Raw genomic sequence first — 72,089 nt, 5'->3', positions numbered from 1 at the left:
CTATAGACCGATGGCATGAAAAATGGGGAAAAAAAGAGACAGGAGAGACATAACAGAAGCAGCGCATGAGCCGTGTGTGTGAACTGTTTCACACGGCCAGCTCTAACAGGATAGCGTTGTGATATTTAGGGGAAGATGAATGAGTATTAAATGGGTGTTAGAGGATTTCAGGGAATTATTTATAATAATATTATAAATTAAACACATGTATAGAAAATATATACCATGTTATGTATAATAGTAGAATGGTGCTTTATATTTTTTAAAAAGTCCCTTCCAGTTACAGATGCATATTGTTTCTGTGTGAATTAACGTATTATTTAGAATTTCTTTAAGGAGGCCTGGGTGGCTCAGTCCATTAAACATCTGCCTTCAGCTCAGGTCACGATCTCAGGGTCCTGGGATCAGAGTCCCACATCAGGATCCTCGCTAAAGTGGGAGTTTGCTTCTCCCTCTGCCCCTTGCCCTACTTGTGCGCTCTCCCTCTCTCTCTCTCTTTCAAATAAATAGATAAAATCTTAAAGAAAAAGAATTTTCTTTATAATATTTCAGCACAGAGGCGCCTGGGTGGCTCAGACCATTAAGCATCTGCCTTCACCTCAGGTCCTGGGATCAAGCCGCAAGCTGGGCTCCCTGCTCAGTGAGGAGTCTGCTTCTCCTTTGGCCCCTCCCCCTCACTTGCGTGTGCATGCGCGTGCTCTCTCTCTCTCTCTCTCTGATATAAAGAAATAAAATCTTAAAAAAACAAAACATTTCAGGGCACCTGGGTGGCTCAGTGGGTTAAAGCCTCTGCCTTTGGCTCAGGTCGTGATCTCAGGGTCCTGGGATCAAGTCCCACATTGGGCTCTCTGCTCAGCAGGGAGCCTGCCTGCACCTCTCTCTCTATCTGCCTGCCTCTCTGCCTACTTGTGATCTCTGCCTGTCAAATAAATAAAATCTTAAAAAAATAAAATAAGATATTTCAGCACAAAAAAGGGTAGCTGAAAGAATGAGAAATGGCAAAAGATGTATACTTATTGAAGCCGGATAGGTAGTACATGGGATTTATAAAGGGTTCTCTTTACATTTGTGTATGCTTGAAAATTTTCATAAGAGTTATGTGATGAAATAAATGGTATGCTCACCTCAGTTTTTCTGCTGAAGTGTTGTTAGTCAACTCCTGCTTGCCTGGTTGGATCCTCTAGTATCATTCTCAGCAAAGGTTCTCAGGAATACTATTCCCTGAATTCTTAGTCACATGGTGGCGTGTTCTCTACATGAAGGACAGCTTAGCTGGTTCACACTTTCTCTACTTGAGGATATTTTAGGTGTTAGTCCATTTTCTTTTGTTCCTGGACGTTGCTGAGGAAAAATCCAATGCCATCCCGATTTATTTCTAACCCGATGTTTTTGCCTGTATTTTCACTTTCTTTTTTTTAAAAAAATTTATTATTTATTTGAGAGAGAGAGTGCAAGAGAACATGAGTGGGAGTGGGGGAGTAGGGGGGAGGGGCAAAGGGAGAAGGAGAAGCAGACTAACCCCGAGTGCTAGGCCCTATCCCAGGACCTTGAGATCAAGTGTGTCAAGGCAGGCACACTTAACTGACTGAGCCACCCAGGCAACCTGTAGTTTCACATCTTTAAAGTCTTTAAAGTCCAATAGTGTTACTAGATTTGCCTTCAGGTAGGTCTCTGGCATCAGCTTTCCCTGCTCCAAGTTACATTCTTTCATTGTGGAGAAACATTTTCTCTTGTTTTAAGAAACTGGGATTTGTAAATTTCGTCTTCCTCTCTTTGTTGCATCATATGATTTTCAAGAAACTTCATGGTTTTGGATTCAGAACTAAGCCACTGCTGTGCTCTTACTGGAATTTCATTAATTTAAAAATTTTTAAAAACTAAATTAATCTTGTGGTCTTGATTCTTATTTCATCTATTCCTACCCTCTCCCTTCCCTCTGCCTCCCTCTAGAACCAGAAGAGTCACCGCTTTTTGACATTTATAGCCTCTGACCTATGAGGTAAATAGCAAAGAGCAGGGGACCCACATATGGACCTTGTCTATGGTAGCTGCAAGGGTGAAGACTTCCCTCTGTGTGTGGTTGTGGTCTTGATTGTTACCGTATATTTAACCCAATCCCATCATTGCCCGAAGTTCCCAAGGGAGCCTAGACTGCCTTGAGGTGCTGACGAAAGAAAGGATCTGGCTCTGGTTCTAATCATTTATAGCCGTGGTTTCTGACTAAACCTTAATGAAGCCCAAAATGTGTCCTGGGACACAGCGAGATTTTCAGAGAGACAAGAGAACAAGCTGAGCTATGGAAGCTGGAGCCTGAGCATGGAGGGAAGCCCCAGAAAGAAGCCTTCAAACAAGAGATGTAGTGGGACTTTGCACTGACACTTATTTGAGTAGGATTTTGATCAAGCGCATTGACTTAGTTTAATCCCTTTCAGAATTGGAACATATTTATTACAAATATAAAATGTCCTATTTGAGTCTGGAAGGAAATCTATTTTTAGGCAGCTTCAATAATATTTTCTTTTTCTTTTCTTTTCTTTTTTTTTTAAGGATTTTATTTATTATTTATTTGACACAGAGAGAGAGAGAGCACAGAGGGAGAAGCCACCCCCTACCCCCAATGTGGGACTTGATCCCAGGACCCTGAGGTCATGACCTGAGCAGAAGGCACACGCTTAATAGAATGAGGCCCCCCTCAAATAATACTTTCACTGTTCAGTTGGTTAAGGTTGAGTTACGCAAAAAGAACACTTACCAGCTGTAAGAGAGATCACATTCTAAATTTTGCTCTTCCACTAAAGAGGGAAAGCAGAATTAATGTTTATTGATGACCTATCATGTGACAGATACTTTACATCTGGTTTATATTTAAAATTTCTCAAACATACTGGGGAAGAGGGATTATTGTTTCTATTTTTACAAAGAACATTGAAGTTCAAACAGGTCAAGGTTAAGCTGCAGGTAAGAGAATAGAACCTAAATGTGAATCTGGGTTCGTCTGATCTCTTAACTTCCACCCCAGAAATGTTGTCTCATGTTGGTGTCTTCTCAGGTAATTATTTAACTTTTAACAACATGTTTCCTCGTTGTTAAAATCTGAGTGTTGGATGAGGACATCTCCGAGTTTCAACTCTGTTGTCCTAAATCTTACATCAGTAGCACATGAATTCCATCATGGGCTTCTTGGGGTACCCCTGGGAATTAATGTCCAGCTCGAAGGTTCCTGGCCCCTTTCCCATTCGGCACAGCTTTTCCACCTTGGGTTTCTAAATTATTTGCAATAGTTGTGCTCAAACTATGCTTCCAGTTCCATGTATCAATAAGGTCAACTTCCTAATATTTCCTTTGATAAAAATTATACTTGCTAGAGAAGGGATTTCAGCACTGGGAAGTTCACAAAAGATCTGGAGTAGTCTCTATACTTTAATTTTTATATCGTTCGAGCCCATCTTTCTGTCTGTGCATATGACAAACCACCTTTTTACGATTTTAGATTTCTGGACCCTACAGCCACACCCATGCTAGAGAAAAATCTTTAACAGTTTTACATTGTAATGAAAACCGAGATGAAAATGGGAGGAAATGAATTAATTATTTTGCCTAATCACATTCTCTAGATCATCTCCAGGAATAGGATTAAGTAAGAAAACTATGAACTCTGGTGATATGAGTAATTCTGCTTAAGAATGATACCTCAAGGGGCACCTGGGTGGCTCAGTGGGTTAAGTGTCTGCCTTCAGCTCAGGTCATGATCTCAGGGTCCTGGGATCGAGCCCCGCATCAGGCTCTCTGCTCAGCGGGGAGTCTGCTCCCCCCACCCCGCCTGCCTCTCTGCCTACTTGTGATCTCTGTCTGTCAAATAAATAAATAAAATCTTAAAAAAAAAAAAAAAGAATGATACCTCAAAATAAATACATCTCCAGGCAGAGTACATAACCCATGAAATAGCTTCTAGTTGCACTATAACAACATTTTATTCCTATATATATATTTAGAGATCTTATTTATTTGAGAGGGAGAGAGAAAGAAAGAGAGAGCACGAGACAGGAAGAGGGTCAGAGGGAGACACAGACCCCATGCTGAGCAGGGAGCCCAATGTGGGACTGTATTCTGGGACTCCAGGATCCTGACCTGAGCCAAAGGCAGTCACTTAACCAACTGAGCCCTATTCCTAGATTTTAACACGAATGGATGTGCATCAGCATTAATAATGATTGCTGTTGGTATCAACAGAACAAGGTTCTTTCTCCCAGGGTTTTTGTTTTGTTTTGTTTTCTGGCATTTGAACTGCGGGAGGAAACATGAGGAAAAGTAATTAGTGTTTAAAAAAACTTGTTTCCCTAAACACCTGAGTAACTATGAGTGAGTCTCACTGACCCTATATAGGAAATAAGCAGTTTAAAAAAAAATATATATATATATATATATTTTAACTGCATATATATATATTTTTTAACTGCATATATATATATTTTAACTGCATATATATATATATATATATGTATGTATATATATATATATAGTAACAAACCTGTGTTTGATCATTCTCCACCTCCTCTGGGGTGATGTCCTAGAAGACCCAGCTTCTCTTCCTACCTCCATCCCAAGAGGTAAGCTAGTCATCCCAGCCACTGGTGGGGTGGGCTTTGTTTCAATCAAGACTGTCCATTTTTTTTTTCCAATGACACTTTATTTTATTTGAAACACTTAAAGAGACAAAAGGAGAGGCAACTCTGGAGGGATTGAGACTGAGAATCTGGAGAGGAGCAGCCTTCACATAGTGCCCCTGCCTTTCCAGCAATCACCCGAAGCACCAACCCAGGAACACAGTTTGCAAACTTTTGCTTTAAAGCAGAAGGGGCCCACGGAGATCGCTTGGGAGTATTTTATTTTATTTTAAAAGATTTTATTTATTTATTTGACAGAGATCACAAGTAGGCAGAGAGCGGGGAAGCAGGCTCTCTCGATGTGGGGCTCAATCCGAGGACGTTGGGATCATGACCTGAGGTGAAGGCAGAGGCTTAACCCACTGAGCCACCCAGGCACCCATGCTTGGGAGCATTTTAAAAGTTGTGATGCCTGCGTTTTATTTCCAGAGACCATCACTCAGCTGGGCAAACTCAGCCTGGGCATCTGGTGGTTTTTTTTTTTTTTTTTTTAAAGCTCTAAGTGATTCTATGGAACAGTAAGAATTGAGAACAATTACCCTGGAGCATCACGGAGAGGTCAGGGCGAGTTTGAACAAAATCTTCTGACATGCATTAAGAATACTGAACAGGGAGGCCCCAGAGTGTCTGTCTTCCTGATGTGTCTCTGAACCCTTAGGCCCAGATGTACCTCTTCAGCCTTTGGGCTTTGATTCTCCCAGAGTATTCCCTCGGCCGTATTCATCTCTTCCCTTGGAAATAGTTACAGCAACGAGATGCTCCCAACCTTATTGCTGTTTTCAATGCACACACTTCGGTTTGTTTTAAAATCAGGCTCTCATGAATTTCAACCAAATGAGTTAAGAGATAGAAATACAGCTGAGACTCTCCAACGGAAAGTTAGCACAGCCCAGATTTTCAGGGGCCGGCATATCTGGAGCATTGAGGCATCGTTGGTAATGGCGCCAAGGAGGTAAGATGCCTAGAAAAAGCCAGATGTGCTTGGACACCTGATGATACGCAGAAAACTGGAACATGGCCCTGTGTAGGAAAGGGGTGGGACAAGTTGCAGAATGTGCTGACAACTGAACCTTGAGCGACACTTTTCTGAGACTAAAGGGAAAATAATATGACACAAGTGTCGTCCTAATAAAAGCTTATGGGGTAATTTTCCCCCAGGTGCCTCGCTTCGATTTGGGAGCTCTGCCGTGAGTAACTGGTGTGCGCTGCTGGGTTAGGCCCAAGCCGTCGGCAGAGTCCCCAGACCTTGTGGCTGGCTGTGTGCACACGCTTTCCCACAGAAGAAATCTTCCTACGCTCTCTTCTCTCACCCCTCCCAGAGGTACAAAGACGAATAGATCAAGCGCGTGTGGGTGTTTATAGCGCTTGCCTACGCAGTGGGGGGGGGGGATTAAGCCTAAAAGGTTATATTCCTTGAAACAAGCTTCTTACTTTTAATAATCCATCTGCTATATTTCTGGCCCCAAGGGGAAGATTTCTGATTATACTCGATGAGTTCCTTTTGCTGTTAATATTCATCATTTTTAAAATATGGAGAATTTTAGGACTATCAAGGTTTTTCTTTCCATTTAATTTTTTCCACTCCCTTCTTCCCTGCTCAGAAATGTGACTAAATAGGAAAATGGCCTGACATTCAGTGAGCTGTGTGGCTGGGCTTCTCTGGAATGCTGTGTGGTGCTGGGCCGTGACTTGCATGGAATTCAATCCCTGTTTATCAAGGGCTCCCATTTATTTTAATATCATCTGTTGGAAAAGTGGAAAAAGTAAAGCAATTCAATAGGCCCTCGATGCTGCATTGTGAGTTAGAGTTAGCCTTTGAAAAACAGTAATTAGGGGCTCCTGAATGGCTCAGTCATTAAGTGTCTGCCTTTGGCTCAGATCATGGTCCCAGGGTCCTGGGATCCAGCCCTGTCTCAGGCTCCCTGCTCAGCGGGGAGTCTGCTTCTCCCTCTCCCACTCCCCCTGCTTGTGTTCCCTCTCTGGCTGTCTCTCTGTCAAATAAATAAATTTAAAAAGAAAAGAAAAGAAAAGAAAAGAAAAATAATAACTAATAGCAAAAGAAGATCTTCTGCCTGGGCTTAATTGTGAGTAGCTTCCACGGTTGGGGAAGGGAAGAAAGGAAGCGTAATTCTGGGATGGCTAAGGGTGAGGCCCCGACAGTGCCCTCCCCTGGGATCCAGCCCTACCTGCTCCGTGGGGCAGGGTGGAGAAGGAGGGGTAGGAGCTCTCTGGGACCTGGTCTCTCCAGTTGTACCCTGTCACCTGTGAACATTCAGGTGCCACTTCCGTCCAGACCTTTTGGATTGATGGCTCAGGCTTTCACACTGGTTTTCTCCCCACCCACACCTTCAGCTCCCCACACAGGTCCCATGACGGGGAATGTCCGGGGCCCAAATCCATCCCAGGCTCTGAGGACCCTGCTGTTCTAATACTTCCGTTTCCCACTCCAGTCTTCTGGGTGCGGGTGGGAGGCACATGCAATTAAGGCCACACTCTCAAACATCTATTTACAGATTATTCTGGCATAAGACAGTGGCAGGACACCTAAACATTTTGGGATGGCGGTGTGTCGGGGTGGGTCTTTGAACCGACAGTCCCAACTGCTGGCTGATGTAGTTGAGGGGAGTGGTTAGCCCCCGTACCCAATTCCCTGCGTCCCGGAAGGCAGAAGGCTGAGCCAGGGCATATCATCTGCTGATGTGATCCGCGGGGCAGGGGCAGTGAGGGGCTCCCAGCCCTGAAGAGATCCTTACCTTCGGAGAGGATCATCAGTAAAGACCAGACCTCCACCGTCAGTGGGAGATTTTAACAAAGGGCAGCCGTTGCCTGGTAATAAAAAGATTCCAGGTTTCCCTCTATTCTGTGCCATTCAGGTCACATTTCTGAATTCGTCCCTTGGAATAAAGTGTGTGTAAGGAGGAGGAGCGTGTGTGCATGGATGGGTGGGGAGGGGGAGGGGAGGGTGGGGGGGGAGGGGAGGGTGGGGGGTGGGTTGGAATGGAGGCAACTTTAGAATGGAGATTGAAATTTTCATCCTGGTTAAAGCAAGAATATTCAAAAGACAGAAAAGAGTCTCTCAATTTTGTGCAAAGAATTAGGATGTGGACACAATTCAAGGGTTGTGAGTTGTGCTGGGTGCATTACACTTAAGATTACACCCAGAATTGTGAGATATGATGTCTCTTAGGAAAAGCCTTCTTTTTAAACATTACAGTATTTAGAAAGTGAAGGAAGACAAATATAATCCGAAAAAAAGAAAGGAGGGGCACTTGAGTGGCTCAGTGGGTTCAGCGTCTGACTCTTGATTTTCGCCTCAGGTCATGATCTCAGGGTTGGGAGATGGGGTTCTGCGCTCAGCGAGGAGTCTGCTTGGAATTCTCTCTTTCCCTCTGCAGCCCCCTGCCTCCATGCACACACACACACTCTCTCTTTCTAAAATAAATCTTTCAAAAATTTTTAAAAAAGAAAGGAGGTAAAGTAAAATAGAGAAACATGAGGAACAAAACCTGTTTTGTTTTCTTTTTAAGGGAAAGAAAGAAACCTAAGATAGGCTGATGTCTCTGTGTTGAATGGTCTGGTTCAAGTTCATGTCACCTGGGCAGATCTCCTATTCACATAAAAAAATCAGGTCATCTCTGGTAACATTCTTTGAAAAATAAACCAGAAACAGAGAATGCCAAGAAAAGGGACTGAAAAAGATAGAGAAAAAGAAACAAATGCAAAAGCCCCATGGGATTAGAGGACCAGAATAAACTGTTATGATTGGTTCCTTTATAAGAAATTCAAAAGAAAACCTAATACTATGTGTTGTAGCACATCATCGTTTTTCTCAGGACAGTCTGGCTACCTCCCTTCCATCGAAGCACCCCTCGGAGTTTACTGTTCTGAGAAGGGTCTGCCCCACCCTTAGCTAGTGGTCTAAAACACTTATTTCCAACAAATAATGTGGTTTGGCTTGGATTGCCTCCGGTGGGGGGGGCTTTTTTTTTTTTTAAGATTTCATAGTTGATTATTACCTGCAAAACACATGGCAAGGACATTTCTCCTGATTTCCATATTCTACAGTTAACATGCTACCTGGAGCCTGCTACACTCTTCGACACAGGAATTCTACCCTCTGGAACAAAGGAAAACCTGTACCAGCCTTGGTAAGACAAAGAACATGAGCAGAGTTTTCATAAGGTAAGGAAGATTGTAAATAGTTTCCTAGACAGGAAGGACGAGGTCTTTTCCAATTGCTTTGCCCCATTTTGGGGGTCTCAGAATGTTTGTCATGCCCGAGTCCCCTTCTTGGGGGGCTCCTTGTGATGACCAGCTCTGCGTCTCACTCCACTGCCAGTCTGGCCACAGGTCATGGACGAGGATGGGCATGTGAGAGCCTGGGCAGCCAGTCCGCAGCTTGGCCACGGGCCGGAAGACGCGTGGCATGGGAGCATTACCCACAGAGGGCAAGTGATTGACTGGACAGGTTAGAGACTTTTTTTGGGACGTTGGCTATGAGACACAGAGAGTCACAGAAGACAAGACACCAGAGAGAGGGGAGTAAAGGAGAGTAAGCAGAAGTCCTGAGGCAGCAGAGTCACGGGGGTGGAGAGAAGATACAGAATAGGAGACGTCAGCAGGCGGTTGCAAGAGCAAAATAAACAGAGAATAGTTGAGTCACCAAAACGGCCAGGACTGAAGCAAGGAACCACAGATGCCCGCCCCTGACATGACCAGGGTGACTGAGGGATTCCCTGATTCTGCTCTGCCATGAGGCCTCGCTGTTGTGTCCCAGAACATCCTTAATCAACTAGACGACCTCACGTCACCCACCAGCCAGGGGTGTAAAGGAGTCTAACCCAACCCAATTTAGCTCTATGATGAATTTTAGGAAACATTTCAAATATTTTCTATAATACATGGAAATGACTTATTTAAACGATCAATTTTATCTTTAATTAGTTTCTCTTCATCATGAAATCTTACCATACGTGGTTGTGGAAAGTACGAAATATGTTTTTATGCAACTAAGGAGAAGATTTTTAGCTCTTGGACTAGAGAAAGGTATAATTATATTTTCTCTCTGCCCTTATATAAACTAGAAGTGATCAATGCCCATTGAGAAGTGAAATGTGGTAGCTAATGATTTGATTACCTATTTAATGCTTGCATTTTGTAGTCGCAATTGACCTCAGGGTAGCAAGGCTCAATCTTCCTCCTCTCCTAGAACTCTCTACACTCATATAAATAGTGGTGAAAAAGCCCCTAGTGTTTCAATAAAAAAATTACCAAGATGACTTCAGTGTCCATTATTTAATAAGAATCAGCTCTTTTCCTGTCTGGGATCCTGTTTCGTCAATCGTGTTAGTGCAGATCGGCTGTTGCGAGCCAACAGACACGTTTGTAGCGCTGGATTTTCAATGTAATAAGCACTGCTTGAAATAAGAGTTTCTGCAGGTGGTGGGAGCCAGGACGGGAGGGGTAGGCGGCTTTAATTTGAAGATGGATGTGGACCACTGCCCTCTGCTGGACAGAAGAGGAGGAGCAACATCCTGTCCTTGAGGGAAAAGACCTACAAATATTTTCCAAATTTTTTGTTCTGGCTTTTCATGGCCCTATGGGCCAAACCCCAAGAACGTTTGACATTATCCCTCCTTTTGAAAAGCTTACAGATGGGACAGGGCAATGAGATTTCCCAGAAATGAGAGATAACTTCACTCCAGGGTCAAATCAAAGAAACTCAAGAAAATTCTGTACTATTTCCCTTCTTTGTATAATACTTTGGTTGTAGTTAGTTAGATGGAGAATAGAAATATATTCAAAAAAAAAAAAAAAAAAGAAAGCAAGCAAGCAAAGAAAAAAGCTGGTCAACTGCAAATTCTTGAAAGATCAGCAGGCCCCAAACCCGGTAAAATTCTATTCACAGACTAACACATTAAGCTAAAATGCAGACTCACGTTACTCTTTTTTTCACAATAAAAGTGTTCTCAGTAAGGGTAATCATCATGGGCTCCCTCATGTTTCTGAAGTTGTCTGGTCATGTTTGCTAACTCACAGACTTGTCAACTCCTGCCTCCTACAAAGAATACTAAGTTTCACCCTTTGGCACATTTCAGAAAACAGACCTGGTCCATTTCAAGCGCAGGAGCCCCTAGCCCAGACGGTGAGTCTAGGCCCCGCTCTACCTCCCGCGGGGCGGCCGCTGAGGTGCTAATGGACCGCGGTGGCTTCCTCTCGCTCCTTTGGACTCAGGGAAGGGAGCACAGGTGCAGAGCCAGCCTGTTCTGAGGTTCACGGCCCATGACGTCACTTAATGGCACTTTGGACAGTAATGAAAGAGAGGAGAGGTTTAATAGCACAGGAGACAGAAGAGATTTGGTTATAGAGAAATCTGGGAAGAGGCCGTGGCTGGATTTAACAAATGTCAGCGTGCAACGGGCGCTTTTTATGGCAGGAGTTTGCGGATCGTTGGCAAGGACTTGACAGCACCCTGCTGAGAGAAGAATGCCCCCTTCTTCCCCTCGTCGCGATCCCCCAGGCAGCGTGAGCGGACCGCGCTGAGGGGCGAGAGTCGTTCCTGGCCCCAGCAGCATGGACAGGGTCAAACACGAGACCACCGAAGTCAAAACAATGGCCACGGAAATGTTCGTGACCATCACACCGGCCCAGGCCTTCTGAGCTGGTGTCCGATGTTCGCCCCGCGGCTCCAAACCTACTCTTCCTTGCCTTGCTGGTGAGGCCGGTCGTAGCCCTGGCCCACATTTCTCCTTAGGCAGCAGAGGGTTCTGTGGGGATATGGCAGGAGGACAGACTCCTCTTCCTGGCCCTGGAGTGCCTTTTCCTGGGTGACTTCCTGCTGGAAATGGTGACCGGCTGGGCCTGGGACACCCAGTGGCCCTCCCTTCCGAGTTCTGGCTCCCTTCCTGTGGTTCCCTCATGGCCAGCCCCAGCCCACTCACTCCTGTTGGGGGTTTGCGGTTTACCGTTTTGATCCATAATTCCCTAACCCCCATCTCAGCCTGACAACCCAGAGTCCCTCTCCAGCACCCGTGGGCTCCATCCCGTGTCTCTGAACCCCAACCGTGGGAAGAGGGTCCCTCTTCGAACGGTGGTATTTCCTCGGGTACTTTCTCTCAGCATGAGGAAATTCTTTAGCATTCGCCCCCCTTTCTTAGTAGCTAGTTCCGTAGAGATAATTAATAATGCTTTAATGCTTTCTATTAAACTTCTCGGTTGAAATGATCGTGCGGTTTCTTTCTCTTGACGGTGTCCTCCCTGGTCTACCTTCCAAGCCATGGCACACTCCTCTGAAAATGTCTAATAAAGTCAGATTTGGATGTTCTTGCAGAAGCATAAAGTCAGAGCTTTGGGTACAAATCTGTATTGGAGATTGTAATTCTGTGGCTCTGCAGCTGCCACAATTCTGAAGTGACTCGGGAGTTTTATGTTTCAAAATATTCAAGTTATCTACATCAATCCAGCCATGGTAGTTTGTGTGTTCAGATCGGAACAAGACAAAGGAAGAAATAAAGCCGGTATGATTTGCTGGGATCCTGCTGTGTATCCTCAACTCGAATGTTAAATGGACCAATTTATTGAATTAAAAATGGTCATCCCATTAAAAAATAACCCTTCTGCCATTCAAGTTCTTCTTTGGATAATACTCCTAAATCTTTTACCCTCGAGTTTATGCTCCTGACATTCACTGTTTTAGATTTCCTCCCTGCTTTAGGCATCCTTGCTTATATGGCCTCCTACAAATACTTCCTTTTGGTTATTTCATTGATTTTATATCACTCACCCAAAAAAAAAATCATTGCTCCCATTATATAATTAAGGAAAAATTTCAGTTTATGTTATTAAAAGGAAAAGATTTGCATTTTTGCTTTTCAGAATTTCCAGGGACAATATATCGGGGTCCAATTTTTTTTTAACCTAAAGATTGGAATTTCGAGTTTTACAAGTCTTTTTCTATTTTTCACGTGTCATATATTTTTCCTCTAAAAATCTCATCTTACTGGGACAACACCCTGATGTGATGTTTATACTGAAAAATCATACATTCCTTCTAACCCTTAAAGTGACATCATGATGACATCGACCTAAGAGTAAAAAGCTTTCCCAGCTTTGATGAGCAGAATTTGTGCTAAGCCCAGCCTGTAAGTGGCACCAGTACCTGGATGGTATGGACGCTCTGCGGGGGGCTTGGGAAACTTCACGCATCACACTCAGCTCTGTGTGATTATAGCCACGTCCACATTCTGCCTGCAAAGCCTGAAACTCACAAGAACTACCGCTGAAGGAGGTGCCACCTGACAGACAGGGAAGCTGAGGTTCAGACAGGCTTAAGGACTTGCTCAGGGGCACACGATGGGAAGGAGGCTGAGTAGGAAGTGGACTCTTCTCTTCATCTCGACTACACTGGCCTTGGCTAGATGATCACTTATCTGATGAGGGTCAGAGCTTCTTGCATTTTAATTACTTTTAAAAGACAGAGGTATAATGTCTCATGTCAAGCCTACCCTTTGTGGTCATCTTGACTTTAAAGGATGATGTTGATCTCTAATTAACTTCTCTTCATAATACAACATTTATCATGGATGTGTTTGGAAACCGTGAAATATATTTTTGTGTAAATATGCAGGTGTGATGTAGACCTCAGGCCAGAGTGAGGCACAATTGTATTTTCAACTCGTTTTTATAATAAACTGAAAGATTTATGTTTTAGATTACATTTAAACTCTCCAGTGTTTCAATACTACGGTGACTCTACTGCAAATTCCACATTTTCAATTTTCTCAGAACAGTGATCATAACAGGAGAAAATCTTTAAAAGTACATTTTAATATCCTTTTTAAAAAAGACTTTATTTACTTATTTGATGGAGAGAGAGAGAGCACACACTAGTAGGGGGAGTGCAGGCAGAGGGAGAGGGAGAAGCAGGCTCCCCACTCAGCAGAGTCCCCACTCAGCAGAGAGCCTGAGACATGGGGCTCGATCCCAGGACCCCGGGATCATGACCTGAGCAGAAGGCAGACTCTTAACTGACTGAGTCACGCAAAGTGTAAAGCCACATGAGGTGTAAAGTCACGCAAGTGTAAGGTGTAAACTGTAAAGTGTAGTGTAGCCCACAGGTACATTTTAAAGAAACAATTAATTTGGGAAAAGCACGGGAATAAGATCAGAAAAATTAAATTCTCAGCGGCCTTTTTGGACTATGTAGCTATGATGACATATTCTAAGACTCAATTATGTCATCAGTAAAATGAGGCTAATGATGGCTATCGTTTTTACTTCACAAGAATCTTGAAAGGGAAAAAAAACAATAGGTGGCAATTACTTTGAGCTTTTCTAAGGAAAGGTGCTGTATTACTAATAGTTTTTTAACATCATTATAATGATGTTGACAACCTTTGTAAATTATACATATTCTTTAACGTTTGAAGTACTTCGAGGCAATCAATACAAAAATAGACTTGTATGTGATTAAACCATATTTTTAAAATGGATACAATTTAACGTTGCCAGAATATGGTTTTAGAATTAACCTGTCATCTCTTTTTTTAAATTATTAATTTATTTATTTTCAGAAAAACAATATTCATTATTTTTTCACCACACCCTGTGCTCCATGCAATCCGTGCCCTCTATAATACCCACCACCTGGTTCCCCCAACCTCCCACCCCCCCGCCCCTTCAAACCCCTCAGATTGTTTTTCAGAGTCCATAGTCTCTCATGATTTACCTCTCCTTCCAATTTACCCCAACTCCTTTTTTATACGAAATGTAAGGTCTGATGACAAGACTTTTTTGGAACAGGTTTGGCCTCTGTCATGGGATTTCTCTTCCTACCACTAGATGGCGCCATCTGAAGTCTAAAGCTCGTCAAAATGCTGATACCCAAGGATGACGACGGTGTTCTGTTTGAGGGCATGGTCTGAGGGGTCAGCCATACAAAAGTCAAGGTTTAGGTACTATTCCTGACCTTGCTATGCTCCACCGGCAGCACGTGACTATGGTAAATTTCCTCCGACCTTGCTCCCCACCTCTCTAAAACCGACTCTAACATTTGACACCTGCCTCCGCTCAGGAGAGCTCACAAGGATGAATGAGATGATCCTGCGGACGGCCAGACCTTTTAAGGAAACCTGCCATTGTAAAAACCAATGATCAGAGGCGAGTATATAACTAAGGTCTGCCCCTTCCTCTGTGTTAAAGCGCTTCTGACTTGGGTGACGTCATTCCCACATGTAAAAGAACATGCTGCTGGAGAAATGAAAATGGCAAAGAGGAAGGAAATCGGACCTCTGAAGGAGAGGGCAAAGGCCAGGAGGCAACCCCTCTGCACAACAGAAGGGTAAGGCTGTCAAAATATTTTCTTCATGGCAAGAAGGAATCTTGCAAAGGAGTAGAACTTTCCCGGTTTGTTGAGGACAGGAGGAACAGATAAGAATTTCCATGACATGAGAAAAATAAAAAAGATGTAAAAAGTTCAGAGGAGAGATATTTGGAAAGTGAATGTTCTTAGTTTTACATCAAACAGACCTGTTTCTTTCAAGCTTTTTAAAAATTGGGATCAGAATCCTTACCATGAGATCCACCTTTTTTTTTTTTTTTAATTTATTTATCAGAGAGAGAGGGGGAGAGAGCGAGCACAGGCAGACAGAATGGCAGGCAGAGGCAGAGGGAGAAGCAGGCTCCCTGCCGAGTAAGGAGCCCGATGTGGGACTCGATCCCAGGATGCTGGGATCATGATCTGAGCCGAAGGCAGCTGCCTAACCAACTGAGCCACCCAGGCGTCCCAAGATCCACCCTCTTAACACATTTATAAGTGTACAATATGTTATTGTTGATGACTGGTACAATGTTGTACCACAGACCTCTAAAGCTCATTCATCTTGCTTGACTGAAACTTCATGTCCATTGGTTAATAACTCCCCATTTCCTCCTCCCTGAAGCCATCATTCCCCACTTCAGTTCTATAAATTTAAATATTTTAGATACCTCATCTAGGAAGAATCCTGCAGTACTTGTTTTTCTGTGTCTGGGTTCAACCATGTTGTTTCCCATTGCAGAATGTCCCTTTCTTAAAAGTATGCCATAGTATGTATATACCACATTTTTAAAAATCTATTAATTGGTCAACTGCCTTTTATGTTGTATCCACATCTTGGCTATTGTGCAAAGTGCTGCAATGAATATATGGTGTTAACATCTCTTCAAGACCCTGATTTCAATTTTTTGGAAAAATACTCAGAAGTGGGAGTGGTAGGTCTTATAGTAATTCTATTTTTAATCTTTTAAAATTGTTTTATTTATTTATTTATTTATTTATTTATTTATTTATTTAACAGAGAGAGAGAGAGAGAGAGAAAGAGAGGCAGATCACAAGTAGGCAGAGAGGCAGACAGAGAGAGGGGGAGGCAGGCTCCCCGCTGAGCAGAGAGCCCGATGTGGGGCTTGATCCCAGGATCCCGAGATCATGATCTGAGCTGAAGGCAGAGGTTCAACCCACTGAGCTCCCCAGGTACCCCTATTTTTAATTTTTTTTGAGGATTTTTTAAAATTTATTTTCAGCATAACAGTATTCATTATTTTTGCACCACACCCAGTGCTCCATGCAATCCATGCCCTCTATGATACCCACCACCTGGTAACCCAACCTCCCACCCCCCGCCCTTTCAAAACCCTCAGATTGTTTTTCAGAGTCCATAGTCTCTCATGGTTCACTCCCCTTCCAATTTCCCCCAACTCCCTTCTCCTCTCTAACTCCCCATGTCCTCCATGCTATTTGTTATGCTCCACAAATAAGTGAAACCATATGATAATTGACTCTCTCTGCTTGACTTATTTCACTCAGCATAATCTCTTCCAGTCCCGTCCATGTTGCTACAAAAGTTGGGTATTCGTCCTTTCTGATGGAGGCATAATACTGCATAGTGTATATGGACCACATCTTCCTTATCCATTTGTCCATTGAAGGGCATCTTGGTTCTTTCCACAGTTTGGCGACCGTGGCCATTGCTGCTAGAAACATTGGCGTACAGATGGCCCTTCTTTTCACGACATCTGTATCTTTGGGGTAAATACCCAGGAGTGCAATGGCAGGGTCATAGGGAAGTTCTATTTTTAATTTCTTGAGGAATCTCCACACTGTTCTCCAAAGAGGCTGCACCAACTTGCATTCCCACCAACAGTGTAAGAGGGTTCCCCTTTCTCCACATCCTCTCCAAAACATGTTGTTTCCTGTCTTGCTAATTTTGGCCATTCTAACTGGTGTAAGGTGATATCTCAATGTGGTTTTAATTTGAATCTTCCTGATGGCTAGTGATGATGAACATTTTTTCATGTGTCTGATAGCCATTTGTATGTCTTGATTGGAGAAGTGTCTGTCCATATCTTCTGCCCATTTTTTGATATGTTTGCCTGTTTCATGTGTGTTGAGTTTGAGGAGTTCTTTATAGATCCTGGATATCAACCTTTTGTCTGTACTGTCATTTGCAAATATCTTCTCCCATTTTGTGGGTTGCCTCTTTGGGTTTTTGACTGTTTCCTTTGCTGTGCAGAAGTTTTTGATTTTGATGAAGTACCAAAGGTTTATTTTTGCTTTTGTTTCCTTTGCCTTTGGAGATGTATATTGAAAGAAGTTGCTATGGCGGATATCGAAGAGATTACTGCCTATGTTCTCCTCTAGGATTTTGATGGATTCCTGTCTCACGTTGAGTTCTTTTATCCATTTTGAGTTTATCTTTGTGTACAGTATAAGAGAATGGTTGAGTTTCATTCTTCTACATACAGCTGCCCAGTTTTCCCAGCACCATTTATTGAAGAGACTGTCTTTTCTCCACTGTATATTTTTTCCTGTTTTGTTGAAGATTAATTGACCATAGAGTTGAGGATCCATGTCTGGGCTCTCTACTCTGTTCCACTGGTTGATGTGTCTGTTTTTATGCTAGAACCATGCTGTCTTGGTGATCACAGCTTTGTAATAAATCTTGAAATCGGGTAACGTGATGCACCCCATCTTATTTTTGTTTTTCAACATTTCCTTAGCGATTCGGGGTCTCTTCTGATTCCATACAAATTTTTGGATTATTTGCTCCAGCTCTTTGAAGAATACTGGTGGAATTTTGATCAGAATGGCATTAAAAGTATAGATTGCTCTAGGCAGTATAGACATTTTAACAATGTTTATTCTTCCAATCCAAGAGCATGGAATGGTCTTCCATCTTTTTGTGTCTTCTTCAATTTCTTTCATGAGTGTTCTGTAGTTCCTCAAATACAGATCCTTTACCTCTTTGGTTAGGTTTATTCCCAGGTATCTTATGGTTCTTGGTGCTATAGTAAATGGAATCGATTCTCTAATTTCCCTTTCTGTATTTTCATTGTTAGTGTATAAGAAAACCAGTGATTTCTGCACATTGACTTTGTATCCTGCCGTGTTGCTGAATTGCTGTATGACTTCTAGTAGTTTGGGGGTGGAGTCTTTTAAGTTTTCCATATAAAGAATCATGTCATCTGCGAAGAGAGAGAGTTTGACTTCTTCATTGCCAATCTTCATACCTTTTATTTCTCTTTGTTGTCTGATTGCTGTTGCTAGACTTCTAATACTATGTTGAACAAGAGTGGTGAGATTGGGCATCCTTGTCTTGTTCCTGATCTCAACGGGAAGGCTGCAAGCCTTTTCCCATTGAGGATGATATTTGCTGTGGGTCTTTCATAGATAGATTTTATGAAGTTCAGGAATGTTCCCTCTATCCCTATACTTTGAAGCGTTTTTTGTTTTTAAGATTTTATTTATTTGACAGACAGAGATCACAAGGAGGCAGAGAAGCAGGCAGAGAGAGAGGGAGGAAAGCAGGCTCCCCACTGAGCAGAGAACCCGATGTGGGGCTCGATCCCAGAACCCTGAGATCATGACCTGAGCCGAAGGCAGAGGCTTAACCCACTGAGCCACCCAGGCGCCCCCTTTGAAGCGTTTTAATCAGGAACCAATGCTGGGTTTTGTCAAATGCTTTTTCTGTATCAATTGAGAGGACCATGTGGTTCTTCTCTCTTCTCATATTAATTTGATCTATCACATTGATTGATTTGCGAATGTTGAACCATCCTTGTAGCCCAGGGATGAATCCCACCTGGTCATGGTGGATAATCTTTTTAATGTACTGTTGGATCCTGTTTGCTAGGATCTTGTTGAGAATCTTAGCATCCATATTCATCAGGGATATTGGTCTGAAATTCTCCTTTTTGGTAGGGTCTTTGCCTGGTTTGGGGATCAGGGTAATGCAGGCTTCATAGAAAGAGTCTGGAAGTTTTCCTTCTGCTTCAATTTTTTGAAACAGTTAGGGAGAATAGGTTTTATTTCTTCTTTGAAAGTTTGGTAGAATTCCCCAGGGAATCTGTCAAGTCCTGGGCTCTTGTTTTTTGGGAGGTTTATGATCACTGCTTCAATCTTGTTACTAGATATTGGTCTATTCAGGTTGTCAATTTTTTCCTGGTTCAATTTTGGGAGTTTATAGTTTTCCAGGAATGCATCCATTTCATCTAAGTTGCTTAGCTTATTGGCATATAACTGTTGATAATAACTTCTGATGAGTGTTTCTACTTCTTTGGTGTTAGTTGTGATCTCTCCCTTTTCATTCATAATTTTATGAATTTGGGTTTTCTTTCTTTTCTTTTGGATTAGTGTGGCCAGTGGTTTATCGATCTTATTGATTCTCTCAAAAAACCAGCTTCTAGTTTCATCGATACGTTCTACTGTATCTCTGGTTTCTACCTTATTGATATCAGCTCTAACTTGATTATTTCCCTTCTTATGTGTGGAGTTGGCTTGATTTGTTGTTGATTCTCCAGTTCTTTAAGGTGTAGAGACAGCTGCTATATTCTGGATTTTTCAATATTTTTGAGAGAGGCTTGGATGACTATGCATTTCCCCCTTAGGACCGCCTTTGCCGTATCCCATAGGTTTTGGACCGAAGTGTCTTCCTTCTCATTGGTTTCCATGAATTGTTTCAGTTCTTCTTTCATCTTCTGGTTGATCCAAGCATTCTTAAACAAGGTGGTCTTTAGCTTCCAGGTGTTTGAGTTCCTTTGGAACTTTTCCTTGTGATTGAGCTCGAGTTTCAAAGTATTGTGATCTGAGAATATTCAGGGAATAATCTCAGTCTTTTGGTATCCGTTGAGTCCTGATTTGTGACCCAGTATGTGGTCTATTCTTGAGAAGATTCCATGTGCACTTGAGAAGAATGAGTATTCTGTTGTTTTAGGGTGGAATGTTCTGTATATATCTATGAGGTCCATCTGGTCCAATGTGTCATTCAATGCTCTTGTTTCTTTATTAATTTTCTGCTTCGATGATCTATTTCTGAGAGAGGCGTGTTAAGATCTCCTACTATTAATGTTTTCATATCCATATGACTCTTTATCTTAATAGTTTTCTTATGTAATTGACTGTTTCCATATTGGGGGCATAGATATTTACAATTGTTAGATCATCTTGGTGGATAGTCCCTTTAAGAATGATGTAGTGTCCTTCTGTATCTCTGACTACAGTCTTTAGTTTAAAGTCTAATTTATCTGATATGAGAATCGCTACCCCAGCCTTCTTTTGAGGCCCATTGGCATGAAAGATGCTTCTCCATCCCTTCACTTTCAGTCTGGGTGTATCTTTAGGTTCAAAATGGGTGTCTTGTAGACAACATATGGATGGGTTCTATCGTTTTATGCAATCTGCAACCCTGTGCCATTTTATGGGCGCATTTAGGCCATTCACATTGAGAGTGATTATTGATAGATACGTTTTTATTGACATCGTGTTACCATTGAAGTCTTTTCTTTCTGTAGATTGTCTCTTTATTTCTGTTCAATGCTATTCTTAGTATTTTTCCTCTTTTATAGAACCTCCCTTAATATTTCCTGCAGTGTTGGCTTGGTGGTTGTGTAGTCTTTTAAGCCTTGCCAGTCTTGGAAACTCTTTATCTCTCCATCCATTTTGAATGTCAATCTTGCTGGATAAAGTATTCTTGGCTGCATGTTTTTCTCATTTAGTGCCCTGAATATATCTTGCCAGCCCTTTCTGGCTTTCCGGGTCTCTGTGGACAGGTCTGGCATTACTCTGATGGGCTTTCCTCTGTAGGTAAGGAGCCTCTTTGTCCTAGCAGCTTTCAAGAGATTATACCTACAATTATGATTCCTCAGTTTGACTATCAGGTGCCTTGATTTTTTTTGGAATGTATAATCTTGGGTGGAGACCGTTCAGCCTCTAGTACATGAACGCTGGTTCCATTCACGAGATTGGGAAAATTTTCATGAAGAACTTGTTCCACTATATCTTCTAGACTTCTTTCTTTCTCCTCCCCTTCAGGGATTCCAATAATTCTGACGTTGGAACGTTTCATGGCATCATTTATTTCCCTGATTCTGTTTTCGTGGTTTCTAAGCTGTTTGTTCCAGGCTTCCTCCTGAGCCTTTATCTCTATCTGTTTGTCCTCCAGATCACTAATTCTGTCTTCTGTCTCAGTTACCCTAGCTTTGAGAGAATTTAGATTAGATTGGAACTCATTGAGAGCATTGTGAACCTCAGCCCTGGTAGCTTTTATCTCCGCCCTAACATTTTGAACATCATCTCTGGCCGCTTTCAGCTCAGCCCTAATCAATTCCCTTTGGTCATCCATGGCTTTCTCCAACCTAGCTATTGCCTGGATAATTGTTAGCCTGAATTTTCTTTCCAACATATTGTCTATGTTGATAGCCATTAGCTCTGTTGCTGAAGGTCCATCCTGTGTATTCCTGTGTATTTTTCTTCTGTTGGGCATTTCTCCTCCTAGTCATTTTGGTGAGAGATGACTGAACAGATGTAGCTGGATGTATCGACAGTGGTGCAGTCAAGATGCACCCTGGAACACTTCTGAGTAATCAGGATTCCCCACCCATATGAGAGACAAAAGAAAATAAAAAGAAAAAAAGAAAAAGAGAGAGAGAGAGAGAGACAGGAAAGAAAGGGAAGATGAAAGAGAAGGTTCAGCCCAAATGGGCCCCAAGGTAAGATTTATGAAGTATACAAACAAAAACAGACAAACACAAAGACTGATAAAAGTATATGACAAGAGAAAAAAATATATATGCAAATAAAGGAAGAACCTCGTCAAAAAGAACCCGAAGTGTAAGATTTATATACTATCAGGACAAACACAAAAACACGGAAACACTGGCGGAAGAAAAAGATGGGAGAGTGGTTATAAATTCTCAGTGTGGGCTAGGAAGGTTGTTTTGATTCTTCCTGGATGTATCTTGATATCTTTGTTAAATGACTCACCTTTCCTAAGATAAAGGGGGATTAAAAATTGGTTTACCTATAGGGGTAGTATTGATTGGGGAAAGGGGATTACTTTGAAATTTAACTCTATATGAATATTAGAAAATAAAAATAAAAAGGAATAAACTAGACTAAACTAAACTAAAATAAAAAAAATTCAAAAAATAGAAATCCAAAAGAAAAACACAGGTGTATGTATCAAAAAGTTCAGGCTAGAAGGCTATTATGGAATTTGGTGTACTGGACATCTCCCTGTGATGGTAAATAGATTAAAAATTATCTATATAAAAAGAATGAATCAGAATAGTGGGAACGAGTTAAAAATAAAAGTTGTCTTATGAAGCAGTGGTAGTTGTTCTTTTGTAGTCTTTTTTTTTTTTTTTTTCCTTTCTTGGTTGGTTTTTCTGGGGGAGGGGCCTGCCACGTGGGTTGTCAGTCAGTGATGTTCCCTGAGTTAAGTCCCCCGCCCCCCTCAAGGGGGTGGGCTCTGAGGAAACTGGTTTTTTTCACGCTTTTGTTCTCTGGCGGTTTTTATGTTTGTTCACTTTTTTTCCCCTCTCACCTTGACCGCTTTTGATGGTTTTTGTAGTTTTAGAGGAAAACAAACCGCACCCTGACCATCCTCTCAGAGAGAAGCCTCAGTCTGGCTGCAGAGCCCAAATAAGATCCCCCTTGGCCGCTGGCGGAGCAGGTTCCGAGTCGCAGTCCCTGGGGACGCAGGATCTTCTGCTTGTACCCCAAACCACGGCAGCGGCGGCTGTCTGGGCAGCTCCAGACCACCAGAGAGGTTCCAAGCAGCGATCGCACGCTGAGATTTTCCCGCCGGCCCGGCTGGGAGTGCCTGATCTTCCTGGGTCTAAGAGCGCCCGGCTTGCGCGCACCAATTTCAGGGGAGGCTGTGGGTTGCGCACGTTTCAGGCTCTGAGAACGGGGCGCAGGTCCGAAAGCACCAGGCTGGGCCTTCGCACACCTCTCTGGGGGGAGAGTTTGGTGCACGCGTCTTCGGCTCTGAAACAATGGCGCAGGTCAAAGAGCGCCCGCCGGGCCTTTGTGTACCTCCTTCAGGGGAGGATGAGGGGTGCGCGCATCTCTGGCTGTAGAGCAATGCTTGCGTGTTCTGTCCTCTGGCGAGGCTGCGGCCCCTCACAGGAGCCCGCATTCTCAGGCACGCTGGCGGCTTAGGGACCAAGAGCTGGTTTCTCCGCGGCAGTCTTTCTGGCTTAGCACCAGGGGAGGCTGTCCTGGGACCGGAGACTTAAGCCCCTGTCCCTAGCCGCCCCGATTCCCAGTTTCCCCCCCTGCTATCCTTTGCTCTTTTGGAGTGCTTTCAACCAGTCTCCAAGTTAATGCTGGTCCCCAGACGCAGGGCACTCTCGCTCGTATCGGGGTATTACTTTCCAACCGGTCGCCTCTGGTGGCTCCCTCCCCCTTTTGTTTATCTTCCAATATCAGTCTGCTGTTCCCACTCCGCTTTACCTGCCCACTGGCGTCTTCTGCCCCTGTAGAGATCCAGACGTGTATAATTCTGATCTCAGGCTGATTTCATGGGTGATTGGAGTTCTTTGGTTGGTAATCAGCTCACCTTAGGGTACAGGTTTAAAAGGCACCTCCTCCTACTTCCCCGCCATCTTGTCCTCCTAAAAATCCTCTGTTCTAAACCAATACGAGCACTGCAAATGATAGACTCCTGAATCTTGTGGGCATCTAAACAGAGGTGAGTTCTAGCAGGAGTATCTGCAAGTTCATTAATGCACTTTCAGTTGGCGGATGGTGTATGTGTATTTCTGTGGCTCCCTCTTCTGGCTGGATACACAGGAGTCCAGCCCCATCCAGTAGAGTTGGACAGAACTGATACATCTGGTGGTTTCCCTTAATGTTTGCACACAAGCAGCAAGGGCTACGCATGTTTTAAGATTGGGCCACTCCGGAAGCCACCTTCATCTTTTTAAACTGAAACCATCAAATACTTGAGGTCTACATTGCCACTGTCTGGGGCCAAGTCTAATACGATTAGCTAATATATCAGAACTACTTGAAAACAAAAAGGAAGGCTAAAAGAAATAATCAGTTGTTAATTCCATAATGATAATGCAAATTTTTTTCTGAAGATAATTTTGAAATTAGCTCTCTCTCTTAGCCTCAATGTAAGAAGAAATAATATTATGTTTAAATCAACTTTTTTCAGTCATGTCAACGTGTCTACGTTTGTATGGCGACACTGTCTACCTGTCCGTTTTTGTAACTGCATTTTCATTGTGTGCAATGAAAATCTGTGCATAGAAATTCCAAGAAATAGAAAACCCTCATTTATGGAAACTAAAAATTACATACATCTAAGTAGGCTCTTTATATGATCAAATCAATTTTTCCTAGATAGAGTCATTCTATATGACATAGCTGACTCTACCAGGCTAGAATACCATTGTTTGTCTCAAAAACCATTTTAAGGAACAGGAAAACACTAGTCTCTGCAAAGGCCAAAACGAACATTTTCTCCCCATTCTAGAGAATGGACATCCATGATCAAGATGCAGGTAGGTTGGTTCCCCTAAAACGTCTCTCCAGGTCTCCCACATGGAGGCCTTCCTGATGTGTCCTCACATGGCCTTTCCTCTGTGTGCACCCACTTCTGATGTCCCTTACCCTTCTCAGAAGGCACCAGTCCAACTGGATCAGGACCCCACCCGTGTGAACTCATTCATCCTTCTATTACCTCTTACAGACTCTGTCTCCAAATACAGTTACCCTGGGGGTTAGGGCTTCAAACTATGACTCTTCAGGGGACATGGTGGAGTCTGTAATAGCAACTAAGTTTGACGGGATCCACTAATTACAGAGTGGTCTAATTACAGAGAAGTATATTTAAAAGCTCAGGAAATAAGTCCATGTGCTCAATACATCCTGATGCTCAATGTCCAGGACTTTCCCAATAGCTTCTTCACCTCTTAAACACCCCCTGCCCCTTGTCTCTGTGGAGTGGAGTTCAGGCTGAGTACAGGCCTCCCTCACCTATTACAGCAGCCTTCAGTAAAGTCTTTCTGGTCTGTTCAATGGTGTCTCATGCACTTTGGCTTTCACAATTGGTATGTACAGATGTAGATGGGCTCTCTTTCCTACTAGCATCCATGATAAGTTTCTGCATACTTTCCTTCCAAAAGTTACCTATTTGTTATGGATGTCTCTGCTTTATTTAGCAGAAATTATCTTGTTCCCTTGGAGCTCTTAGGGAATTATATTGTGTTAGTGCCAGAATAATTTTAGTACGTTTCCCCCCAACATTTATAGCTAATTTCAAAAACATACAGGGAAATTGTTAGAATTTTATAGTGAATACCAGTATACTGATCCCCCAAGATGCTACAGTTAGCATTGCACTATACATGTTTTATCACAGACTATCCACTTGGTCATTCTTTCCCTTCTTCCTTCAAGGTATCCTATTTTCTACATATCCAAGTGGAAAACATTACAAAGTTGTCCCAAATGCTTCAGCTGGCACGTCCATAACTGAAGTTCTTATCTGCCTCTGAATGTGACCAAAAGGAATTAGTGAATCTCATGATAACCAGGTTGTCATAAATTGTTAATATCAATGAGGAACTACAACATACTCATCCTAAGAAAATATTAGTTAATGATAATCTATTGCTTTCCAAGTTTACTGAGATCCTTCTATTTTGATCTTCACAGTGTTTCTGTGTAGCTGTAATCCCCTCCTGTTGGCTTTTGAAATTACGGGAGGGAGGTTGTGTGGAGCGAGGCCAGACGTCTGTGCCCCACAGAGAAGGGGAAGGGTAAGCCACTGGAGACCAGCACATCAACACACTTGTACTACATACCCAGGCCTCCCAGTGTGACCTACTTGTTGATTGCCACTCTCGTGCTCATCTTTGTACTGACCCTGGCTCATCCCTTTGTCTAGATTATTTTTTCTGTCTGAACAAGTGGTAAAATTCTTGTAGGGCTCAGATAATGTCACCTGAGTTTTCTCAACCATTTTTGATGAACTAATTTCCTCTCTTCTAAGTTCTATGAGTTCTGGCAACTGTTAGAATACCAACCAGTGTTCTAGGTGTGTGGACATCTAGCTGGCTCTCACCCTGGGTTCATTAGTTTTCTTAGTTCTCTTCCTAAGAGGACACAGAACATTCTTGTTGCCTTGACTCTCTAGGAGAAGATCTTAAACATTCTAGATGTTCAGTGAGTGTTTACAGAATTGATGTATGAAATTACATTGGACATAGCAGGTGCTGAGGATAACCTCACCTTGGTGTTAAGGAGTTGACAAAAGCCTTCACTGGATGTCTCTCAAGCCTACAATCCATGGCCCTAATGACGTCTCTGCTCTCCTGAGCACCCACTCCCCTGCCCGCCCTTTCTAACCAAGTCTCCTTTTGATCTGTAACTAACTATATACAAGAGCTCCCACTCTTTCCTCTGAAATTTCATGTCTTGGACAACCTTGGCTCTGAAGGGGAGAGAACAACCCTGGTATTTCACTTTTCTTTGGAGTCCCTACTGGCAGCTTCCACATATGTGATGATGCTCCTGTGACAGTTTCTTCAAAGCTCTTCAGGCTTTCCCTGACTCTTCTATCAGTGTGCTCCCAGCATCCACCTACTTCCATTTGCAAAGCTACCCACACAGTTAGTTCCACTTCCAAGTACAAAAATCTGTGAATTATGATATTGAATTGCAATGAAGCTGTGAATTGTGGCATTCTCTAACTCTGATAATAGGGGAAGGTCTGAGGTGTGTGGAGACTGGGGAGAGCCTAGCATAAGAGCTTAAGCCCTTAGGTCATTTAACAAGTGCAGGTTTCTCTCCTGAAGACCTGAGGATCATGTGAAGACCAGAGAGTTCAGCTCAGCTCAGCTCAATAATAATCAAAACAATGAGTCGACAGGCTCCTGGGTGGCTCAGTGGATCAAGAATCTACCTTTGGCTCAGGTTATGATCCTGGAGTCCTGAGATTGAGTCCTGCTTCGGGCTCCATGCTCAGCAGGGATTATGCATCTCCCTCTGCCCTTCACCCTACTTGAGCTCTCTCTCCCCCATTAATAAATAAAAGCTTAAAAAAATAGGCAGTCATTGTTTCAATTTGTTTCTCTGATGGACCACAGGGAGCTGTCTCTTATCTAGGATCCTGGTCATTGCCAGCTTGTACAGTGAATATTGAAGGCACTCTCCATTTATCCCCTGTCTTATCCTACTTGTTCTGGGTACATGGAAAAAATATTTCCTTGTGTTTTCCTCAATCCCAGTGCCATCCAAATGACTCCTGTTGGAGGCATTCCTTCTGGATTCTGACTCCCACTCCTGTTGTGTACTGTCCCCTTCTGTCCACAGGGGCAGCCCTGTGAAGACAAGGATGACCCAAGTAAAGGAATGGTGACTGCCTACCTACAAAATGGCTCTCAGTGATTCTGGCCTCCTGGTACTCATGCCCTGTGTAATCCCCAGCCACAATGAACAGAGATGATGGGTGCAGCTGTCAGGATAGAATGCAAATACTAGAACATGACTTTCAAGTCCACATCACAAAAGACATTGATGTTTCCACCTTTCTCTCTAGGTTCTCTCACTCTGGGGAAAGCCAACTGCTGTGACTTTTTTTTTTTTAAGATTTTATTTATTTGAGAGAGACAGCAAGAGAGAGAATGAGAAAGCACTAGCAGGGGGAGGGGCAGAGGGAGAAGGAGAAGCAGACTCCATGCTGAGCAGAGAGCCTGACACAGGGTTCTTGGGAACTTGGCCTGAGCCTATGGCAGATGGTTAACTGACTGAGGCACCCAGGGGCCCCCAACTGTCATTTTCTTCAAGTAGCCTTATAGGAAATGCCTTGTCATGAGAAGCTGAGGTCTCCTGCCAACAGCCATAGAAGGGATCCAGCTTAGAAGCACCATCTAACCTATATGCCCTATAGCCCCCCTGTAGCCCCAGTAAAACCCTCTGATGAGAGTGACCTCAGTTAACACTTGACTGCAGCCTCATGAGGAACACTGAGCCAGAGCCTGCCTGTGGTCCTGCTCCTGAATTCTTGACCCACAGAAACTGTGGGAGATAATAAATGGTTATTGCTGATCTAAGCCACTAACTTTTGGGGGAAATAACCATGCATATTAAGAAGTGTAATAGAATAGAATAGAATAGAATTAATAATTGGAAATAATTTTTCCATGTATCCTGAACCAGTAGGATAGTATAGGGATCAATAGAGAGTGCTACCAATAGAACGATCTGGCATTTCCCAGGGTCCCTGCTGAGAGACAGCTAGCTCCCTGTTGTCCAGGAGAGAAAGAGAAAGTGAAAAAATTTCTGCCCATTGTATTGATTACTACTCAGCTGAGTTGAACTCTCTGGTCTTCACATGATCCTTGGGTCTTCAGGAGAGAATCCTCTACTTTGTTTAAGGACCTAGGGAAACTCCACTTGGGGCTAGGTTCAACCGAGTCTCTGCACACCACAGACCTCTCCCTACTTTCAGAGTTAGAGAATGTCTAAATTGACAGTTTCAGTGCAATTCCATATCACAAGCCTCTCCTCATGGCAATCAGTGTATTTGGTTTACATATTTTTTTCCAAAACAAACAAACAAACAAACACCTTAAAATGAATACATTTACCTTGTTTTAGTAGGATGTACTCAGTTCTCCATAACCTAAAGGAACTAATATTTCTACTGAGGGAGGCCGATATACCACTTGTTTGACCACAATGGTCAGAGACGTTAAACACAAAAGAAGCCATGCTTGATTCTCTCCAGGAGAGAAGTGAAGACTTCATGGGAGATAAATTCTGGGGGAATATAATATTTAGCCCAGTGGGATGATGGGGACTGTGATCTCTGGGGAAAGAATGAAGACAAACTAAAGAGCTTACAGGCATCTCTGAGTCAAAAATCTTGAATGAGATCAAGATGACTGGACCATGAATCATTGTGGAAGAAGATCTTACAGCAAAGGGAGGTGTCAGGAGACCAGGTAGGAAATATCTGGAGTCATAGATGCTGCACAGAGAAAATTCACAAGACATCCCACTAATAATCCATCTGTCCATCCATGTATCCATCCATCCATGCATTCTGTACTTCCTAACATATATTTTCTCTCTCTACCCCACGTACAAAAGGGGTAGTTCATAGAATTCTTAGCATTCTAGGTCCAGACCCAGAGAATGTTCCGTAAGAAATCCAAGGTGGTGTATGGGCCGCTCTGCCATTGGCATACATTCCAGCAGATTTAAAGGTGCCTGAAGTATCAATGGTAAATAAGGATGTTATTGGTTTCTACAGATTTTTTTTTCATTTTTCCTATTGGAACAGGTTTTATTTAGCTTAAAAGCTTTTCAATTAAATTTGTAGTTTGAGATAACTATACAATGAATTCATAGACAGCTCTTACAAATAATATAGAGATGTCCCAGGTATTCTTTTTCTCATTTCTCCCAAGGGAAACAAATTACAAATACTGTGGTGCAATATCACACCCAGGATATTGACATGGCTACAATGCACATCTTGTTCCAAGTAAAGAGGACACTGGAAACTTCAGCAAGCCTCTAGGAGTAAGGCACAGTATAGGCCTCTTAGGATGTGGAGTAAGGCCCTGCCATCACCTATATATAACTACTCTCTTTTTGAAAAACCAGTCTTGGCCTGCCTGGGGCCTTAATGGGGACTGAACACTGACCTTGGGCTGCCGAGTCCCCAGGTGACCCGATCTGCCCCTCATGAGCTTTCTGGCCCATCGTCTGAGGGTGGTAAGCACAGCAGCCCTCTATCACCAGATGGAAGCGGTAGGTACATGATCTGGCCTGATCAGGCCCCGCGGCACAAGCAAGTTCCCTGAAGAAGTTGCCTGAATGCTTGTGGTCCCCACTTCTACCCCATAGCCTCCTTCTCCCAGTCTGTACCTAGGCTTTATGGGAAGCTCCCAACAGAGGAAGAGAGGACTGGTGACTGGTTTCCAGATGCTTCTGTAGGATCCTTAGGTCCTGCCTGAAAGGGAACAGCTGCAGCATTATAGCCCTTCTCCAGACTATTCCCAAAAGACAGTGTATAAGGAAATGTTCTCAGTGGGCACAATGCTTAGTGGTACCCCAGGTGGTACACTTTGCTGAGAAGGAGAAATGCACACCTGTGCAAGTAGATACCCATTTCAATGGTTTGGCTGGATGGCCAGGGACTTGGAAAATCCAATTGGAAACTTGTGACATAGAAATTTGGGGGAGAGGTATATAGATAGAATTCTCTGAGAACAGAAGGATATTTGTGTCCCACAGGAATTCTCCCCAAAGGATGACCTCAGAAGAGGAGGATTTTTAAGAATCAAGTTGCTAGGGTGACCATTCTGGGGCTATCAGCCAGCCTGTGTCCCCAGGACAACCCGCATTGTCCAGTGGGCTCAGAACAAAAGGGCAGGAATGGATGTCAGGCACGGGCTTAGCAGCACAGTCCTGTTGCTGCTAGGTCCACAGAGGCTGAGCCGGTCATGCCCATTGCTGAGTGCCCAGCCTGCCAGGCACAGAGACCAACAGGGTGCCCTGATATGGCACAGTTCCCCAGGGTGACCAGCCTGCTGGCAGGTTCATGACCCTGGGCCACTTTCTTAACAGTAAGGCACAGCATTCCTCTTTTTTGAAACAGATACTTACCACAGATATTAATTTATCCTCTTTGCCTGCAATGATTTTGCCAAAACTACCATCCGTGGACCTACATAATTCTTTTCCCCACTCTCACAGTCTTCCCTACCCTACTGCTCTGATCAAGGAACTTGTTTCACAAGAAAAGAAATGTGGCAGTGGGCTCATTGCTCATGGACTTGCTGGCCTTCCCATGCTCCCCGTCCTTCAGAAGCAGCTGGTAGACAGTCGCAGTGCTAGCTAGGTGGTAATGTGTTGCAGTGGTGAGGCCAAGTCATCCAGAACGAAGGCTGTATATACTCTGAGTGCAGCTCCTTTCCCTGGGATTGAACCCTGGACCCTCTCCTCGTAGTTCCTGGATGGACCCCTCTTCCAGTTGGCATCTCACTGGGAGTCTGTGCTGTTCTCACCCAAATGGGAGTAATGTCAGCCACAGGTGTGCCTGCCCTCTGCCCTCCCCCCACCCTCCTAACCTGGCAAATAATTTGTGTGGAGTCAGGTGACTTTTCTAAAACTCTCCAGCTTGGAAGTGTTAAGCCTTGCTTCCCACCAGGCACTCTCTCCCTGTCCAATCCTCTGGCTCCCATCTCCTGGCAGTATTTTTTTCAAGTTGAAAAAATCTTTTCCATCTTCCTTTTGCCCACAGGCCAAAGTCACTGAAAACAACAACAAAACAATCCAAGGCACAAGCAAGGCTGGGGAAGACTGATGACTGGGAAGGAGCCATCAACAGGGTTTTGTAACTTCTCCCATATGGTTCCCCCTACCCCTCCACCCCTGCCACAGTCTTAACCCCATCCCCTCTCCCCTCCCTGTTTCTCCCTAACAGCTCCCAGCAGGCATGTGGTAGACACTTTCCTCAGCAATTTGAGGAGGCTGTGAGGAAACCTGGCCACACCCACTCTGGGACCCCAGCCAGCATCAAACCACCTGCTTACTCCTGCCAGGCCATATTTCCTGAAATATTGCAATTTTCTCTCCTGCCCTTCTTTCCTCCTTCGCGCCATTCTCCTCCCAACCTCTCTTTTCTGTCTTCATTCCCACTTTCCAAATCATCCTTCTTGTGGTCAGAAAGTATAAACTTCCAGTTATAAAATAAACAAGTCATGAGATGTAATGTATAATATGGTACATAAATATAGTTAATAATATACAAATATTGACTCATGTACACCTCAAAATAATTTGTTATATGTCATTAATATCTCAATAAGAAACTTTAGAGGTAAAGAAAAAAGGGATGATTCTTTTTTTGGTGGTGTAAGCGTGGGATGATAGAGTCTATGACTTTTGTTATGGGCTGAATTGTGTTCCCCCAAAAGTTACACTGAAGTCCTAACTCCTGGTGTTGGGAAGTTGATTTTATATGGATGTAGAACCTTTGCAGTTGTATCCACATGAATGTGAGGTCATTAGGGTGAAACACCGATGTATAGGACTGTTGTCCCTGTAAGAAGGGACCAGAGACAAACATGGAGGAAGTCAGATGGATACACAGAGGCAGAGAGGGCAGCGGGCCCTGTGACAACAGAGACAGACATTAGAGGGCAGCTGACCAGAGCCAATAAATGCCAAGCATGGCAGGAAACACCCAGAAGCCAGGAGACAGAACATGGCTCTGAGGATGCCTTGCTCTCAATGTTCCAGCCTTCAAAACGGGAAGGGAAGAAAATTCTGCTTTGTATTATTTTTTCTTTTTCAATTTATTTTTATTGAAATATGATTGATATACATTATGATATACATATGTATATGTATAGTATATGTGTATGTATAGTTTCAGATGTACAACGTAGTGGTTGGATATTTGTATATATAGTGCAATGGTCAACATAATAAGTCTCATTTCGAGATCCACTCTCTCAGTGACTTTGAAATATATAACACAGAATCTTTAACTACAGGGAACATGTACCCTATATCCACATGACTTTTTAAAAAAGATTTTATTTATTTATTTGACAGAGAGAAAGAGCTCAGAAGTAGATAGAGCAGCAGGCAGAGAGAGAGGGGGAGGCAGGCTCCTGCTGTATCCAGGACCCTGAGATCATGACCTGACCCAAAGGCAAAGGCTTAAACCACTGAGCCACACAGGTGCCCCCGCACAAATTTTTAAGTTCATAACTGGAAGCTTATACCTGTTTGTCACAAGAAGGGAAGATACTGGTGGTGGAAATGAAGATGGGAAAATTAGGGTGGTCAGGAAAATGGGTGAAAGAGGCGGGGAGGAGTCAAGATGGTGGAGAAGTAGCAGGCTGAGACTACATCAGGTAGCAGGAGATCAGCTAGATAGCTTATCTAAACATTGCAAACACCCACAAACCCAACAGGAGATAACAATTCTAGAAACAGAAAATCAACCACATTCTGAAAGTAGGATCGGCGGAGAAGTGAACCCAAAGCGATAGGAAGATAGACCGTGGGGGGAGGGGCCGGCTCCCAGCAAGCGGTGGAGCAATGGAGCACAAAATCAGGACTTTTAAAACTCTGTTCCGCTGAGGGACATCACTCCAGAGGCTTCCATGCTGGGGTCAGCGTGGCCCCAGGTCCCGCAGGGTCACAGAAGGATCGGGGGTGTCTGAGTGTCACAGAGCTTGCAGGTATTAGAACAGAGAAGCCGGCTACAGAGACAGAGCCGAGGAGTGAGCTCCCTGCTCAGGGTTACCTTGAACCGGTCCCAGTCTTGGGTGAGCTCAGAGCATGGCCGGAGGCCAGGGGGACGGGAGTTATTTGGCGCTATTCTCTGAGTGCTCACTGAGGAGTAGGGCCCCGAGCTCTCAGCTCCTCTGGGCTGGAGACCAAGAGGCTGCCATTTTCATTCCCGTCCTCTGGAACTCTACGGAAAGAGTTCAGGGAACAAAACCTCCTGAAAGCAAACCCGAGCGGATTCCCCTGGTAAGGGCAGTGCAATTCCACCTGGGCCAAAGACACTTGAGAATCACTACAACAGGCCCCTCCCCAAGAAGATCAACAAGAAATCCAGCCAGGACCATGTTCACCTACCAAAGAGTGCAGGTTCAATACCAAGGAGAACAGAGGAATTCCAGAGGAGAAAGCAAAGTACTGAATTCATGGCTTTCTCCCCATGATTCATTAGTCTTGCAGTTAACTTAATTTTTTTTAATTTTTTCTTCTTCTGCTCAATTTTTTAAAAATTTTACCCTTTACTTTTTTAAGGTTTTTAACGAGTTTATCATATATATATATTTTTTTCTTTTTTATATTTTTTCTTTATTTGTTTTCTTTTTTTAATTGTTTCTTTTTTTTTTTCTGAACCTCTTTTTATCCCCTTACTCCCCCCTACGATTTGGGGTCTCTTCTGATTTGGTTAAAGCATATTTCCCTGGGGTCTTTGCCACCCTTTTAGTATTTTACTTGCTCCTTCATATATTCTTATCTGGACAAAATGACAAGGCAGAAAAATTCACCACAAAAAAAAGAACAAGAGGCAGTACCGAAGGCTAGGAGCCTAATCAATACAGACATTGGTAATATGTCAGATACAGAGTTCAGAATGACGATCCTCAAGGTTCTAGCTGGGCTAGAAAAAGGCATGGAAGATATTAGAGAAACCCTCTTGGGAGATATAAAAGCCCTTTCTGGAGAAATAAAAGAACTAAAATCTAACCAAGTTGAAATAAAAAAAGCTATTAATGAGATGCAATAAAAAATGGAGTGTCTCACTGCTAGGATAAATGAGGCACAAGAAAGAATTAGTGATATAGAAGACCAAATGACAGAGAATAAAGGAGCTGAGCAAAAGAGGGACAAACAGCTCCTGGATCACGAGGGGGAGAATTCGAGAGATAAGTGACACCATAAGACAAAACAACATTAGAATAATTGGGATTCAAGAAGAAGAAAGAGAGAGGGGAGCAGAAGGTATATTGGAGAGAATTACCCTAATATGGCAAAGGGAACAAGCATCAAAATCCAGGAGATGCAGAGAACCCCCCTCAAAATCAACAAGAATAGGTCCACACCCCATCACCTAATAGTAAAATTTACAAGTCTTAGTGACAAAGAGAAAATCCTGAAAGCAGCCTGGGAAAAGAAGTCTGTAACAAACAATGGTAAAAATATTAGATTGGCAGCAGACTTCTCCACAGAGACCTGGCAGGCCAGAAAGAACTGGCATGATATATTCAGAGCACTAAACAAGAAAAACATGCAGCCAAGAATACTATATCCAGCTAGGCTATCATTGAAAATAGAAGGAGAGATAAAAAGCTTCCAGGACAAACAAAAACTGAAAGAATTTGCAAACACCAAACCAGCTCTACAGGAAATATTGAAAGGGGTCCTCTAAGCAAAGAGAGAGCCTAAAAGTAGTAGATCAGAAAGGAACAGAGACAATATACAGTAACAGTCACCTTACAGGAAATACAATGGCACTAAATTCATATCTCTCAATCGTTACCCTGAATGTTAATGGGCGAAATGCCCTAATCAAAAGATACAGGGTATCAGAATGGATAAAAAAACAAAACCCATCTATATGTTGCCTATAAGAAACTCATTCCTGACCCAAAGACACCTCCAGATTTAAAGTGAGGGGGTGGAAAACAATTTACCATGCTAATGGACATCAGAAGGAAGCAGGGGTGGCAATCCTTATATCAGATCAATTAGATTTTAATCCAAAGACTATAGTAAGAGATGAGGAAAAACACTATATCATACTCAAAGGATCTGTCCAACAAGAAGATCTAACAATTTTAACTATCTATGCCCCTAACATGGGAGCAGTCAACTATATAAACCAATTAATAACAAAATCAAAGAAACACATCAATAATAATACTATAATAGTAGGGGACATTAACACTCCCTTCACTGAAATGGACAGATCATCCAAGGAAAAGATCAACAAGGAAATAGAGGCCTTAAATGACACACTGGACCAGATGGACATCACAGATATATTCAGAACATTTCATCCCAAAGCAACAGAATACACATTCTTCTCTGGTGCACATGGAACATTTTCCAGAACAGATCACATCCTGGTTCCTAAATCAGGTCTCAACTGGTATCAAAAGACTGGGATCATTCCCTACATATTTTCAGACCACAATGCTCTGAAGCTAGAACTCAATCACAAGTGGAAATTTGGAAAGAACCCAAATACATGGAGACTAAACAGCATCCTTCTAAAGAATGAATGGGTCAACCAGGAAATTAAAGAAGATTTTAAAAAAATTTATGGAAACAAATGATAATGAAAACACAATGGTTCAAAATCTGTGGGACACAGCAAAGGCAGTCCTGAGAGGAAAATATATAGCAGTACAAGCCTTTCTCAAAAAACAAGAAAGGTCTCAAGTACACAACCTAACCCTACACCTAAAGGAGCTGGAGAAAGAACAAGAAAGAAACCCTAAACCCAGCAGGAGAAGAGAAATCATAAAGATCAGAGAAGAAATCAATGAAATAGAAACCAAAAAAACAATAGAACAAATCAATGAAACTAGGAGCTGGTTCTTTGAAAGAATTAATAAGATTAGTAAACCCCTGGCCAGACTTATCAAAAAGAAAAGAGAAAGGACCCAAATAAATAAAATCATGAATGAAAGAGGAGAGATCGCACCTAACACCAAAGAAATATAAACAATTATAAGAACATACTATGAGCAACTCTACGCAAACAAATTTGACAATCTGGAAGAAATGGATGCATTTCTAGAGACATATAAACTACCACAACTGAACCAGGAAGAAATAGAAAACCTGAACAGACCCATAACCAGTAAGGAGATTGAAACAGTCATCAAAAATCTCCAAACAAACAAAATCCCAGGGCCAGATGGCTTCCCAGGGGAAGTCTACTAAACGTTTAAAGAAGAACTAATTCCTATTCCCTTGAAACTGTTCCAAAAAATAGAAACGGAAGGAAAACTTCCAAACTCATTTTATGAGGCCAGCACCACCTTGATCCCAAAACCAGATAAGGATCCCATCAAAAAAGAGAACAATAGACCAATATACATGATGAACACAGATGTGAAAATTCTCACCAAAATACTAGCCAATAGGATCCAACAGTACATTAAAAGGATCATTCACCACAAACAAGTGAGATTTATTCTAGCACTGCAAGGTTGGTTCAACATCCGCAAATCAATCAATGTGATACAATACATTAATAAAAGAAAGAACAAGAACCATATGATACTCTCAGTAGATGATGAAAAAGCATTTGACAAAGTACAGCATCCCTTCCTGATCAAAAGTCTTCAAAGTGTAGGGATAGAGGGCACATACCTCAATATTATCAAAGCCATCTATGAAAAACCCACCACAAATATCATTCTCAATGGAGAAAAAACTGAAAGCTTCTCCGCTAAGGTCAGGAGCACGGCAGGGTTGTCCATTATCATCACTGCTATTCAGCATAGTACTAGAAGTCCTAGCCTCAGCAATCAGACAACAAAAGGAAATTAAAGGCATCCAAATCGGCAAAGAAGAAGTCAAACTATCACTCTTTGCAGATGATATGATACTATATGTGGAAAACCCAAAGACTCCACTCCAAAACTGCTAGAAGTTATACAAGAATTCAGTAAAGTTTCAGGATATAAAATAAATGCACAGAAATCAGTTGCATTTCTCTACACCAACAACAAGACAGAAGAAAGAGAAATTAAGGAGTCAATCCCATTTACAATTGCACCCAAAACTATAAGGTACCTAGGAATAAACCTAACCAAAGAGGCGAAGAATCTATACTCAGAAAACTATAAAGTACTCGTGAAAGAAATTGAAGAAGACAAAAGAAATGGAAAAATGTTTCATGCTCCTGGATTGGAAGAACAAATATTGTGAAAATGTCTATGCTACCTAAAGCAATCTACATATTTAATGCAATTCCTATCAAAATACCATCCATTTTTTTCAAAGAAATGGAACGAATAATCCTAAAATTTATATGGAACCAGAAAAGACCTCGAATAGCCAAAGGAATATTGAAAAAGAAAGTCAAAGTGGGTGGCATCACAATTGCGGACTTCAAGCTCTATTACAAAGCTGTCATCATCAAGACAGCATGGTACTGGCACAAAAACAGACAAATAGATCAATGGAACAGAATAGAGAGCCCAGAAATAGACCCTCAACTCTATGGTGTACTAATCTTCTACAAAGCAGGAAAGAATATCCAATGGAAAAAAGACAGTCTCTTCAACAAATGGTGTTGGGAAAATTGGACAGCCACTTGCAGAAAAATGAAATTGGACCATTTCCTTGCACCACACATGAAAATAGACTCAAAATGGATAAAGGGCCTCAATGTGAGAAAGGAATCCATCAAAATCCTTGAGGAGAACACAGGCAGCAACCCCTTTGACCTCAGCCACAGCAACATCTTCCTAGGAATATCGCCAAAAGCAAGGGAAGCAAGGACAAATATCAACTATTGGGGTTTCATCAAGATCAAAAGCTTTTGCACAGCAAAGGAAACAGTTAACAAAACCAAAAGACAACTGACAGAATAGGAGAAGATATTTGCAAATGACTTATCAGATAAAGGGCTAGTGTCCAAAATCTATAAAAAAACTTAGCAAACTCAACACCCAAAGAACAAATAATCCAATCAAGAAATGGGCAGAGGACATGAACAGACATTTCTGCAAAGAAGACATCCAGATGGCCAACAGATACATGAAAAAGTGCTCCATATCACTCGGCATCAGGGAAATACAAATCAAAACCACAATGAGATATCACCTCACATCAGTCAGAATGGCTAAAATCAACGAGTCAGGAAATGACAGATGCTGGCGAGGATGCGGAGAAAGGGGAACCCTCCTACACTGTTGGTGGGAATGCAAGCTGGTGCAACCACTCTGGAAAACAGCATGGAGGTTCCTCAAAATGTTGAAAATAGAACTGCCCTATGACCCAGCAATTGCACTACTGGGTATTTACCCTAAAGATACAAACATAGTGATCCAAAGGGGCACATGCACCCGAATGTTTATAGCAACAATGTCCAGAATAGCCAAACTATGGAAAGAACCTAGATGTCCATCAACAGATGAATGGATCAAGAAGATGTGGTATATATACACAATGGAATACTATGCAGCCATCAAAAGAAATGAAATCTTGCCATTTGCGACAACATGGATGGAACTAGAGCGTATCATGCTTAGCGAAATAAGTCAAGCAGAGAAAGACAACTACCATATGATCTCCTGATATGAGGAACTGGTGCTGCAACAAGGGGGCTTAAGTGGGTAGGAGAAGAATAAATGAAACAAGGGGCATTTGCACTCGAATGTTTATAGCAGCAATGTCTACAATAGCCAAACTATGGAAAGAACTAGATGTCCATCAACAGATGAATGGATAAAGAAGATGTGGTATATATACACAATGGGATACTATGTAGCCATCAAAAGAAATGAAATCTTGTCATTTGTGACGTCGTGGATGGAACTAGAAGGTATCATGCTTAGTGAAATAAGTCAATTAGAGAAAGACAACTATCATATGATCTTCCTGATATGAGGAAGTGGAGATGCAACATGGGGGTTTAAGGGGGTAGGAGAAGAATGAATGAAACAAGATGGGATTGGGAGGGAGATAAACCATAAGTGACTCTTAATCTCACAAAAGAAACTGAGGGTTGCTGGGGGGAGGGGGTTTAAGAGAGGGGGGTGGGGTTAAGGACATTGGGGAGGGTATGTGCTATGGTGAGTGCTGTGAAGTGCGTAAACCTGGCGATTCACAGACCTGTACCTCTGGGGATAAAAATACATTATATGTTTATAAAAAATTAAAAAAAAAAAATGACCAGCCCCCCCCCCCAAAAAAAAGGAAGAGGAGCAGACCAGCAGCATCATAAAGGACTGATATATTCTAGGAAATACGGCAGGAGGGGGCGGGTCCCAGGGCAGAGTCAAGCCCCAAGTGGAAATTTTCTGTAGAAACTGCACCTTGTGGTTAGTAAACTGCAAATGCCACGGCTTCCTAGGGTTCCTAGGACTGGGGTTTCCTCCGTATGTCTTGGCCTCCTGCTCTGGTTTTTCCTGTGGTCTGTCCTACAGCATGCCGCAGCCGTGAGTTCAGAGGTGAAGCGCGGGGGTGGGGGAGAGGGGTGTTGCGAAGTGAGCAGTAAGACCGGGGAGCAGAAACGGTGTCCCTGGAGCGGTTCTGGAGTCTTCTTCTCAATTATTCTCTGTGGGCTCCTATCTTGGGCTGTGTGACTTCTTGCCAAGCAAAGACATGCTGATCCAATCCCAGCAGGGGAAGAGCGCCAGCCTCCAAGGCTACGGGGAGCCATACTGCAGGACAGTCCTTACTCTGCCAGGTCAGCCCTCTGGGGGGATTGCTGTCACCTGGCTGGCAGTGGGGTGCCTGTTGCTCTTTCTCTTCCAGCCCCAACCTCCACCTCTGTCTTCCCTTCACAGATACTCTCTCGCTTTCCTACAATTTCTCCATCACATCTAAGCCTAGGCCTGGACAACTGAGGTTTCAGATTCAAGGTCAGGTCAATGGAAACGAGTTTTCTTCTTACTTGCATGGGAGCGAGCGAGTCAAACCCACTGGTCTTTGGGGGTTGAAGCTGAAGGACACAGTATTCTGGGGGACACAGAGGGAACCTCTGGAAAACCTGGGGAAGAGCTCAGAAAAAAACTGCTGGACATCAAAGCAGAGATTTTCACTGAGAGCATTGAGTCTGAAGGCCCAGGGCAGAAGGAGAACACTTTGGCAGGGCTAGGGAGATATTGTTTTCATGTAAAACTTCAGAAGGGTCCCAAACACATGGCCCAGTAGCTGTGCCAGGCAAGGAGGCCAGAGCAGGACCAGGAGGGCCGAAGGGGAGCTGAGGAATACGCGGCAGGTGGGGCAAAGGATTGGTCAAGACCAGAGGCTAACCTGTTTCCACTGGTGGGGGTGGGGGCAGATTGTCTCACCATGCAGGGCAGGCTCATGTGTGTGCGTGGGGCCGATGGACACACCAGAGGATCCTGGCAGTTTGCCTTCAATCGACAGTTAACCTACCTCTTTGACTCAGAAAACAGAAGGTGGACAGTGGTTCCTCCTGGAGGCCAACAGTTTAGAGTCATGTTGGACAATGACAAAGAGCTGACCAAGCTCCTTGTGCAGACCACAAACGGAGACTGTAAGAGCTGGCTCCAGCACATATGGGAGCACTGGGATGAAATGCAGGAGATCACAGGTAACTCAGAAGACTGGATGGAGTGCTGGTTCTCTTGAAATGACCTCCACCTACCCCATAGTGTGGGTGGTGTGTGTGTGTGTGTGTGTGTGTAGAGAGAGAGAGAAATTGATCCATCCATGGGAAATTCTTTTTGGCAGAATAATGGCTATAAGAATGTTCTAGAATTCTTCCATTCCCGTCTCACCTCCTGAAATCACTTCCTCAATGCATAGACCTTTGTGTTTGGGTATTTCTTGGATTTCTTGCTGGCCCCAAACAGGGGAGCATCAGCCTGTTTCCAGAGATGGTCTTATGTTCCTTTACTAAGAATTACTGTCTTTTTCGTTTCATCCTGTGTATTACCAGAAATCCTTCAGTGCCACTTGGACTGTCAGCTCCTGAGAGGTAGTTGCTGTCACCATCCTTATCCTGCAACACCTCCTGTCTGTCACAGCAGGAGCGACTGCTTACATTGCAAACCCTGCTTCCCCTTTTGGCAGAAGGAGCCCCTAGGGGACAGGGCGCATCCCCTCCTCCCTTCCCAACATCAGGACTGGTCACAGCAGCTGCCACAAGGACAGTGATAGACACTGATTGGTAGGATGCAACTACAGGAGCTGAGGAAGCTTCCCCCAGTTTGGGGTCCCAACTGAGGCTCTTATCCTTGCATTTTCATTTCAGTGCCACCAGCCACGCGACAAGGTACAGACCCTGGCAAGGCCATGGCCATTGGACCCTGCACCTGGATCTTCCCCATGCTCCTCAGCTGTGTGTCATAATGGGCATCCTTGTCGGAGACCATTAGATCCACAGGTAGTGAGAGCAGATTGAGAGGGAAGGGATGGCAGATGGCCTGGTGTGAGCACAGGGAATAGTGAATTCCCAGCCTCACCCCTGCCCACTGCCTGAAGCTTCTCAGAGGGCAGTGGGACTAGATGAATGAGATCTCATATCACGTGTTGGCAACAGCTTCAACAAGCTCAGCCCTGAGCTCTGATGTGGCCTCACTCACTGATAAGGCCACTTGGAAAGGGGAGGGGCCCAGACCAATGCTTAAGGCCTGTTGGTGCTAAAGGGATTGAGGGATGTCATTCCTGGCTCTGACCGGTTCTCCATTGGAGAGAGTGGTGGGTGGTGGTGTGGGGGACAGCGGGGACACACAGCATGGGCCGTACTCCCCTTTGAGTATGAGCAGCATGGCAGCTCCATGGGACAGCTCAAGGAGAAGGGGACTCCCTCCTGGCAGTTACAAGGACAGGGCCCAGGGTCTCATCCCAGGTAGAGGGAGTGGGAAGGCCTCTGTGGACCCACTCAAAGGGCTGGACAGTAGTGCCGTGTTCCCCCAGTCATGGCTTGGGTCTTCACATGTGAGGCAACAAACGCCCAGTAGAGACCGTGCATGATGAGACTAGAAGGAGGTCAGTTCTCCGTGCAACAGTGGGGACCCTGGCTGAGGCTGGTGCCGTCGCTGGCAGCCAGCTTCCTGCACACCTCAGATCCTGAGCCCCTGAGCAGCCCCAGCTTTGAGCAGAGCCGACCTGGGGGATGGGCTAACTGAGCTCCCCTGTGAGCTCCCAGCTGAGCCGGACCAGGAACGGATGGGATGGGGGAAGGATCATCAGACTAAGAGCTCTGTGTGCTGCTTACAGGAGGCTAGGAGGGAAGGGAAAAGAAGGACTTTTGCCCACAGTGTTCCTCAAGGTTAGAAGTATCAAGTGAAGGTCCCTATCTTCTGTCAGATCCCCCAGCATGTCCTTTAGGACCTGCCTTGAGAGGGAGCCTGGGAACCCGAGTCACATGAGCACACTGGTTTCTTACTCACTTTGGTCCTGAGCCCAGGTAACAGGGCCTGGGGCTGACTCCGTGATTTGGTTCAGGAGGGAGGAGGTTTGTAAAGGTGGCTGGGCCCAGGGCTGGGGTCATGGCTGGGGGAAATGCATGCCCCTGGGTGAGGTCTGGGCTCTGGGGAGGGGAGTGCTGGTGAAGGGCAGCCCCAGGACAGGGGACCCAGGATTTTCTCAGCCACAGAAACAAACACTTGTTCTTTTCTTAGGCTGCCAAGTCCACCAAGAAGCCCCTCAAAGTGGGGACCAGCTCAGCCACTCTGGCTCTGGGCCAGCTGCCTTTGGATGAGCTATTGTTCATCATTAGACCAGCAGCACTTCCAAGTTTACGAATCCAGAACCTCAGTCCAGCCACCTGGTGCAGGACAGGGAAGCTCCCATGTCCCTTCTTGCATTTTGTACCTCTCCTGTTCAGCACTTTGCACTGGCATATTCTATGCCGTTTTCTCCCGGTGCTAAGTGATGGAATTCTTTTTTTTTTTTTTTAAAGATTTTATTTATTTATTTGACAGAGAGAGATCACAAGTAGGCAGAGAGGCAGGCAGAGAGAGAGAGGAGGAAGCAGGCTCCCTGCTGAGCAGAGAGCCCGATGCGGGACTCGATCCCAGTACCCTGAGATCATGACCCGAGCCGAAGGCAGCGGCTTAACCCACTGAGCCACCCAGGGGCCCCAGTGATGGAATTCTTGCACTGAAGTGTTAAATACTTGAATGGGGAATTTCTACAAAGAGAACATTTTCCTTCTTGTCCTTTGGTTGTTTTCAACAAAGAGAACATTTTCCGTCTTGTCCTTTAGTTGTGCAATATCGGATTCTTCTCTGTAAGAGGACCATGTCCTTGCAGAGAATATCCCCAAAAAGATATTTATGGAAGCTCTAGATCCTCAGGGATTTTTTCTTCTACGTACTGAGAAACAGGCTCATTGACATATTGTGATTGTTGTCTTTAGTAAATTATGTCCAGGAACGTATATTTAAATAAATATTATCTTTATTACACAATATACTTAATTTGGAATTTTTTTATTATTTTTTTCAAAGATATTGTTTATTTGAGAGAGAGAGCGAGCGAGAGAGAGAGAGCACGAGCTATCAAGCTGGGGGAGGGACAGAGGGAGAGGGAAAAGCAGACTCCCCACCGAGCAGGAAGCTATTGTGGGACTCCATCCAAGGACCCTGGAATCATGACCTCAGCTGAAGGCAGACACTTAACTGGCTGAGCCGCACAAGTGCCTTCAGAATTTCTTTTATATCGCAAGAGAACTCATGGAGTTGTGTTCTTCCTCCACTGTATGGGGTAAGTAAAAGTGGTGATTCTGCTAGATCGGTTGTGGAGATAGAGAATTGAAGGATCACTCAGAAATCCGCTTTCCAGCAGCCATCCGTCAGTCTCAGACATGATCCTGACAGGCCACATACAAAAAATGTTCTGGAAATGAAGCAGTTGAGAATCTTTCTGAGTCTCCTGGATCCCCCACCACTGTCTCTCTTGTCATCCCTCCCCACCAACTCACCTCCTTCAGAGCACAATGGGTCTTCACAGCAGAAACAGATCTGCTTCTAACAGTTCGTTTATTCCCTCATGAGCAAAGGATTGGTATCCAGAATATACAAAGAGCTCCTGCAAATAAATATCTGTAAGTCTGGCTCTCCCAAGATCTGTGAAAATGCTTAGAGCAAGTCACAGACAGTAAATCAGCCTCAGAAATCACTGAACACATCCCAAGTTTTCAACACAAAGAACAATGGGCTTGCTTTATACATGCATTAAACTGACAAGATTAAAAAAATATTTTATTTATTTATTTGGCAGAGATCACAAGTATACAGAGAGGCAGGCAGAGAGGGAGGAGGAAGCAGGCTCCCTGCGGAGCAGAGAGCCCCATGCAGGGCTCAATCCCCTAGGACCCTGGGATCATGACCTGAGCCGAAGGCAGAGGCTTTAACCCACTGAGCCACCCAGGTGCCCCAAACTGACAAGATTTTAAAGAGAGCTATAGCAAATGGTAGACAGGAAATGGAATGACAAGAGTTCTCTTCTGCGTTGGTAGGTGTTTAAATGGAATCCCTCATTTGCCTTATAGTTCACCCTATCCAGATAGTGGCTGGTGTGTTCATCCCAGTGCATGGCAATCCCAGTGTTAATTCGAGGCCGGAAGTATGTGGGGACCAAAAATCAATAGAGATGTATGATTGTTTTCTGTGGTGCTATGTGTCATAGCAAAAAATTAGCCATAGGATATCCAAATGAGGTACAATATATACAATGTGTTAGGAGATTTCTGTTTCTTCCTAGTTAAGACTAAATAATCTGAACTCTTGTCAAAAAATGACACAAAGGTGAGCCAAAACACAGGATGAACAACACTTTCAAATATATATTGAGAACTTCTGGACAACATACTCTCTCAGTGGCCTCCTATATCTGAATCTCTTCACCTACATTTACAGATTAAGCTAATCCACCAACAAGGCAAATAAAACACTTTAACCCTCATCTTCAGCACATCCAGGAAATGGAAAATGCCCAAGTCTGTCGATCTCTTTGGCCGTATTGGACATTCCTAGAACAATACGAAGCAGAGTCTAAGGATGAGGAGGCCCTCAGGTACCATGAGACCTACTAGGAGATGATCCTGTGGTGACCCAGATGAATGTCCCTGGTGTGGGGGAAATACATCTTAAAATGTCGGCATCAGGGGACATCACCAAAACTGGGAGGACATCAGTGTGACAGCTGAGATACCAGCCAATGGGATCCAGTAGTACATTAGAAGGATTTTTCACCATGACCAGGTGGTTGGTATTTCTGGGCTACAGGGGTGGTTCAACGTCCACACACCAAGCAACATGACACACTACCTTCATAAAATAAAAGACAAGATCCATACAATCCTCTCAATAGATGCAGAAAAAGCATTTCACAAGGCACAGCATCCTTTCTTTTTTTTTTCTTTTTATTTATTTAATTATTTTCAGAAAAACATTATTCATTATTTTTTCACCACACCCAGTGCTCCATGCAAGCCGTGCCCTCTATAATACTCACCACCTGCTACCCCCACCTCCCACCCCCCCGCCACTTCAAACTCCTCAGATTGTTTTTCAGAGTCCATAGCCTCTCATGGCTCACCGCCCCTTCCAATTTACCCAAATTCCCTACTCCTCTCTAACGCCCCTTGTCCTCCATGCTATTTGTTATGCTCCACAAATAAGTGAAACCATATGATAATTGACTCTCTCTGCTTGACTTATTTCACTCAGCATAATCTCTTCCAGTCCATCCTTTCTTGATGAAAACTCAACACAGTGTAGGAATAGAGGGAACATACCTCAATGCCATAAAAGCCATATATGGAAAGCCCACAGTGAATATCATTTTCAATGTGTAAAAACTGAGAGCTTTTCCCCTAAGCTCAGGAACAAGGCAGGGATATCCACTCTGACCACTGTTGTTCAACATAGTTCTAGAAGTTGTAGCCTCAGTAATTGACAACGAAAAGAAATAAGGAGCCAACTGAATTGACAAAGAAAAAGTCAAACTCTTGGTTTTCACAGATGACATAATACTCTATATGGGAAACCCAAAAGGTCCCATGCCAAAATTGATAGCACTCATACAGAAATTCAGCAAACTGGCAGGATATAAAATCAAGGCATAGAAATCAGTTGTATTTCTATACACTAACAATGAGACAAAAGAAGCAGAAATAAAAAAGGTGATCCTGTTTATAGTTGCACAAAAAACCCTAAGAAATGTAGGAATAAACCTAACCAAAGAAGCAAACTACAGAACTATAGAAAACTACAGAACACTCATGAGAGAAACTGAGGAAGACACAAAGAGTTGGAAAGACATTCCATGCTCACAGATTGCAAGAAAAAATATTGTTAAGTGTCTGTGCTACCCAGAGCAATCTACACATTCAGTGCAGTCCCTATGACAATACTATCAGCGTTTTTCACAGAGCTGGAACAAGTAATCCTAAAATTTGTATGGAACCAGGAAAGACTCCAAATATCCAAGGCAATGTTGGCAAAGAAAATCAAAGCTGGTGGCATCACATTCTGGACTTTAGGCTCTATTAAAAGCTATCATCTTCAACACAGTAGGGTACTGCACAAAAACAGACACATAGATCAATGGAACAGAATAGAGAGTTCAGAAATGGGCCTTTGACTCTATGGTCAACTAATCCCTGACAAAGCAGGAAAGAATATCCTATGGGGAGGGGGAGGCAGTCTCTTCAACAAATGGTGTTGGGAATATTGACCAGCCACGTACAGAAGAATGAAACTGGACCATTTTCTTTTTAAGATTTTATTTATTTATTTGACAGAGAGAGATCACAAGTAGGCAGAGAGGCAGGCAGAGAGAAAAGGAGAAGCAGGCTTCCCATTAAGCACAGAGCCCGATGCAGGGCTTGATCCCAGGACCTTGAGATCATGACGTGAGCTTAAGGCAGAGGCTTAACCACTGAGCCAGCCAGGCGACCCAAAACTGGACCATTTTCTAACACCCTACACAAAAACAGCCTCAAAATCAATGAAAGACCTAAATGTGAGACAGGAATCCATCAAAATCCTTGAGGAGAATATAGATAGCAAGGTCTACGAGCTCACCCACAACAACTTCTTATAAGACATGTCTCCAAAGGCAAGGGAATCAAAGGCAAATATGATCTACTGGGACTTCCTCAAAATAAAAAGCTCTAGGTTTTGTTGTTATTGTTGTTTTAAAGATTGTGTTTATTTATTTCAGAGAGAGAGCATAAGCAGGGAGGAGGGACAGAGAGAGAGGGAAGAACATACTCTCCGTTGAGCAGGGAGCCCCATGCAGGCCTCAAACCCAGGACCCTTGGATTATTACCTGAGCAGAAGGCAGACACTTAACCAACTAAGCCACCCAGGCACCCCATAAAGAGCGTTTGGATAGCGAAGGATCAGTCAACAAAACCAAAAGACCACTACAGAATGGGAGGAGATATTGTAAATGACAGATAAAGGTCCAGAATCCAAAATCTATAAAGAACTTACCACCTCAACACCCCAAAACAAACAATCTAATCAACAAATGAGCAGAAGACATGAACAGACATGTCTCCAAAGAAATCCAAATGGCCAACAGACACATGAAAAAATGCTCAATATCACTCAGCATCAAGGAAATACAAATCAAAACCACCATGAGATACCACCTCACACTAGTCAGAATGGCTAAAATTAATAAGTCAGGGAAGGACAGATGTTGGTGACAATGTGGAGAAAGAGGAACCCTCTTACACTGTTGGTGGGAATGCAAGCTGGTGCGGCCTCTGAGGAAAACCGTATGGAGGTTCCTCAAAAAGTTGAAAATAGGGCTACCCTATGACCCAGCAATTGCACTACTGGGGATTTACCCCAAAGATACAAATGTAGTGAACCGACGGGGCAAGTGCACCCCAGTGTTTATGGCAACAATGTCCACAATAGCCAAATTATAGAAAGAGGGCAGATGTCCATCAACAAGTGAATGGATAACGAAGATGTGGTATAATATACTCAGCCATCAAAAAAAAAAATGGAATTTTGACATTTACAACAAGAAGCATGGGACTAGAGGGTATTCTGCTAAGTGAAGTAAGTCAGTCAGAGAAGACAAGTATCATATGGCCTTACTCATATGTGGAATTTAAGAAAGAAAACAGAGGATCATGGAAGAAGGGAGGGAGAAATAAAACAAGATGAAACCAGTGAGGGAGATAAACTATAAGAGACTCTTAATCACAGAAGATTAACTGAGGGCTGCTGGAGGGGCGAGGGGGAGCAGGATGGACAAACTAGGTGGTAGACACTGTGGGGGAGGAGGGCACGTGGTGCAGTCAGCTCTGTTCATGTGAGACATGAACTGCTAGCCTCTACCTTGGAAGCTAGGAATACATTATATGTCATTTAATTGAGTTTAAATTTTAAAAAATAGGAAAAAGAAAACAATATTAGTGATTTCTCCTCAAGAGGCAAAGTATTATTACAATTCACCCAGTGTAGGTATATTCTTTAAATGTCTTTTAAAACTATTTAAAATTATTCATTAAGCTTCTATACTAGAATTGTTAACCCTTAAAAACCTAAATTTCTGGTGGAAATTGAGAAGTAAACAGTAGTTCCCTCTTATCCTGGCATTCCTAGCTGATTGGCAGATTTTAAATTCTTTTCACAATTTTTAGAAACACATGACTTCTCATAGTACATTTTCCAGTTTGACACAGGACATGCTTACCCACAGACCCACATATCTTGAGTTCCTTTGTAAAAGGAAACCAAAATAGATAAATCTATGTTCCATAAATAAATAAATAAATAAATAAATAAATAAATGCAGGCTAGAACAGTTCATCCAGCTTCTGTTAGAGCCCTACACATGTCGGGTCACACCTGATTCAGTCACCTGAGTTCAGTTTCTCCAGGTGCTGTTGTTTACAATGTGGCTATTTTGTTCTCAAAGCCCAGAACTAACAAGAGTGTTTCTAGTGACTGAAGGCGATGGGATACTTTATTATCTATCATACTTAAATAAGTCTAGCATTATGTGGCTGATTTTATGCAATTTGTAGGATAGGGAGATGATCGTGAGTGAAAGTGATGTACTCTCGCTCCAACAGTCACTTTCTCTCAGAGCTAAAGTGTGGTCACTGAAAAAAAAAATCACTCATTTTTTTCCTCCTCTGCAAACCTGAAGGTAGCACTGCTTGGAAATAGGATTCTCTGTAGAACTTACGGGTTGATAAGTGGTTCCACAGCTGGAGGAATAGTATACCTCTGCTTTTACTTCCAGAGCCTGAGAACGTGCGTTAAAAGTGGGTATTTTTGGGAGATTTTTGATCACTGCTTCAATCTCGTTATTAGATATCGGTCTATTCAGGTTGTCGATTTCTTCCTGGTTCAATTTTGGTAGTTTATATTTTTCCAGGAATGCATCCATTTCATCTAGGTTGCTAAGCTTATTGGCATATAACTGTTCGTAGTAACTTCTGATGATTGTTTCTACTTCCTTGGTGTTAGTTGTGATCTCTCCCCTTTCATTCATAATTTTATGAATTTGGGATTTCTCTCTTTTCTTTTGGATTAGTGTAGCCAGTGGCTTATCGATCTTATTGATTCTTTCAAAAAACCAGCTTCTAGTTTCATTGATACGTTCTACTGTATCTCTGGTTTCTCCCTCATTGATCTCAGCTCTAATCTTGATGATTTCCCTTCTTATGTGTGGAGTTGGTTTGATTTGTTGTTGATCCTCCAGTTCTTTAAGGTGTAGAGACAGCTGGTGTGTTCTGGATTTTTCAATTTTTTTGAGCAAGGCTTGGATGGCTATATATTTTCCCCTTAGGACCGCCTTTGCTGTATCCCATAGGTTTTGGACCGAAGTGTCTTCATTCTCATTGGTTTCCATGAATTGTTTCAGTTCTTCTTTGATCTCCTGGTTGATCCAAGCATTCTTAAGCAAGGTGGTCTTTAGCTTCCAGGTGTTTGAGTTCCTTCGGAACTTTTCCTTGTGATTGAGCTCCAGTTTCAAAGCATTGTGATCTGAGAATATGCAGGGAATAATCTCAGTCTTTTGGTATCGGCTGAGTCCTGATTTGTGACCCAGTATGTGGTCTATTCTGGAGAAGGTTCCGTGTGCACTTGAGAAGAATGAGTATTCTGCTGTTTTAGGGTGGAATGTTCTGTATATATCTATGAGGTCCATCTGGTCCAATGTGTCGTTCAATGCTCTTGTTTCTTTATTGATTTTCTGCTTCGATGATCTGTCTAATTCTGAAAGAGGCGTGTTAAGATCACCTACGATTAGTGTATTCATATCAATATGACTCTTTATCTTGATTAACAGTTTTCTTAAGTAATTGGCTGCTCCCATATTGGGAGCATAGATATTTACAATTGTTAGATCATCTTGGTGGATAGTCCCTTTAAGGATTATGTAGTGTCCTTCTGTATCTCTGACTACAGTCTTTAGTTTGAAGTCTAATTTATCTGATATGAGAATCGCTACCCCAGCCTTCTTTTGAGTCCCATTGGCATGAAAGATGCTTCTCCACCCCTTCACTTTCAGTCTGCGTGTATCTTTAGGTTCAAAATGGGTCTCTTGTAGACAGCATATGGATGGGTCCTGTCGTTTTATCCAATCTGCAACCCTGTGCCGTTTTATGGGTGCATAATCTCTTCCAGTCCTGTCCATGTTGCTACAAAAGTTGGATATTCGTCCTTTCTGATGGAGGCATAATACTCCATAGTGTATATGGACCACATCTTCCTTATCCATTCATCCGTTGAAGGGCATCTTGGTTCTTTCCATAGTTTGGCGACTGTGGCCATTGCTGCTATAAACATTGGGGTACAGATGGCCCTTCTTTTCACGACATCTGTATCTTTGGGGTAAATACCCAGGAGTGCAATTGCAGGGTCATAGGGAAGCTCTATTTTTAATTTCTTGAGGAATCTCCACACTGTTCTCCAAAGAGGCTGCACCAACTTGCATTCCCACCAACAGTGTAAGAGGGTTCCCCTTTCTCCACATCCTCTCCAACACATGTTGTTTCCTGTTTTGTTAATTTTGGCCATTCTAACTGGTGTAAGGTGATATCTCAATGTGGAATATCCAACTTTTGTAGCAACATGGACAGGACTGGAAGAGATTATGCTGAGTGAAATCAGTCAAGCAGAGAGAGTCAATTATCATATGGTTTCACTCATTTGTGGAGCATAACCAATAGCATGGAGGACAAGGGGCGTTAGAGAGTAGTAGGGAATTTGGGTAAATTGGAAGGGGAGGTGAACCATGAGAGACTATGGACTCTGAAAAACAGTCTGAGGGGTCTGAAGTGGCGGGGGGGTGGGAGGTTGGGGTACCAGGTGGTGGGTATTATAGAGGGCACAGCTTGCATGGAGCACTGGGTGTGGTGAAAAAATAATGAATACTGTTTTTCTGAAAATAAATAAATTGGGAAAAAAAAATAAATAAAAGTCAATTGACTGTTTAAAGGAAAAAAAAAAAGTGGGTATTAAGGAGGGCACGTATTGCATGGAGCACTAGGTGTGGTGCAAAAAACAATGAATTCTGTTATGCTGAAAAGAAAAAAAAAAATGTTGGCCACAGGCCCATATGCTTCTCCTACACTTGCAAAGATACAGGACTTGAAGCTAGGTGCCTGCAAAAAGAAGAGAGGATTGCGTATAAATTATCTCACCAAACTTGGTTCTTAGAAAAGATGGGGGTAAAATTCATCAAGTGCTCAAAAAGAATCCAGTTAACTTGTCACACCCATAGGGTCACGTGTCTCTCTCTAGTGGTTTTCAAGGGCAGAAAATATTCCTTGCAGCAAGCCAGGTCCGAGCCCCGCCCGTCCGCGCCCCGCCCACCCGGAGATCCGAACCCAGGAGACCGCAGGGACCCCAGCAGGATTCATTCGCTGTCTCGGTCTCAGCGAGTTCTGCAACTGCGCCTTTAGCCTGGTCCTCGCCCGCTTCCTCTGCCTCTCCCGCCTCTGCCCGCGCGTGTTCTCTTGCCTCTGTCGCACATGTAAGAAGGTGAAGTTGGGCGAATTCCCGTCCCCAACTGGCGTCCGGTCCCCCTCGGCGGGAGACAGGCGCCGTCCCGCGCCGCCCGCCCGGCCGCAGCAAGCACGTTCTGCTTCCCGGCCGCGGTTCCTTCGGAAGCCACTCCGCGCCTCACCTGGAACCCCCCGGCTCGGGGTCGCGATGCAGCCCACGGCCGCCGCCACCACGCTCTCGGGGCGCTCGGGGCTCCTGTTCCTGCTGTTTCTCCTGCGGCTGCTGCGCGGGATCACGGCGGCGCCGGCCGGGTTGGTCGTGGGCGCGACGCGCGGCGGAGCAGGGACAGGTGAGTCCCGGCATCTTGGGACCCTTGTCGCCGGCTTGGGCTGCCCCCCCACTTCCCTAACCAGCCAAGCCGCCGCCGCCCGCGGGCTCCTTTCCCGCTCCGCGGAGTCCGCCGGGACTTTGTCGCCCTGTGGAAAAGAGGGGACCTGGGCGACCACGGACTGCCCGGCTCTGGGCGCTGGAGCGGGGGGGAGGGGGAGAGGCCGCAGCGGGGAGTCCGCTGTCGCCGCTGCCTGCCCCCTCGGGAAGCGGGAGCCCAGCCCTGGAGGCCCGGGCTGCCTACAGGACAGGGCGATCGCGCAGGGTCTGGACCCCGCTCACCCCCGCGACTCTGGCACTGAAGCAACTTCTCCAGGATTCCCCACCCCCGCCCCTCCAGCGCTCCCCCTGGATATATTTTGTGGACCTTTTTGGGTTTTTCTGCTTGGGGAGTTTGTTTTGTTTTGTTTTGTTTGTTTTTTCTTCTATTTTATATCATTCTGACTTATGCGTTTCTCTGAGCCTTGTGATCCCTTCCTCTAGTCTCTGCTCAGGAAATTCTTAGTGATTTAGTGCAACACGGGACAGGCCTTTCTTCACTTTACCTAGACTCATCCTTGGAGCGCATTAGCGCCATCTCCTGGGCCCTATGGAATCCTGCGACCCATGCTCCTGAACTCTCCCTTATCTGAGTTTGGATGCTATCCTCACTGTCCGACCCTACCCTGCCCCAGCTCCTCAGGAGCAGCCCCCTCCCTGCCCCTCATCTTCAGGACACTGGCCTGCGTCCTGACAGTCCTGACATGCAGGCCTCCTCTGCTATGGCCAGGCTGGCCTGTTTGTGCACTGGGTAGAGTGATGATTTGCCCTGGTAGGCCCGGTTCCCATCTGGGGATATGTGTACTTCCAGAGGTATCCTGATCCTATCCCAAAAGGGGAAGGGCGCTAGCCTCTACACTGGGGGAGCCGCTGTGCGGGGACAGTCCTTGCTCCTTCTTCCACACATTCTATTGCTGTCACCTGAATGGCAGCGGGGTGCCTGCTGCTCTTTTTCTTCCAGCACCAACCTCCACCTGTGTTTTTCCTTCCCAGATGCTCTCTTGCTTTCCTACAATTTCTCCATCACATCTCAGGCCAGGCCTGGACAACCGTGGTGTGAGATTCAAGGCCAGGTCAATGGAAACGAGTTTCTTTATTATGCCCGTGGAAGCAAGCGGGTCATATCTGTTGGTCCTTGGGGGATGAAGCTGAAGGACACAGCATTTTGGGACACACAGATGGAAACTCTGGAGGACCTGGGGGAAGAGCTCAGAAAGAAACTGCTGGACATCAAAGCCGAGATTTTCACTAAGAGCGGTGAGTCCAGAGCCCAGGGCAGAAGGAGAACACTTTGGCAGGGCTGGGGAGCTATAGTGTTCATGTAAAACTTTGAAGTGGGTCCCAGCAGCCAGGGCAGACAAGGAGGCCAGAGCAGGACCAGGAGGGCCAAAGGGGAGCGGTGCAGCAGGTGGGGCAAAGGATTGGTCAAGACCAGAGGCTGAACTGTTTCTCCTGGTGGGGGCGGGGGCAGATTCTCTCACCATGCAGGGCTGGCTCATGTGTGAACGTGGGGCAGACGGACACAGCAGAGGATCCTGGCAGTTTGTCTTCAATGAGCAGTTAACCTGCCTCTTTGACCCGGAGAACAGAAAGTGGATACAGTTTCCTCCTGGAGGCCAACAGGTTAAGGACAAGTTGGACAGTGACAGAGAGCTGACCGAGCTCCTCATGAAGATCGCGAACGGAGACTGTAAGAGATGGCTACAGAAACTGCGGGAGCACAGCAACGAGATGCAGGAGACCACAGGTAACTAGAACACGGGATGGAGTGCTGGTTCTCTTGAAGAGATTGGCTGACCCCGCCGTAGTGTGTGTGTTGTGTGTGTGTGAGAGTGTGTGTGTGTGTGTGTGTGTGTGTGTGTGTGTGATGCATACATGATGAGTTGTCCTTAGGAGTACAAGGGCCACTAGTGTGTCCTAGTGTCCTTCCTTTCCCTGCTCACCTCCTGGCATCGCTCCCTACTGCACACACCTTTAGTTCTCTCTCTGGATTTCTTCCTGGCCCCAACCTGAAGGCCTCATTCTGTTTCCAGAGATTTACTTCTCACTATTCCCTTTTCTGAGCCTCATTGTTGTTTTTTGTGTCCCCTGGTCTCTTTCTCGAAATCCTTCAGTGCCAGGTGAAATGTCAGCTCCTGACAAGATGTCTCTGTCACCATCCATACGTGTCCCCTCCTCTTCTGTCACAGCAGGAGTGACTGTCTATACGGAAAGCCTTGCTCCCCCCATTAGCTACATGATCTGCATGAACCTTCCATCCCCAGGACCAGTCACAGCGGCTGCCACAAACATGGCAGAAGGAGGACATCTGGGCTGAAGGATTACATGGGGCAGCAGCAGCTAAAGACTCCTGCCCCCAGTTTGGGGCCCCTGATCAGGGCTCTCACTACTGTGTTTCCATTTCAGGAGCAACGGCCACAACCCTGCCTGTAGCTCTGGTCAAAGGCGCAGCCATCAGGCCGATCACTTCTGTCCTCCTTGTGGTCCTCACACACTTAATCCTCCTTGTTGTCCAAGGCATAATCCTTTGAGTAACAGGTACTGTGGGCAGAACTGAGTCAGCAGTGAGAGGCAGATGGCCCGAGGTGAGCTCAGAGAAAGGCGAATGGCCAGCCCTTGTCCTTTTACCTGGACCTTCTCACCTGAACATGAGACCGGACGCGTTGGACTGTATTAGCTTCTCCCAAGAAAGAGACTCATCAGGAGCTGTTGGTGTAGAGGTTGAGGTAGATAATTATTACAAGGGATTGGCTCACGACTAGGGGATCTGTGAGCTGAAGAAACAGGGAAGCTGGTGGTGGGCCTCCAGCGCAAACCCAAAGGCCTTAGAATCAGGACATCTGTGGTGTAGGTCTAGGTCCTGGTCCAAAGAACCAAACATCAAGAGTGCTAATGACCAACGCTGAGGGCAGGAGAAGGATGGCCCAGCCAAACTGAGAGCAAAGTCACCTTTCCTCCGCCGTTTGTTCCATTCAGGCCCTCGTGAATTCGATGAGGACAGTCTCCTTTACTCAGTCTACTGATTCAAATGCTCATGTCTTCCAGAAACACTCTCTAGACAGACCCAGAAAGAATGTCTTCCCAGCTATTGGGGGGTGTCCCTTGGCCCGTCAAGTTGACCTATAAAAGGAGTCCGGACCAAGTTCTCACATGCTTGATAGCTGTTACCAGGGCAAACTTATCCTTGAGCTCTGATAGCACCTCGCTAAGCCTGGTGGGAAAGCACAGGGCACCCCTGACCCCAAACTTTACATCCTGTTTTTGCTAAAGGGATTGAGCAAAATCAGGCCTGGCTCAGACCAGCTTTTCACCTCGGGTGGTGCCCAAGTAAGGGGTGGTGTGCAGGCAGTAGGAGCACCGGGCATGGACAACACTCTGGCTTGGGGGAGAGCAGCAGGTGGCTGCACGTGATGTGCCCTAGGGATGGGGACCTCTCCATGCTGCGTCCAGGAGAGGGGTCCATGTCTGAACCAAAGAAGAGGGGTGGGAAGGCCGTTGCCCACCCATCCAAAGGCTGGCTTGCAGGGCTCTGCTCCCATGCTACTCCACTTGGGTGGTGGCAGCTAACCAGAGGGCCCATGGGAGAGACTCCCCAGGATGATATTCAAAGGCCAGAGCTCCAGGGTCCCCTGGGACGCCTGGCTCAGCCCTGGTGCTCTCAGAACCTGGCAGCTAGCCTCCTGCAGAGCCCAGAGCCCCAGCCAGCTGAACTGCCCCTGCCTTGAGCAGAGGTGCCTCAGGGTGCCTCAGGAGGGGGCACTGAGCTGCTGTTAGAGTGGGATGCTGTCACCTGACTGGACCAGGAAAGGGTGTGGCAGGGCAAGAACAGTCACACTCAGACCTTGTTTTCAGCTACCAAGGTGAGGAGAGGCTGATGGCAAGGGAAGATGGATCTTTGCCTGTAACCTTCCCCAAGGCTACAGGAACCAGGATCCAGGTCCCTTTCTGGGGAGGGCTCCCAGCCACTCTCTTAGGCCTTCTTACATGGCCAGAGGGTGACCAGGATCTATGTCATAGGAACAGATGAATCATTGGTGGCTTTAGTCTTGAGCCTAGGTGTTCAGTAGTAGGGCCTGGATGACTGTTTTATGGTAATGAGGGAAGAGTTTGGTCAGGTTGCTGGACCCAGGGGTTGGGTGTCCCAGGGTTGGGGGAGGGGCGGATAGTGTCGGGTGATACTTGACCCTCAGTGTGAGCTGGGCTTTGAGCCAGGCAGTAACTGGGGAGGGAGAAGCCCAAGAAGACTGACCCAAGATTGTCATAGCCACTGGAACAAGCTCCTGTTTCTCTTTTAGAGGTGAAGTTGCTACAGAAGGCCTGAGGATCTGCTCTCCTGCACCCGCTCTCCCTTCTGATGAGTGGCTTCTACCTGCTGTCCATGTCCACCAACGGGACCTTTGATCCTTGTGGTGAAGGTGAAATGCTCCAGTCCTCCAGGAGATCAAGATTATGGTGGAGATGGAGTATTTCCCTGCCTTCATTCGTGGTGATGATGACCCACTTCTGCACTTTTTCATAACATGGATCCTCTGGTAATTGTAAGGACCTATTTAGCCAGAGCGACTCCATCTTGGGTAAATAGCCATTTTGTTGTTTCTGCAATAAAACTTAAATTGACCCTGCCCCCCCAGAGAAACTTACTTAGAAACAAGTCTGGGAAGCCAGTGAAATGTAGTCGGCTAGTTCCTGATAACAGAGCCCAGAATACAAGGACAAGTCAGGGCAGATAGAAACATCTAATCAGTACGATGTACTGTTTGTAACAGTGAGAAGGTCTTGCCCAAACCTAAATGACTCCATCTTGGGAAGGACAACGATCTTATTATTCACACTGAATATGTTAACTGACTAAGCCTTCCCAGAAAGTACTGTTTGTAACTGTCCTAGTATGGAGTAATCTTGAATAACACGTCACCAGACCGGATGAAACTAGCCAATCAGCAAGAGACACACAAACCCAGTGGGTTGAGATACCAAAATATGGGTTACTGTTTTACCCAATAAAAGGTAGCCTGTAAGATTGGGAGGGGTCACTCTCTTTGGAGACACCCCTGGCCAGTCAGTCTGACTTCTAATGCTTAGCATAGAATAGAGCTTTGCATAACTTTCACCTTGTCTCGGTCTTGTTCCCCTGACCAATCAGTCTAACTTCTAATACTTATCATAAATAAAGCTTTAAGTAGCTTTCACTTTGTCTCAGTCTCATTTCATTTAATAACAGACCTAACAGTGATAACTGTTGGGATTCCTGTACTTGGCCTTCTAACTGACTGAACAAGAATTCTGAACAAAGAATATTTCCCAAGTTCTCCTTCCGTGTTGGAAATCAGACACATGGGCAGGACTGGAGGAGATTATGCTGAGTGAAATAAGTCAAGCAGAGAGAGTCAATTATCATATGGTTTCACTTACTTATGGAACATAAGGAATAATATGGAGAATATTAGGAGAAGGAAGGGAAGAATGAAGAAGGTGGAAATCAGAGGGGGAGATGAACCATAGAGACTGTGGACTCTGAGAAACTGAGAGTTTTAGATGGGGAGGGTGTGGGGGATGGGTGAACCTGGTGGTGGGTATTAAGGAGGGTATGTATCACCTGGAGCACTGGGTGTTAAATGCATACAGTGAATCATGGAACACTACATCAAAAACTAATGATGTGCTGTATGGTGCCTAACATAACATAATACAAAATAGTAATAATAAAAAAAATGTTTTATCATGGACAAAGGATCAGTATCCAGAATATTTAAAGTGCTCTTACAACCATTGGAACAAGTCTGGTTCTCCAAAGCTGCAGTACGTGGCAAATAAGCCTATGAAAGGATTGAAAATCTCACAAATAATCAAGAAAACTCTACTTGGAAGGACAGTGGGAATGGGAAAAGGTGGTAAAAAATACAAACTTGCAGGTATGAGACTCATAAATTCTGGGGATTAATGTGCAGTATAGTGACAATGGTTAATATTACGGAACTGTGTATTCTTTATCTTTTTGAAACACAAATATCTATTAGTTTAATATATTAAAAATTCAAATTATATCCAGTCAACTTAAAATATTATATTATATAACCAGAGCATATGAAAGGGGGGAAAAAGCCACTACTTGGAAACTGAATCTTACCCAGAAAATTCAAGAGGAAGCTTTTTATACATTCATGTAATTCCAAGATTAACTAAGTCCTGCCAGAACTATTTCCTAAAATAAGCCATCTTTTCTTACGACAAATCTTTAATGTCACGTTGCTTATTATTTTCATTAAACTTTTGCTTATCAAATTTAGCCTAAAATTGGAAGCCAATTCCTCTGACATTTACACAATTCAGTTCAATTAGTGACTTAATAAATAGGTTATCTTGTTTACTGACTGGTATGAGAAAATCTGATTTTTTTATTGGAAGCCATTATTGGGGCACCTGGGTGGCTCAGTCCAGTAAGTATCTGCCTTCTGCTCAGGTGAGGATCCTGGGATGCTGAGAGGCAAGGCTCCCATCTTGGCCTCTGCCTGCCTCGTTCTCAGTGCTCAGCCTGCTCCCCGCTCTCCCTCTGTCACACTCCCCATTACCCCTATCCTACCATTCTCTCTCTCCTTCTCTCTCTCAAGTAAAAAAAAAATGGAACAGTCATTGAGTTTCTCTGAGTTGCTAGGTCCAGTAACACTGGTGTCAAAGCCATGTGCTCCTGGGATGGGGCAAAGCCCAGGACCACCCACAGGCAGCAGCACGCTCAGCTCTCCCTCGAGGAGGCAGAACACACAGCTCTCCTTGGTGGTGGCAGCTAAGACAGAGGGCCCCTGGGAGAGACTCTCCAGGAAGAGATTCGAAGGCCAGAGCTCCAGGGTCCCCTGGGACACCTGGCTCAGCCCTGGTGCTCTCAGAACCTGGCAGCTAGCCTCCTGCAGAGCCCAGAGCCCCAGCCAGCTGAACTGCCCCTGCCTTGAGCACAGGTGCCTCAGAGTGGCTCAGGAGGGGGCTTGAGCTGCTGTTATAATGGGATGCTGTCACCTGACCGGACCAGGAAAAGGTGTGGCGGGCAAGGACGGTCACACTCAGACCTTGTGTTCAGCTACCAAGGTGAGGAGAGGCTGAAGACAAGGGAAGATGGATTTGTGTCTAGAAGCCTCCCCAAGGCTTCAGAAACCAGGATCCAGGTCCCTCTCTTTGGGTAAGCCTCCCAGCTGCTCCTTTATGGCTTCTGATCCAAAAGGTGGATCAAGATGTAATTAAAGGGAAAGATGATTCATTCCTGGTTTTAGTCTTTTTTTTTTTTAAGATTTTATTTATTTATTTGACAGAGGTACAGCAAAAGAGGGAACACAAGCAGCGGGAGTGGGAGAGGGAGAAACAGGCTTCCCGCTGAGCAGAGAGCCTGATGAGATGCAGGGCTCAATACCAGGACCCTGGGATCATGACCTGAGGAGAAAGTAGACACTTAAGGACTGAGCCACCCAGACGCGCCCCCCCCCCCGTTTTAGTCTTGAGCCCCACTTTTTGGTAGGGGGTCTGGAGCTGACTCTGTGTTGTGCTAATGAGGGAAGAATGTGTTCAGGCTCTGGATCCAGGGTTGGGAGCTGTGTGTGGGGGGGTGCTGGGCCATCAGTGAGGACAGGGCTTTGAGAAAGGGAGTGACTGGTGGGGTGGGGGGCAGTAGGACTGACCCAGGATTTCCTCAGCCACTTGAACAAGCTCCTGTCTATCTTTCAGAGGCTGAGGTTGCTACAAGGAGCCCCTGGCATGTGCTTTCCTGCACCCACTGTCCCTCCTGTAGGATGGTCTTTCCACCATCTGCTGTTCACCTTAACCAATGGGAGCTTTGACCCCTAGGGTGAAGGGAGAACCCTCCAGATCACCATGATTATGGAGGAGATGGAACATTTCATTGCCTTCATTCTTGGTCATGATAATCCACCTCCGCACTCTTTCATAACATTAACACTGTTTTCTGTTGGTGCTGACTGCTGGAATCCCAACAGTTTGCCTTCTAACTGCTTAAACAAGACTTTTGTAGGAAGAGAATATTGTGCAGCTTCTCCTTTGCTAGTGGAAGTGAGATACTTGTCAGCATCATGATCCTGTTCATTGTTAAAAAAAAAAATTATGTGACATTAGAGAACCTCGGGGGTTCTTTCTCTCCTGTGATTCAACCTCAAGTCCCTTAGTAAAACGAGATTAGAGAGGAGAGCTAAGGGCATAGAGTAGTGGGAAGACCAAGGCTTCCCTCATCCCTCAAACACAGCTAGATAAACATCAAATCATTCTGAACACCCAAGACAGGGATCTGAGGATGGACAGAACAAACTACACAATGAGGGGGAGAAAAGAGGCCACGTTATCATGGAAGGTAGGGGTTGCCGAGGTGTGATTTGGGGGAGAAGGGCACTGCAGGTGCTGCAGAGGGGAAGGGGCCCTGGTCGTGGAGAGAAGCGATAGAAAGACAGAGGGAGAGAGGAGCGCACAGGGGATCGCCCAAGGCAAACACTTCCCCAAAGCCACTGACTGGGAAAACAAGATGGGTTGATGAGAGTTTTGACAACAACCAGCAGAGCTCAGAGACTGGAGTTTCAGAAGTCTGCGCTGTGGCCGGTGTGGAGTCTGGCAGGCACAGCAGCAGTCCTATGGAGAAGGAGGGCGGACAGCCTGGGAGCTGAGAGCCTGATCTGAGGTTCCCTTGGGACGCACTGGGAAAGAGGTTCTTGCTTCTTAGGGAGCATCTGGGAGAGGTGGCATTGCTTCCAAGGGGACAGAAGAACCAGTGGGTCCCATCGTGTTCCCCCTCCCCCAGCCCCTTAGCATAGCAGCAGAGACACCTCCTGAGGGTGGCTAACCTTGATGCTGGCTTTTGGCTGCACTCTACTCCAAACTCCAAGCTCCTTTTCCTTGGTGTGGCTTCTCTCTGGGAGAAAGCCTCATCAGTCCCAACATGGGAGACCTTCCCCCAAAGGATCAGTAGGGGTCCTGGCCACACCAGGTTCCTAAAGTTTGTAGACTTGGAACACAGCCAGTGTGCCTGGCATAGAGCAGGGGGAGGCATTGCGGGGGAGGGCGGGGGAGTGGGGGCGGGTGGCAGATGGCCTGGATACAGGGTGAAGGCAGGGATCTGAAGCAAGTACCGGGTGTGATATTCTTACTCTGGACTCACTTGTGAGGCCCCGCAGAAGAGAAGAGAGGAAGCCTAGGGATGTGGGATGATTAATTTTGCCTGTTCACTTGGAGAATATTTTGGATAAAATTGACATTTAAATGGGTGACCTTCAAGTAAAGGAGAATGTCCTTCAGAACATTGCCGGGCCTTGTCAAATCAGTGGAAGCCCTGAAAAGAACAAGAATGACCTCCCACAAAGAACGGGGAGCTCTCCCACAGACTGCCTTCAGACTCCATCTGCACCGCTGAGTCTCAGAATGGCTTCAGGATGTGGAGTTGATGGCCTCCACAGGCGCATGAGTAAATCTCTCACTATCTCTCTGCCTGTCTGCACGTCATACTGCTTCTATTTTCTGGGGAAGTCTGACTAAAACGGGTGGGTGAGGAAGACTTAACAACAGGTGATATTTGTGCCCAACGTTCGCAGGACACAGGCTGTTGGCCCGTGTGATCCAAACTATCTGACACAGGAAGGTTCTAGAACAGAAAGCCTGGAGGCTGATGGTGAGAACCTTAGGGTTTTGGAGAGGAAGAGATTTCAGGAGGTGAATAGGGCCAGGGAGACTGTGTGGGAAATCCCTTAGCAGCCATGAGTTTCAAGCAGAAATATAATTGGGAATACACTATCCACAGAAGGCTTAGAGGGTGATCTCATCTCCAAAGAGCTGATTCAGGTGCCTGCCATCTCCTACACCAAAGTGAGGGTCAGGATCTCTAGAGATTAAGAGTGCGCACCTCCCAATTCCCGTCCTCAGCTGCTCTCCTCTCTAGAAAGGCCTGGGGTGACCATGCTAATTAGGAACAGGATGGAGAGGCTGCTGAACGCTGGAGCACAGAGAGAAAGAAGGGAACAAAGAGGGAGGACCTGACTTAAAAAAATGACCAGGAGCTGTCTGGAGCCATTTAACTTGTCACGTCAAATTCTGAAACTGATGTATTTCTTGTGTTCCCATTTTTCAGAACCATACACATTTTTGAAACAAGCCTAAACTTCTTAAGGCATTGTGTGTCTTGTACAGAACACCTTTTCTCCTGAACCATATGACAGAGCCGTCACACTGATGTCCTCCCAGTTTTCGTGATGTCCTGATGCCAACATTTTAGCATATAGTTTCCCCACACTGGGACATTCCCCTGGGTCACCACAGGATCATCTCCTAGTAGGTCTCATGGTACCTGAGGGCTTTCTTGTCCTCAGGCTCTGCTTCAAGTTGTTCCAGCAACGTCCAATATGGCCAAAGGGATCGATGAACTTGGGTGTTTTCCATTTCCTGGATGTGTTGAAGATGAGGGTTAGAGTGTTTTATTTGCCTTGTTGGTGGATTGGTTTAATCTGTAAATGTAGGTGAAAAGATTCAGATGTAGGAGGTCACTGGGACTGAATGTTGTCCAGAAGTTCTCAATGTATATTTTAAAGGTTTGTTCAGCTGGTGTTTTAACCCAATTTTGTGTCATTTTTTTTTAGAGTAGTTCAGATTATTTAGTCTTAGAGAGAAACAGAAATCTCCTAATACACTGTATATATTGTACATCAGTTGGATATCCTATGGTTAATTTTTTGCTATGACACATAGCACTGTGGTAAACAATCCTACATCTCTATTGCTTTTTGGTCCCCATGTGTTTCCAGCCTTGAATTAACACTGGGATTGCCATGCAGTAGGATGAGCACACCAACCACCATCCGGTTAAGGTGAATTATAGGGCAAAAGAGTGATTCCATTTAAACTCCTACCAACAGACACGAGAACCCTTATTATTCCATTTCCTGTCCACCACTTGTTATAACCCTCTTTAAAATGTTGTCAGTTTGATGCATGTATAAAGCAAGCCTGTTGTTCTTCATGTTATCTTGATTACTTGGGATGTGTTCCGCGATTTCATTGGCTGATTTACTGTAGGTGACTTGCTCCAGGCATTTGCACAGATCTCAGGAGAACCATATTTATACTTATTTATTTGCAGGAGCTCTTTGTATATTCTGGATACCAATCCTTTGCTCATGAGGAAATAAATCAACTGTTAGAATCAGTTCTCTTTCTGCTGTGAAGACTCATTGTGCACTGAAGGAGGATGACAGGAAAGTCAGTGCTGTAGGTAAGGGACCTAGGGAAATCAAGAAGATTCTCCACTGCTTCATTTCCAGAATGTCTGTTAAATTCCAAAGTGTCAGGATCATGTCTGAGACTGACAGATGACTTCCTGAAAGTTGATTTCTGAGTCATCCTTAAATTGTGTCTCCACAAAAAATCTAGCAGAATCACACTTATTTTTACCCATCTCTATATTATTTGTAAGAGCTGTCTATGGATTCATTGTATAGTTATCTCAAACTAAAATTTTAACTGAAAAACTTTCCCTATGACCCTGCAATTGCACTACTGGGTATTTACCCCAAAGATACAGATGTAGTGAAAAGAAGGGCCATCTGTACCCCAATGTTTCTAGGAGCAATGGCCACGGTCGCCAAACTGTGGAAAGAACCAAGATGCCCTTCAACGGACGAGTGGATAAGGAAGATGTGGTCCATATACACTATGGAGTATTATGCCTCCATCAGAAAGGATGAATATCCAACTTTTGAGGCAACATGGACAGGACTGGAAGAGATAATGCTGAGTGAAATAAGTCAAACAGAGAGAGTCAATTATCATACGGTTTCACTTATTTGTGGAGCATAACAAATAGCATGGAGGACAAGGGAAGATGGAGAGGAGAAAGGAGTTGAGGGAAATTGGAAGGGGAGTGAACCATGAGAGACTATGGACTCTGAAAAACAATCTGAGGGTTTTGAAGAGGCGGGGTGGTGGGTATTAGAGAGGGCATGGATTGCATGGAGCACTGGGTGTGGTGCAAAAACAATGAATACTGTTACGCTGAAAAAAAAAATAAATTAATTAATTAAAAAAAAAAGAAAAGAAAAAGAACCACAGACCTCCAGGGTGGCCCTCTCGTGCTGTGCTTCCCGCCCCCACAGACTGGCGGAACTTCAAACTTTTTGAGATCTCCTCTTCTATCTTTGTGGTTTTGTTGCCCACAACCTCTAGAAAACATCCAATCAGAAAGTGACCCCAAAGAAGGCTCCAGAACACCCCCCCACCCCCGCAACACCATCACCATTTCCGCTACTCCATCTTAACTGCTCACTTCCCAACACCCCACTCTCGCCCGTTTCTGTCTCTGTACTCAGGGCTGCAGCTTGCTGTAGGACAGACCGGCAGGAAAAACCAGAGCAGGAGGCCAAGACGGACGCTGGAGATCCCAGTCCACCCCATTCGCCCTGGGAAGCTCCTCGCAGCTCTACTGCACCGCGATCTGAGGTTTCTGCAGAAAATTTTTCACTTCGGGCTTGACTCCGCCCCGGACCCGCCCACCTTCTACCGTATATTCTAGAATATATCAGTCCTTTCTGCTATTGCTGGTCTGCTGCCCTTTCACCCATTGTCCTAACTTTTCCATGTTCATTTCCACCATTAGTACCTTCCCTTCTCGTGGCCAACAGGTATAAGCTTCCAGTTATGAATTTAAAAGTCATGTGGGGGGGGTCGCCTGGGTGGCTCAGTGAGTTAAGCCTCTGCCTTTGGCTCAGGTCATGATCTCAGGGTCCCGAGGTGAGCAAGGAGCCTGCTTCCCCCTCTCTCTCTACCTGCTGCTCTGCCTACTGGTGATCTCTCTCTCTCTCTCTCTGTCAAATAAATAAATAAAATCTTTATGAGGCACGTGGGTGGCTCAGTGAGTTAAAGCGTCTGCCTTCGGCTCATGTCTTGGTCCCAGGGTCCTGGGATCCAGCCCCACATCAGGCTCTCTGCTCAGCAAGGAGCCTGCTTCCTCCTTTCTCTCTGCCTGTTTCTCTGCCTACTTATGATCTCTGTCTGTCAAATAAACAAATAAAACCTTTAAATAAATAAATAAATAAAATCATTTTTTAAAAAAGTCATGTGGATGTAGTGTACAGCATGTTCACTGTAGTTAATGACACTGTGTTGTATATTTCAAAGTTATTGAGAGAGTGGATCTCGAAGCAAGACTTATTGTGCTGACCACTTCACAATATATAGGAATATCCAACCATTACCTTGTACATCCTAACCTAATATAATGCTGTGTATCAATTATATCTCAATAAAAAATAAATTGAAAAAGAAAAAATAATACAAAACGGGATTTTCTTTCCTTCCTGTTCTGAAGGCTGGAATATAGAGAGCAAGGTGTACGCAGTCATGTTCTGTCTCCCGGCTTCTGGGTGTTTCTTGCCATGCTTGACATTCTTGGGCTCTGGTCAGCTGCCCTCTGATGTCTGTCTCTGTTGTCACAGGGTTGACTTCCCTCGTGTATCCACGGGACTTCCTCCCTGTTTGTCTCTGGTCCCTTCTTACAGGGACAACAGTCCTACTCGATGGTGTTTCACCCTAATGACCTCGTTTTCATGTGGATATAGCTGCACAGACCCTATTTCCAAATAAAATCACCTTCCCAAGACCAGGAGTTAGGACTTCAGCGTAACTTTTGGGGGACCACAATTCAACCCATAACAAAAGGCATAGACTCTATCACCCCACCGCTATTCCACCAAAAAAAAAAAAATCATTCCTTCTTTTCATTTACCTTTAAAGTTTCTTATTGAGATATTACTGACATAGAACATATTATTTTGAAGTGTACAAGAGTCAGTATTTGTATGTATATTATGAACTATTGTTATGCACCTTATTAAACATTACATCTCATGACTTGTTTATTTTATAACTGGAAGTTTATACTTTCTGACCACAAGAAGGGATGATTTGGAAAGTGGGAATGAAGACAGAAAAGAGAGGTTGGGAGGAGAATGGCGCGAAGAAGGAAAGAAGGGCAAGAGAGAAGATTGATGTATTTCAGGAAATATGGCCTCGCAGGAGTAAGCAGGGGGTTTGATGCTGGCTGGGGTCCCAGAGTGGGTGTGACAAAGTTTCTTCACAGCCTCCCCAAATTGCTGAGGAAATTGTCTACCACACTCCTGCTGGGAGTGGTTAAGGAAAAATAGGGAGGGGGAGAGGGGATGGGGTTAAGACTGGGGCAAGAAACCATATGGGAGCAGTGAAAAAACCCTGTTGTTGGCTATTGCCCTCTTATCAATCAGTTTTCCCCAGGCTCACTTCTGACTCAGGTGCTTTTGTGTTTTGTTTTCAGTGACTTTGGGCTCTGAGGAAAAGGAAGATGGAAAAGATTTTTTCAACTTGAAAAAAATACTGCCAGGAGATGGGAGTCGGAGGGCAAGAGAGGGAGAGAGTGTCCGGTGGGAAGCAAGGCCCAAGACTTCTCCAAGCTGGAGAGTTTTAGAAAAGTCACCTGACTCCACACAGATTATTTGCCAGGTCAGGAGGGTGGGGGGAGGGCAGAGGGCAGGCACACCTGTGGCTGACATTACTCCCATTTGGGCGAGAACAGCACAGGCTCCCTGTGAGATGCCAACTGGAGGAGGGGTCCATCCAGGAACTGAGAGGAGAGGGTCCAGGGTTCAATCCCAGGGAGAGAAGCTGCACTCACAGCATATACAGCCTTCTTTCTGGACGACTTGGCCTCACCCCTGCAACACATTACCACCTTGCCAGCACTGCGACTATCCACCAGTCTGCCAAACCAGCTGCTTCCAAAGGATGGGGAACATGGGAAGGCCAGTAAGTCCATGAGCAATGGGCCCACTGACACATTCCTTTTCTTGTGAAGCGAGTTTCTTGATCAGAGCAACAGGGTTGGGAAGACAGTGAGGGTGGGGTAAAGGATTGTGTGGATCCACCAATGGTAGTTCTGGCAAAATCATTGCAGGTAAAGAAGACAAACCAATATCTGCGGTAAGTGTCTATTTCAAAAAAAGAGGGATGCTGTGCATACTATGATGAAAGTGGTTCAGGGTCATGAACCTGTCAGCGAGCTGATCATCCTGGGGATCGGTGCCATATCAGGGCACAGCATTGGTCTCTGTGGTCTGTGAGGGCAGGCTGGGCCCTCAGCAGTGGGGACGGCCTGCTGAACCTCGGCAAATGCAGGTCTGTGCTGCTAAGCCCATGCCTGACATTAATTCCTGCCCCTTTATTCCTGAGGCCACTGGGCAATGAGGACTGTCCCGGCGAAACAGGCTGACTGATAGCTCCAGAATGGTCATCCTAGTGAGTTGATTCTTAAAATCGTCCTCTTCTGAGGTCACCCTTTGGGGAGCATTCCCATGGGACACAACTATCCTTCCGTTCTCATAGAATTCTATCCACATTCCTCTCCCCCAAATTTCTATGTAACCAAGTTTCCATTTGGATTTTCCAAGTCCCTGGCCATCCAGCCAAACCTTTGAAATGGGCATCTACTTGCATAGGTGTGCATTTCTCCTTCCCCAGCAAAGTGTACCTCCTGGGGTATCGCTCAGCATTGTGCCCACTGAGAACATTTCCCTCACCCGCTGTCCTTCAGGAATAGTCTGGAGAAGGGCTATAATTCCGAAGCTCTTCCCTTTTAGGTGGGACCAGTGGATCGTACAGAAGCATCTGGAAACCAGGCCCCTGTCTTCTATTCCCTTGTCACTGATAGTTGTGACCTTCCCATGAGCTGTAGATATAGACTGAGAGAGAGGAAGCTGTGGGGTAGGAGTGGGGATGACGAGCATTCTGGCAACTTCTTCAGGGAACTTGCTTGTGCCCCGGGGCCTGATCAGGCCAGATCATGTACCTATGACTTCCATTTGATGGAGGGCTTCTGTGCTTACCACCCTCAGGCCGATGGGCCAGAAAGCACCCAGATCATGAGGGGCAGATCAGGTCACCTGGTGACTCGGTGGCCCAGGGTCAGTGTTCTGTCCCCATGAGGGCCCCAGGCAGGCCAAGAATGGTTTTTCAAAAAGAGAGTAGCTCTATGTAGGTGATGGCAGGGACTTGTTCCCCATCCTAAGAGGCCTACACTGTGCCTTACCTCTAGAGGCTTGCCAAAGGCTCCAGTATCATCTTTACTTGGAAGAAGGTGTGCATTGTAGCCATGTCAATATCCTGGGTGTGATATTGCACCACAGTATTTGTAATTTGTTTCCCTTGGGAGAAACGAGAAAAAGAATACCTGGGACATCTCTATATTATTTGTAAGAGCTGTCTATGAATTCATTGTATAGTTATCTCAAACTATAAATTTAATTGAAAAGCTTTTAAGCTAAATAAAACCTGTTCCAATACGAAAAATGAAAAAAAAATCTGTAGAAACCAGTAACATCCTTATTTACCATTGATACTTCAGGCACCTTTAAATCTTCTGGAATGTATGCCGATGGCAGAGCGGCCCATACACCACCTTGGATTTGTCACGGAACATTCTCTGGGTCTGGACCTAGAATACTAAGAATTCTATGAACTACCCTTTTTGTACGTGGGGTAGAGAGAGAATATATATGTTAGGAAGTACAGAATGGATGGATGGATGGATGGATGGACAGATGGATTATTGGTAGAATGTCTTGTGGATTTTCTCTGTGCAGCATCTATGACTCCAGATATTTCCCACCTGTTCTCCTGACACCTCTTTTCACTATAGATCTTCTTCCACAATGACTAATGGTCCAGTCATCCTGATCTCATTCAAGATTTTTGACTCAGAGATGCCTGCAAGCTCTTTAGTTTGACTTCATTCTTTCCCCAGAGATCGCTTTGCCCGTTTTCCCACCTGGCTAAATTTTATATTCCCATTCCCATAATTTCCATAATTCCCATCAATTCCCAGGATCTATCTCCCATGTAGTCTTCACTTTCCCCCTGGAGAGAATAAAGCATGGCTTCTTTTGTGTTTTACGGACTCTGAGCAGTGTGGTTTCACAATTGGCACTGTCTCCCTCAATAGAAATATTGGTTGATTTAGGTTTTGGAGACTCAAGTATACCCTATTAAAATAAAGTAAATGTATTCATTTTAGGTGTTTTGTTTTGGAGAAAAAATATAGGGCCAAACACACTGATTGCCATGAGGAGAGGCTTGTGATATGGAATTGCACTGAGACTGTGAGCATTCTCTAACTCTGAAAATGGGGGAAGGTCTGAGGTGTGTAGAGACTGGGAAGAGCCTAGCCCCAAGTGGAGTTTCCCTAAGTCCTTCAACAAGTGAAGGTTTCTCTCCTGAAGACCTGAGGATCATGTTAAGACCAGAGATTTCAGCTCAGCTCAGTAATAATCAAAACAATAGTCAGACAGTTACCTGGTTGGCTCATTGAGTTAAGCATCTCCCTTTGGCTCAGGTCATGATCCTGGAGTCCCAGGATAGAGTCCTGCATCAGGCTCCCTGCTCAGTGGGGAGTTTCCTTCTCCCTCTGCCCTTCACTTCACTTGTGCTCTCTCTTTCAAATTAATAAATAAATGCTTAAAAACATGGACAGTCATTGTTTCATTTTTTCTTCTCTCCTGGATAATAGGGAGCTGCCTCGTAGCTGGGACACTGGGAATTGCCAGATCTTTTCTATTGAAGGCACGCATGCTCTATTGATCCCCTATATTATCCTACTGGTTCAGGGTACATGGAAGAATTATTTCCTTTTATTAATTCAATTCTATTATTTTACATTTCTTTATATGTGTTGTTATTTACCAAGAGTTTGTGGCTTAGAACACCAGTAACTATTTATTATCTCCCATAGTTTCTGTGGGTCAAGAATTCAGGAGCAGGACCACAGGCAGGTTCTGGTTCAGAGTCCCCCATGAGGCTGCAGCCAAGTGTTAACTAAGGTTGCTCTCATCAGAGGGTTTGACTGGAGCTACTGGTGGGCCTATAGGGCATATAGGTTGGGTAGTGCTTCTAAGCTGGATCCCATCTATGGCATGAGACCTCAGCTTCTCATGACGAGGAATTCTCTATAGGGCTACTTCAGGAAAATGAGAGCCGGGGCCCCTGGGTGCCTCAGTCAGTTAAGTATCTGCCAAAGGCTCGGGCCAAGATCCCCGGAGCCCTGTGTCAGGCTCTCTGCTCCTCATGGAGTCTGCTTCTCTGTCTCCCTCTGCCCCTCCCCCTGCTGGTGCTCTCTCATTCTCTCTCTTGCTGTCTCTCTCAGATAGATAAAATCTAAAAACAAAACAAAACAAAACAAGTCATGACAGTTGGCTTTCCCCAGAGTAAGAGAACCTAGAGAGAAACGTGGAAACCTCAATGTCTTTTGTGACTTGACTTGAAAGTCATGTTTCAGCATTTGCATTCTATCCTGACAGCTGCACCCATCATCCCTGTTCATTGTGGCTGGGGATTACACGGGACATGAGTACCAGGAGGCCAGAATCACTGAGAGCCATTTTGTAGGTAGCTGTCACCATTCCTTTAGTTGGGTCATCCTTATCTTCACAGGGCTGCCCCTGGGAACAGAGGGAGACAGTACACAACATGAGTGGGAGTCAGAATCCAGAAGGAATGCCTCCAACAGAACTCATTTGGATGGCACTGGGATTGAGGAAAACACAAGGAAATATTTTTTCCATGTACCCAGAACCAGTAGGATAAGACAGGGAATAAAAGGAGAGTGCCTTCAATATTCACTGTAAGAGCTGGCAATGGCCAGAGTTGTAGTTAAGAAACCTCTCCCTGTGGCCCAGCAGAGAAATAAAGTGAAACAATGGCTGCCCATTTTTTTAAGCTTTCATTTATTAATGTGAGAGAAAGAGCACAAGTTGGGGGAAGGGCAGAGGGAGAAGCCGACTCCCTGTTGAGGAGGGAGCCCGATGTGGGACTCAGTCTCCAGATCCAGGATCATAACCTGAGCTAAAGGTAGATGCTTAATCCACTGAGCCACCCAGGAGCCTGTCTGCTCATTGTTTTGATTATTACTGAGCTGAGCTGAGCTGAACTCTCTGGTCTTCACATGATCCTCAGGTCTTCAGGAGAGAAACCTGCATTTGTTGAAGGACCTAGGGAAACTCCACTTGGGGCTGGGCTCTCCCCCATCTCTGTACACCTCAGACCTTCCCCTATTTTCAGAGTTAGAGAATGCTACTATTCACAGTTTCAGTGCAATTCAATATCATAATTCACAGATTTTTGTACTTGGAAATGGAACTAACTGTGCGGGTGTCTTTGCAAATGGAAAGTAGGTGGATGTTGGGAGCACATTAATATAAGAGTCAGGGAAAGTCTGAAGAGCTTTGAAGAAACTGTCGCATCTGAGGAAGCTACCAGTAGGGACTCCAAGGAAAAGTGAAATACCAGGGCTCTTCTCTCCCCTTCAGAGCCAAGGTTGTCCAAGACATGAAATTTCAGAGGAAAGAGTGGGAGCTCTTGTATACCTAGTTAGTTATAGATCAAGAGGAGACTCAGTGAGGAAGGGTGAGCAGGGGAGCAGGTGCTCCAGAGAACAGAGACATGCTTAGGGCCATGGGTTGTAGACTTGAGAGACAC

The 72,089-nt window shown here is 44.7% G+C and overlaps 1 protein-coding gene and 1 pseudogene across 1 annotated transcript; both read left to right on the top strand.

Moving 5' to 3' along the window:
• Positions 1–39,834: 39,834 nt before the first annotated feature.
• Positions 39,835–41,609, top strand: LOC122903189 (annotated as a pseudogene).
• Positions 41,610–41,970: 361 nt separating this feature from the next.
• Positions 41,971–57,145, top strand: LOC122902644. Its single transcript, XM_044242874.1, has 7 exons — positions 41,971–42,141; positions 42,828–42,976; positions 51,950–52,491; positions 53,562–53,825; positions 54,040–54,315; positions 54,975–55,106; positions 56,864–57,145. Exons 1-6 carry the CDS (start codon positions 41,971–41,973, stop codon positions 55,097–55,099), a joined length of 1,527 nt encoding a protein of 508 aa, XP_044098809.1. The 3' UTR covers positions 55,100–55,106; positions 56,864–57,145.
• The last annotated feature ends 14,944 nt before the right edge of the window (positions 57,146–72,089 follow it).

Source organism: Neovison vison, chromosome 1 (genome assembly GCF_020171115.1).
Source record: "Neovison vison isolate M4711 chromosome 1, ASM_NN_V1, whole genome shotgun sequence".
In the NCBI taxonomy this organism is placed as follows: domain Eukaryota; kingdom Metazoa; phylum Chordata; class Mammalia; order Carnivora; family Mustelidae; genus Neogale; species Neogale vison.
The sequence above is the reverse complement of the archived record's forward strand: the minus strand, read 5'-3'. Positions and strand labels throughout refer to the sequence as shown.

What these genes read in the sequence shown, in the direction of transcription:
- LOC122902644 (XM_044242874.1), top strand. Translation starts at nt 41,971, where the DNA reads ATGGCAGCTCCATGGGACAGCTCAAGGAGAAGGGGACTCCCTCCTGGC. An exon ending in GCGCGGCGGAGCAGGGACAG is followed by an intron (nt 52,492 to 53,561) that starts GTGAGTCCCGGC and finishes TTTCCTTCCCAG; the next exon opens with ATGCTCTCTTGCTTTCCTAC. An exon ending in CGAGATGCAGGAGACCACAG is followed by an intron (nt 54,316 to 54,974) that starts GTAACTAGAACA and finishes TTTCCATTTCAG; the next exon opens with GAGCAACGGCCACAACCCTG.